The 72,089-nt window shown below is 38.6% G+C and overlaps 3 protein-coding genes across 3 annotated transcripts; 1 reads left to right on the top strand and 2 right to left on the bottom strand.

The window, feature by feature from the left end:
• Positions 1-7,524: 7,524 nt before the first annotated feature.
• Positions 7,525-22,236, bottom strand: LOC138872821 (uncharacterized). The gene is made up of 10 exons (XM_070151239.1): positions 21,887-22,236; positions 21,425-21,704; positions 19,078-19,414; positions 18,506-18,798; positions 16,116-16,458; positions 12,684-13,063; positions 12,025-12,178; positions 9,064-9,426; positions 8,726-8,872; positions 7,525-7,601 (listed from the first exon to the last, which is right to left on the bottom strand). The coding sequence occupies exons 1-10, from the start codon at positions 22,234-22,236 to the stop codon at positions 7,525-7,527; spliced, it is 2,724 nt and encodes a 907-aa protein (XP_070007340.1).
• Positions 22,237-42,352: 20,116 nt separating this feature from the next.
• Positions 42,353-44,192, top strand: LOC104248299 (peroxidase 3-like). The gene is made up of 4 exons (XM_009804534.2): positions 42,353-42,652; positions 42,917-43,114; positions 43,337-43,499; positions 43,611-44,192. Exons 1-4 carry the CDS (start codon positions 42,437-42,439, stop codon positions 44,027-44,029), a joined length of 996 nt encoding a protein of 331 aa, XP_009802836.1. The 5' UTR covers positions 42,353-42,436; the 3' UTR covers positions 44,030-44,192.
• Positions 44,193-48,142: 3,950 nt separating this feature from the next.
• Positions 48,143-52,377, bottom strand: LOC104248297 (uncharacterized). The gene is made up of 5 exons (XM_009804532.2): positions 51,931-52,377; positions 49,825-49,946; positions 49,266-49,357; positions 48,624-48,710; positions 48,143-48,529 (listed from the first exon to the last, which is right to left on the bottom strand). Exons 1-5 carry the CDS (start codon positions 52,275-52,277, stop codon positions 48,431-48,433), a joined length of 747 nt encoding a protein of 248 aa, XP_009802834.1. The 5' UTR covers positions 52,278-52,377; the 3' UTR covers positions 48,143-48,430.
• Positions 52,378-72,089: the final 19,712 nt, after the last annotated feature.

Genomic DNA, 72,089 nt, shown 5'->3' with positions numbered 1-72,089 from the left:
CGAGAACACCATGCCATGGCCCGAGGACCCCATTTTATCTTTTGCACATCATTATTCAAAGGCATCATGGTTCAGAAGCACCATTCTCATAACCCGAGAACATCATTTCATATCCTGCGAATCCTTTACCATACGCCTCATGGCCCAGGACGTCATGGTTCGAGGACGTCATCCTAACCGTCCGAGGACAACATTCATGGTCCAATGTGAATTTGCATCATGTTTAAATTTACGCACAATATGCGCTCGTATTGCTTACTTGCAGGTGCACCGGCTGGCAACAGCCATCTCAACAGGAGCGATCCCGCTCCGGTTCCCGCAATCTATCGTTTTTTCAGAAAACCTCTCTCAATCTAAAACATCACGTCCGTCCGTTTCATATCTCCATCGGCATATTCCGCCGATGGATCCTGAACTACATATGGCTTGATTCCTACAAGACTAGGGATATGTAGGCAGCTCAAGATCTAGAGCTCGGTCAAAATTCTTTGCAAATCGTTTCTTTCGGTCAAAATTGGCCATCTTATCTTTACCCGACAACTCTTTCATCCTCCTCGGGTAAAGAGGGGCAGTCGTTGATACCCAATTTTTTCCTATGTATTTTTATACTCAAAAAACTTTTAAAATAATATGTGTATGCATATATAAGCATGCCCAAGAGTTTTGGTATTTTTCCCTAATTTTTAAAGATTTTTAAAATCAATTTGTTCTCTATTTTAGTAGTGCAAAACCCATATTTATTCCTAAAATCATCAATTTTGGTGAATAATTTATTTTATTCCCATATTTATACCAAAATATAGTTAATATAATTTTTGCATATTTTTACAAATTTATTTGGTATGTTAAAAGCTAAATTGCATATAATTGCAATTGTAGCCTACTTTAAGATTAATAGAATTTTATAATTGTAAAATTGGTTCCAATATTTTTAAATTAATATTTATATATTTTTTGTTGGCTCAGTACTTTTAATTCGCTTTCAAAATCATCTTACCATTTTTATAAAAATAAAAAGGGAAAAACTGGCTATTTAAAATCTGGCCCATTTTTATTTCAATCATAGCCAAATTGATCCCCCCTAATTGACCCAATTCTGAAACCCAATTGGACCGGCCCAATTCCAATTTAACCTAACCCCTTTACCCATTTATCTGACCCGCCCGGTTTTCTTTTAATCTTAGTCGTTGATCTTTAGATCAACGGCTCCCCTCATCCCCTTCCTTTTTTAATTCAAACGACCCCTTTACCCTACCTCATTCTCACCAACCGCCGCTTCTGCAACCCTTCACTATCTCAAACTCTCTCGAGGGTTCTCAAACCCTAGCCTCCTCCTGCCTTGTTCCACCGTGTTTTCACCGGAATCCATGGCTTCTCAGGCCATGGACAACCTATATTCACGTCCTCCGTCTCTTGCATGCCTGATAGGCCATGGACAACCTATCTTCACTCAGACCTTAACCGATTCGAAGATTCCGGCCATCTCCGACTTTGCTCCGGTGGCTCTTGGTCTTCTGAGCCTGTTTTTGACCTCATCCGACTTAGATCGGACCTCTTTCCAAGCCTTTCTCATTCCAGGGTTCCTCTGAAACCCTAGCTATTCGAGGTTTTCTCTGATTTTTCTTTTAAATCTATGCTATATCTGTGCTTTACTGGAGTTTTAAAACGCTTTCCCCAATTTTTCTTTCAAAAATTACTTCTTTCCGATCTAGGGTTTCTGAAAAGCTTAAAATGTTTTTCTGACTCTTCCTTTTCTTTTCTTTGTATGTATGTGTCTATACTATGTTCGTATGTTTTCTTTTCTACCACGCATGTATTGTCCTTCTACTTTTGTTTTATACATGTTACTCCTGTGCTCACATGATTATCCTTGTTATGTTTTCATTACTCTTCTACTATATGTGTTTACTGTTAAGTTCTTCGATTTTTGTTTGCTTTACTGGACTCTGTTCGTGTTCTTGCTAAATGTGTTTCATCTACTGCTTCTTAAGTTTGTATCACTTTTTCTTCTGAACTTGTTCAAGTTCTTAGTTTTTCTCAAAACGTGTTCTTCATGCTTTTGACTGTGTATCATGTCTGTTTGTTTCTCATAAGTCTTTGGAAAAGACTCCTAAGCCTCTATTGAATGGTTTGTCTTCTCATCTCTATTGTCTGACTCAAGTCGAAACCCTAAGGTTCGGGGATTTCTTGGCATTTTGATCTTTTGTGTACGAGTTAGGTTCCACTTCGGGACCCTGGACTCTCAGACTCATTGTGAGTCTGCGAACTAGACTTATACCTCTTCTTGCTTATGATTCTGAACCTTTCTTTGTTAAAATCTATTCTAAATAATTTGACAAACCCCTCTGGTATTCACATATTTGTGTGCTTTATATATAAGGATTCTGCCTTCAAAGGTTTTTGATTGATTTTGAGATCCTCTAATGGGGTTTGATTGATTGTTACTGATTTTTCTTTAATTGAACCTCATTTACCTTTTCCTGACTTGGTTCATTCGAATTGAATTGTAATTTTGATTTCCCTTGCTGTTAGATTGATTCCCTTTCCTTATTTTTTCCAAGCCGTGCACTATTGAATTCTTTCCTTTAATAACTTCTCTGTATTTACCCCTTTTGTGCTACTTTGAAAAGGTTTTAATCAAAACTGCTTTCCTTAATTGGCTTTTACCCATTGAAATCAGAATCCCTTAACTAAAGGGAGATTGATTTCAATGTTATTTCCTTACCTTTCCTCATTTGTTTTCTGCACTATAAAAGGGGCACGACCCTTCTGCACTTTGATCATCCTTAACTTACAATTCAATACTTTTACAACACACTTCGAATTGCATACTCTTACACACACTCTTTCAATTCAGCACTTTACACACATAATCTCACAGCTCTCTTCTAAGATCTTCTGACTATTTGTTGGCTTTACAAGACTACTGCTTTTCTTTTCTTGTTTCCCTGAAACTGGTATGTCCTTTATTTAATTTTCTGCATCACCCTTATGTGCTTCAGACTGTTGTTTACTCTATTTTCTATGTTCATTAATTTGTGTTAAATACTTTTCTTCCTTGCTTTTATTTCTGTTATGAATCCTCTACCCCTATCCCCTTCTATGTGCTGAGTTAAGTTCTTGGCCTGACAGTATCCTAATTACTGTCCAGGCCTTGGCTTGATCCACAATGGATATTAACTCTCAATGCTTGACTAGCAGGCTGGTCAGAGGTGTGCCAACATCCCGATTGCTGGGCATGACCACTAGTTTGCCCTGTCTCTCTTTGATTCCCTTCCCCCTAGTGCACTTACACCTATTCCTAGAGTCTTAAGTTCTGCCCCTCTCTTTGAGCCTTGCTTTGGGACCTTGAGTTCCCTCTGAACTTGGACATCTGAGAGCTGTCATTTCCACACTGCACTATAATCTAAATCTGCAATATATTTGGGGTGTAAGCACTGCCTAGAGTTCCTGAAACTCCTTGGATCTCTGAAACACCCCAGATAAGAGAAGGCTTTGGAAATATGGATTTCAGAAGTGGTTCATATTATTAGACACTAAGTCTGAATTAGGCTGCTCGGATATAGCTGTGATTTCTGATGTACTTTTAATTTCTGTCTTATTTTTTATTGGCCTGTAATAATTTGTATAAACTCATGGGGATTTAGTGAAAAGGGAGGGGGTTACTTTATGCACAAATGGTAGAGATCATGCCTATAGGATTTAATTTTTGGTCTATGAAACTCTACACGTAGAAAGCATGTCTATAGGGATTAACTTCTAAACTTTCTGCAACTACGCATATAGATACCATGATCATAAGGGTTTATATTTCTGCGCATAATGATACCATTAGGCAAATTGTAGGTTTAATAACAAGGTTGCATATAGACACCATGTTTGTCAGACTCCTTTTTTTTTTTTTTAAAAAAAAAGTGTTAAAATCAGTTGACATATAGAAAGCATGCCTATAGAAATTTCGAATTTGAACTATCTCATTCTTGTGCAAGACATAACCAACCGTTGAATAAATAAATACTTTTGGTAAAACTGGCAGTCTTCTGCGATTTTCTGAGCCTCGTAAGTTAACAAACATTTCCTAAACAAACTGGCATTTTCTGAAACTCTCTTTTTCTGATAAGTTCGTGAAATCTCTTTTACTAGTCTGCATACCTTTTGAAGTTCCTTTCATTTCTTTTAGACCTCTTCAAAACAGAACACACTTTTCCTAAAACTTGTTTCATTCTGAAAAACTGATAACTCTTTATAATCAGTCTGCTTTTCGAAATCGTTAGTTCTGTCCAACACATAGCTAAAGTGGTTTAGTCTTTGACGACTGCATTCGAGTAAGCCTAATGCGGACTTCTTGTCTAAAAGTATGAGTTAAACCAGTCTGTTTATCGCTTTAATGTTAAAGACCAAACCAGTACGTGCAAGATATGCTAAACTCCATGGCTTATGTGATTTAAGGAGGTTTACTTGAGGCGTATTTGCTTATTTGCTCTCCCCTCTATTGTATTGTGTGTTTTGATTGACGCCTTAGTATTTTGTCCTTAGAAACTCTCCAAAGGCCCCAAATTTCTTCTCTTTTAGGATTAGTAGTCCTAAATGTCTCCGGGACTGATAAGATTGGGGGGCGGGTAGTAGCATGCAATAAGTAACGATACCATTCCACGCTTTAATACCTTAACGGGTGGGAAGGGTAGAATATGGATATGATGACCGGTGCGCTAATATCACGTGCGACCCCTCTTCCGAGGAGTGATTGCTGGATATTGCATTGAAGTGATCCATATTAATTATAAACCTAGGACCCCCCTCTCTTTATTTGCGTTCATCTTTTCTTGTAAAGTTATTCAAATCTCCTTTTTTAAATTTCTGCCCTCTCTATATACTTTCAAAAGTTTTCAACCTAATTGCAATGTTATATGCGAGTCCTTATTTGAGCTTTGATTGTTTACTTGTAAAGTCACAATTGCAACATGGCCAGGAACCACACTAGTGGGTCTTGAGGGGTGCCTAACACCTTCCCCTCGAGATAATTTCTAGCCCTTACCCGAACTCTGGTTTTCCAACTCCAACTCTTCTAAAAAGTGTCCTAATGCACTATAATCATTAGGTGGCGACTCTTTAACTTCTAAACCCAATTCTCGAAAGGGAATAGAGTTGTCCTCCCAATGTCGTATACCTGATTTCGACCCATTAGAAAAAGGGGGCGTCGACAGATGTGAGTGTTAAACTGAATCATATTGCCAAATATTACTAAGAATTCGAAAGCTAGGTCTCATTATCCAGGAGAGTCCTGACAATTCTTACCTAAACAACAATTTTAAATCTAAGTTATATCTTCTAAAGGTGTGACTTCCGCTAAATCTTGTTATCTAAGAGGGTCTTAAAGCTACACCACAATATCCAGGAGGGTCCTGAAACTCAAAATCAAATCTTGTCCTAAAAAAAATGCTTTTACGACTGAATTATATTACCCTATGGCAGAGCTTACGATACATCTTGTGATCCAATGGAAATCTTAAAACTAAGTCCCATTATTCAGGAGGGTCCTGGAAACTCCTAATTGAATCCTATCTCAAACATGCAAACTCATAAGCTAACTTATACCTTTTGGGGTACATTTATTCTAGATTATGCTATTTCTGAACTTTAAACTAGGTCCCATTTTCCAAGAGGGTCCTGAAAATCAAAAATCAAACCTGTTTGCTGACTGCCCTTCTCCACGGAAGGTTTCTTCGAAACAATCGAAATTTCCTGCCCCTATTTTAATCAAAGAAAAATTTTGTCAGTTTTAAAATGTGGTGGTTAGTTGATGGCATTCTTGCTGAAGGTCTCTCAGCTGCATTGTTTTGTTTTGACTGGCTTTCCCAAAATGGCCCTGAACCGCTTGACTTTCCGACTGACTTTCAAAACCCCATGACTTGAATGACTCGAGTGTTCTACCCCTGAACCGTTGTTTCACATCTCTGACCCATTTAACTGAACCTCTGCATCTCCCATGAAATTACCAGATCATTTTGCCGATGGAACTTTTGCTGGCATTTTATCCCCTTTTACATCATGCTATCTTTGGTATGCTCTGGCCACACTGTGCTTTGCAATCTTGAAGCTGGTAATGAGCTTTGAAATCCCTTCTTATTTGCTTAAAAAGAACTGACATTGGGAACATCTTAGAGAAATAAACCCAAAGAAATGAAATGCAATGACTTTTAGAGTTAAGGATAAGAAAATCCAAAACTGGGAGACTATCTGAAGGGGAAATTAGAAAACAGACTTATCTGAGTGGAACAACTGGCACCAATGATCATGACATGCGCTTTGGATTAATCGGCCCAATCTGTCCAACCAATCAACTTTCAGTTGCCATACTATGTTGCACTAGAATTTCCATAACACGATTTCTTCACCTCAAATCCCGACCTTGTTCGTCCTGCGGTGCCTTGAAAGGTTTTCACCAACAAGCCTCCCTCATTTGTTTATCTCTCAACTCACTTTCGCCTCAAGGTGCCTGTGAGGGTTTTCACCAATAAGACTCTCTCATTTTTTATTTCTCTCAGCTCTCATCGCCTTACGGTGCCCGTGAGGGTTTTCACCAATAAGACTCTCACATTTTTGACTTCTTTTCCCTCTTTGGATCAGAGTGCTGCCCCTGATGTGAATCACCGCTACCTACTTGACTCTCTCATTTGTTTATCTCTCAACTCACTGTCGCCTCAAGGTGCCCGTAAGGGTTTTCACCAATAAGACTCTCTCATTTTTGATTTCTCTCAGCTCTCGTCGCCTTACGGTGCCTGTGAGGATTTTCACCAATAAGACTCTCTCATTTTTGACTTCTTTTCCCTCTTTGGATCAGAGTGCTTACCCTGATGTGAATCACCGCTACCTGCTTGACTTGGCATTTCCCGAAGACTGATCGGAAGGTCATTCTTTGGACCGTAATGTGGCTTTCAGGTGGGTTTAGAAAGGAAGGATATAAAAAGCTCAAAACTGTTTGATTGGGTTCAAAGTTACAACCTTCGGAATCAGATTTCTGATAACAACCACAACTTCCGCCCAGTTTCTTGTTTGGGGACTTTTGGATTTTTATTTTGATGGGACTGAACCGTGAGGCTGTCTACGTATCCTTAAAAGGAATCAGGTCGAATGTAGTTCATGACATAAGAATTACTTTGTTGTTGTGACTTTCTCTTTTTCTTTCTCTTCTTTTCTTCTTTTATTCTTCTTTTGTTGTTTTCTTCTTTTTTTTTTCTTTTTCTTTTTGTTTTCTTTTTCCTTTCATTCTTTTCTTTTTCTTTCAATTCTTTTCTTTCTCTTTTCATTCTTTCTTTCTCTTTTCTTTTTCCTTTCTCTTTTCTCTCCTTCCTTTACTTATCTTTACGCTTGTGTTTCCGATATTTACTATCGATTCCGAAGGAGGGGTATGAAAGAAAATAAATGAGGCTCGAAGGGGTAATGGGGGATAAAGTGTTTAGATAACAGAACAAAATACCTTCGTCATTTCAATATTCAAGACATGCCAAATACAAACAAGTACAATCAAAGACAGAAATCATACATAGTATCTCTTGACGGCATCAGAATTATAGCCATTTCTACACATTTGCCTTCTACATCTGTCAAATACAATGCACCATTGGACAACACTCTAGTCACAATGAACGACCCCTGCCAATTTGGGGCGAATTTTCCTTTTGCTTCAACTTGATGAGGAAGAACGCGTTTCAATACTAACTGCCCCACTTCAAACTTTCGTGGACGCACCTTCTTATTGTATGCTCTTGCCATTCTCTGTTGATACAACTGGCCATGACACACTGCTGCCAGTCTCTTCTCATCGATCAAACTCAATTGTTCCAAGCGGGTTTTGACCCACTCCTCATCATCGATCTCAGCCTCCGCGATAATTCGAAGGGATGGGATTTCCACTTCTGCGGGTATCACTGCTTCAGTGCCATACACCAACAAATAAGGAGTTGCTCCTACTGAAATATGGATAGTAGTGCAGTAACCCAGCAATGCAAATGACAGCTTTTCATGCCACTGCCTAGAACCTTCCACCATTTTCCGAAGTATTTTCTTTATGTTATTGTTGGCTGCCTCAACTGCTCCGTTTGCCTTAGGGCAGTATGGGGTAGAATTGCGATGTGTAATCTTGAATTGCTGACATACCTCTTTCATCAGATGACTATTGAGATTAGCCCCATTGTCTGTAATGATCACCTTAGGTATCCCGAACCGGCAAATAATATTTGAATGCACAAATCAACCACCGCCTTCTTGGTTACAAACTTGAATGTTTTAGCCTCTACCCATTTGGTGAAATAATCGATGGCCACCAGAATAAACTTGTGCCCGTTGGACGCTGCTGGCTCGATTGGTACAATGACATCCATTCCCCAAGCAACAAAAGGCCATGGTGCAGACATTGTATGTAATTCAGATGCTGGAGAATGAATCAAATCTCCATGCACTTGGCACTGATGACATTTACGCACGAAACTGATACAATCTCACTCCATAGTGAGCTAATAATAACCTGCCCGGAGAATCTTCTTTTCCAGTACATACCCACTCATGTGCGGTCCACAGACTCCAGAATGTACTTCGGTCATGATAGCCGCGGCCTGTTTGGCATCTACACATCTTAATAACCGAAGATCTGGAGTTCTTTTGTACAAAACTCCTCCACTTAAGAAAAATCCACTTGCCAAGCGACGAATTGTTCTCTTTTGATCACCTGTGGCTTGTACCGGATATACTTCCCTTCGGATGTATTCCTTGATGTCATGAAACCAAGGCTCCTCGTCGAGCTCTTCGTCCATTATGTTACAATAAGCATGCTGATCACTGACCTGAATATGCAACGGGTCTACATAAGCCTTATCTGGATGATGTAACATTGACGTTAGAGTAGCCAAAGCATCGGCGACCTCATTGTGAATCCTCGAAATATGCCTGAACTCTATTGATTGAAATCGTTAACAAAGATCATGCAGACATTGTCGGTACGGTATGAGTTATAAATCCCGTGTTTCCCATTCTCCCTGAATCTGGTTACCATAAGGTCCGAGTCACCCAAGACCAAGACTTCCTGGACACCCATGTCCACAACCATCCTCAAACCCAAAATGCATGCCTTGTATTCTGCTATGTTGTTAGTACAGTAGAACCGAAGCTGTGTTGTAACAGGGTAATGACGCCCTGCTTCAGAAACAAGTACCGCTCCTATTCCAATGACTCTCATGTTAGCAGCACCATCAAAGAAAAGCTTCCATCCTGGTCTTTCAATCTGTTCCAACTCATCAATGTGCATTACCTCTTCATCAGGGAAGTAAGTCTTCAAAGGTTCGTATTTTTCATCCACAGAATTCTCAGCCAAGTGGTCGGCCAATGCTTGTGCTTTTATCGTAGTCCGAGTCACGTAGACAATGTCAGATTCTGTGAGTAAGATCTGCCACTTTGCGAGCCTTTCCGTGAGCATAGGCTTCTGGAAGATATACTTCAATGGATCCAAGCGAGAGATGAGGTAAGTAGTATAAGAGGACAAATAGTGTTTCAGCTTCTGGGCTACCCAAGTTAGGGCGCAACACGTCCTCTCAAGCTGAGTGTACTTAGCATCGTAAGATGTGAACTTTTTGCTGAGATAATATATGGCCTGCTCCTTCCTGCCAATGATGTCATGCTGTCCCAACACACATCCAAATGAATTGTCCAAGACTATCAAATACAGAATCAAAGGTCTCCTTGGTTCTGGCGGGACCAACACAGGTGAGTTCGACAAGTACCCCTTTATCTTATCAAAGGCTTCCTGACATTCATCTGTCCACTTGACTGCAACATCTTTCTTTAACAATTTGAAGATAGGCTCACACGTTGTCGTGAGCTGAGCAATAAACCGGCTGATGTAATTCAATCTTCCCAACAGACTCATCACCTCAGTCTTGTTCTTCGGAGGTGGCAATTCCTAGATGGCTTTGATTTTTGACGGGTCTAATTCAATACCTCATCGGCTGACTATAAATCCCAACAACTTTCCAGACAGAACACTGAACGCGCATTTTGCAGGATTGAGCTTGAGATTGTACCTGCGAAGCCTTTGGAAGAACTTTCTCAGATCTCTGACATGGTCAGACTTATTTCTAGACTTTACAATCACATCATCCACATAAACCTCGATCTCTGTGTGTATCACGTCGTGGAATATGGTCATCATTGCCCTCATATAGGTTGCCCCGGCATTTTTCAACCCAAATGGCATGACCCGATAATAGTACGTTCCCCATGGCGTGATGAATGCTATCTTTTCTTCATCCATTAAGATCTGGTGGTAGCCCGCATAACAATCCACAAAAGAACCAATCTCATGTTTGGCACAATTATCGATCAATATATGGATGTTCGGCAATGGGAAGTTATCCTTGGGACTCGCCTTGTTGAGGTCTCGATAATCAACACACACCCTGGTTTTGCCATCCTTCTTCGACACAGGCACTACATTGGCTAACCAAGTGGGATACCGAGTGACCCGAATGACCCGAATGACCTTGGCCTCAAACTGTTTGGTGACCTCTTCCTTGATTTTCATACTCATATCAGTTTTAAATTTCCTCAGCTTCTGCTTGACAGGGGGAATGCCGGATCAGTGGGCAATTTGTGAACCACCAAGTCGGTGCTTAGACCTGTCATGTCATCATAGGACCATGCAAAAACATCTTTATACTCGAACAGATTTTTAATTATCTCCTCTCTGAGTTGTGGTTCAAGATGGACACTTATTTTAGTTTCCCGAACATTATCTTGGTCCCCTAAATTGATTGCTTTTGTATCACTCAGGTTAGGCTTGGATTTTTCTTCAAAATGGCTTAATTCTTTACTAATCTCTTCAAAGGCTCCATCCTCATCATATTCCGATTCAACATCACATTCTATTTCTTGAATTACTATTTCAGAACTAGATTGGCTTTTAAGACTGGGCCGGAGATTCCGCATGCATGTCATATCATTGAAGCCAGCATAAAAAGAACTGTACAAGGAAAAAAGGAAAACAAAAATAAAACTATCAGGAAGAGAGGAAAAGAGAACTTGCATTTCATTGAAATTAAAGATAACGGGGTTTATACATCCAAACGGACGAAACATAGAATCTGAATTACAACCCTGGAATAATCCAGATAAATTGAAAGAAAATCAAAGCAAACTACCAAAACTCCCTCCTGGTGGGGAGAGGAGTAGCTTCCCAATTGTAAATCTTTGCATTGGGCCCAACAAATTGCGCATCTGCCTTGCTAGAACCCTCTCCAACTTCCAACACATTCACATCGGCGAATATCCTCTCGAACCTTTCTATAAAATCTTCATCCACATCAACCACCAAAATGGGAACCGGGAACCGGCATCACTGTGCGCTTTCTGGTACCACGCCTGACAAATGATCGGGAAAGACGCGGGACTGGCTTTGGAAGGGCCCATGCCCTCTGTTTCATTTTTCTGGATCTCCTCACGTCTGCGACTGTGGGCTTAAACCCCAAACCAAATGTATCCAAGTTTTTAGGAAGAGAAACCAGTTGTACGATACCTTGCAGAGATGCGCCCAAACCTTTGCCCGGTACAAAACCATTTTTCAATATTTCAATGGCTACCATGACTGGTAATGCAGCAGCTACCCTTGGAGTCGGCACACACTTCCCTTTAGGAATTTTCTCTACCGCTACCGTGTCAAAAACCTGATAAACCTACGGCCCCTTGTCGTTTTCAAACTCTATGAATGGAACAATGGCATCACTGGAACACACAAATTGTCTTCGCCATGCACAACAATTTCCTGTCTATCCCATTCAAACTTAACCATTTAATGCAGAGTGGACGGGACCGCTTTGGCAGCATGAATCCAGGGTCGACCTAACAATAGATTGTAAGAAACAACCACATCGAGCACCTGGAATTCCATAGTAAATTCAACTGACCCTATTGTAAGCTCGAGCACTATATCCCCGACCGAATCTTTCCCTCCACCGTCGAATCCCCGAACGCAGATACTGTTCTTGTGAATTCTTTCATTATCCACATTCAACTTGTTCAGAGTGGAAAGAGGGCAAATATTTGCGCTGGAACCGTTGTCAACTAGTGCCCGAGTAACCACGGAATCTTCACATTTCACCGTTAGATAGAGGGCCCTATTGTGCTCGGTACCCTTCATGGGCAACTCATCATCAGAAAAAGTGACTCTGTTTACTTCAAATATATTGTTAGCTATCTTTTCCAAGTGGTTCACTGAGATTTTGTCAGGAACGTGGGCTTCGTTCAAGATCTTCATCAAAACCCGACGGTGTTCGTCTGAATGGATCAATAATGACAAGAGCGAGATCTGAGCTGGTGTCTTCCTTAACTGCTCCACAATGGAATAGTCTTGTACTTTCATCTCTCTCAGAAATTCTTCTGCTTCTTCCTCGGTCTGCTTTCTTCACGAACACTGGATTATCTTTTGAGGTCTTAGCTTTTCTCAACTCTTCGGGGGCAAAACATCTCCCCGATCGAGTCAAACCATGAGTCTCACACACTTCTTCTTTAACCTCTTTCCCCTTGTAAGTCATTGTCACTCATTCATAATTCCATGGGACTGCCTTGCTGTTGACTATCGGTAATTGAGTTATCGGTTTGATAACGACAGGATCTGTAGGGGCGCCCTTCACAATTACCACATGCTTGTTCATCACTCCTGGCACAACCACTTTTGCTCTTTGATGTTTTCCTGCAACGTCACTTGAGGACCCCTTCTTGACCTCCACAGATGGTTCGTTATTTTCCCCGTTCAACTTGATCACAGACTTCTCACTTGTTGACTTTTCAAATGGCTTGGCTTCACTAGCCCGAATCATCATGACGGTTTGCGACGGCTTCTTAGGATCCCCTCCTTTATGCACTATCTCAATCATATTAGTCTCATGATGGGCCGACAACGGGATCTGGTTGATTTTGGGTGCCTCCGGGGCTTGAACCTCAATCCAATTAGTATCAATGAGCTCTTGAATAACTGTTTTCAACTTCCAGCATTTCTCTGTGTCGTGACCGGGGGTACCTGAACAATACTCACAACTTACCGAGCGGTCAAGATTTTTGGGAGGGGGATTCGGCAGTTTAGCCTCGATCGGATTCAACATACCCAACTGTCTCAGTCGGTGAAATAGACTAGCATATGATTCTCCCAATGGAGTGAAAGTCTTCTACTTCTGCAACCTCTCATTCTTAAAGGCTTGATTTGGTCGAAAACCTGTTCCAAGGGGATTTCTGTAGGCTCTTGGGGGTGGATGGGCATTCTGTGGATCTAGGTATGGACTTTGTGGAGTCGGCGCACGCCATTGTGCGTGAGCGGGAGGTTGGGTATAGGTTTCTGCATGATGGATGGAAAAATGGGGATCGGGCGGTGGGTAGTAGTGTTGTGGTGGACTATATAGAGTGTGGGGGTAAGTTTAGTGGTAGGGTCGAGGCGGGTTGTAGTAATGTGGAATGTTTCTGGATCCAACCCAAGCTCCCGACTCAATTGTAGCAACATCCCCTTTCTTCTTCTTCTTCCCGAGTACACCCCCAGTACCGTTTTGAATGGCCTGGGTGGTCGCTTTGATTGTTAAATAACTCATGATCTTGTTGTACTTGAGTCCCTCCTCAACCATGCCTCCCATTTTTACAACTTCATTAAAGGACTTGCTTACTGCTGACACCAAGTGACCAAAATAAGTGGGTTCCAAAGCCTGCAAGAAATAATCAACCATCTTACTTTCTTTCATCGGAGGGTCAACCCTCGCTTCTTGCTCTCTCCAACGGAATCCGTATTCCCTGACGCTCTCACCGGGCTTCTTCTCAATCTTTATCAATGACAGACGGTCTGGGATGATTTCGAGATTGTACTGAAAATGGCAGGCAAAGGCTTGAGCCAAATCATCCCATGTGTACCACCTGCTGTGATCTTGTCTAGTATACCATTCTAATGCCGATCCGCTCAAACTTTGGCTGAAATATGCCATCAGTAACTCATCTCTTCCACCTGCTCCTCTCATCTTGCTACAAAATCCTCTTAAGTGTGCTATTGGGTCACCATGCCCATCGTACAGATCAAACTTGGGCATTTTGAACCCTGCTGGTAACTGAACATCTAGGAACAGACATAAATCTTTATAGGCCACACTTACTTGACCTCCCAACCCCCTCATATCTCGGAACGATTGTTCTAAGCTTTCGACCTTTCTGATCATCTCTTCATGCTCGGGATTTTGGGTGGCTTCTCGGTCTCTGCCAGGAGATCAAGATGAGGGGTGCAAGAAAATGGGTCTGGAACTTTGAAGGTGGGTTTAGGGGGATAGTACTGGTTGTCGTGAGTTTGGAACAGAGGTTCACTGGAAGATCGGTGTAATGTAGTAGATGGAGGTGCCACAAAAACAGGTGTAATTGGCGGGGGAGGGTATGAGACTTGTTTGGGTGGTGGAGCTTGAGAAGTATGGGAATGGCGCCATAGCATTGTTGGTAGAGGGGAAAGGCTGTAGATTAGTTCACAGTGGGAGGCTCCTGAGGTTGGGCCGATGGTGGGATATAAGCAGGGTTGGGGGGATAAACCAGTGGTGGATGCCCCTTGGCCCAGGCTTGGTACATTTCAACCATCTGCTGCTTTAACTTATACATCTCTTCCTTCATTGCATTAACATCTAGTTCTTCCACCTCTTTTGACGGGTCAACAATACTTGTCTCTGGTTCTTGGTTGGCCATATTCAGCCTGTCTTTTGATCGGGTGTTGTATGAGTGAGTTTCCAGAATGCCAATCAACTAACCACCTGGCTGGACTCAATATATCAAACAACAACCTTGTTAGCGATTAGGCTTTAACAGATTGGTCACCGCACATTAGGCATGAATGCACCTAAACAGTTAACCGTCTCTATTATGTATTTGATCGGTTGCATGCGTCATCCCGACTTTTTCTTACTTTCAATTGCAAACTTCCCCCTTTTTCTTTCTTTTTCTTTTCCTTCCTTTCACTCTTGCCTCTGTTCTCTCTTTGTTTTTATTCTCTCTTGATTTCTTATTTTCTCTTTTTTCTTTCTTGTTTTTCCGCTCTTTTTCTTTTCTTTACTCTCTTGTTTTTCCTCTTACTTTCTTTCTCTCTTTCTCATTTGGATACAGTCGAATCCTATGGAGATTGCCTACGTATCATGACCCTGCATGAATCAGACCAAGCGTAGTTCTTGGAGATAAAAATAATAAAACATTTTTGGAATTTTCAAATTTTTTCATAATAAGACTCGGAAATAGACTTAAACAAAAACTAACAGACTCTGATGAAAGACGAAATACAGACTCGAAAAACAAACAACCCACATACTCTAATAAAAGAAATACAGACTCCAAGACAAACTGGCAGACTTTAATGGAAAGAAAATACAGACTCAAGAAATCACGAATACATCAGTGCCTCGATTGCCATCGGGACCCGCGGGGCATCATTCGGCCTCGCCGCGGGCCGACTCGCTAAATCCCCTTGAGGTGGTAGAGATCTTCCATTACCCGGCAAACAAAAATCGTCACAGTAGCGAAGAACTTAGATCTAGTCATATCCTCACAGCTACTGCACTTCATCGCGATGTAGTTGGTGACCCTTTTGACTCGCTCTCTTATGACGCCCTTCTCTTGCAGCTAACGCCCAATCTGTTCGGTTCTAGCTTCCAAAGTTTGTTCGGCTACCTGGTTCTGCTCTTAGAGTTGTTGCAAGTCTCTTTCTAGCCGTGCCATTAAGGCATAACAATGTTCTCTTTCAGCCTTAAAATATTTGGCTTGTTTAGCCATTTCACCCTCGAGGTTGCCAATTGCCTTTTCCCAACCTGTGACCTCTTTTTCATATCTTTCTTTCATCTATTGAATGAAAGCTGCACGCCTTTCGGCGCTTTTAGCCAACCTTGCATGTGCTTTTGCTAGTTTAGACTCACCTTTCTGCAGGTCATCTTCATAGTCACGTACCTTTTGAGTAAGGTTATAAATGAGTCTTTCATCTTTCCTGCTTCGGCCTAGGTTCTCGGCTTCAATTTTCAATTGTCGAACCTGAGCTCTAAGAGCTTCATTTTCTCGCACCAATCTTCTCCTCTCACCTTTGGCCTCTTGTGCCTGTAAATCATTATTGAAGGTGACATTTCTCAACTCTTCTCGTAGATCATGGATGGTGGCCTTATATTCCTTTTCCTTCTCCCCCCAGGCTAACCTCTCCAGAATTTTATCATCAAAGGCTTGAACATGAGGTCTTTTGGCGGGCCTCTCGGGCTCTGGCTCGTTATTTACATTGGACATCTTCCCAAACCAAGCAGCATAATTTGGATCTACTTCCCCCTTGGCGATCTCTGGTACCTTGGTGCCATTTTTTAGATACCGGCAGTTATTCCAATCCTGCTGAACTACAGCCTCAGACAATGCAACTTCTGGATGTAACTCTATGACCTGGGTGCTTAGATCTTTATCTTCGGGCACAATTTGATACCTTCCCAATTACCTCAAACCCTCAGACTCCCTCATTTTTGACTTTTTTTCCCTCTTTGGATCAGAGTGCTGCTCCTGATGTGAATCACCGCTACCTACTTGACTCTCTCATTTGTTTATCTCTCAACTCACTATCGCCTCAAGGTGCCCATGAGGGTTTTCACCAATAAGACTCTCTCATTTTTGATTTCTCTCAGCTCTCATCGCCTTACGGTGCCCGTGAGGATTTTCACCAATAAGACTCTCTCATTTTTGGCTTCTTTTCCCTCTTTGGATCAGAGTGCTTCCCCTGATGTGAATCACCGCTACCTGCTTGACTTGGCATTTCTCGAAGACTGATCGGAAGGTCTTTCTTTGGACCGTAATGTGGCTTTCAGGTGGGTTTAGAAAGGAAGGATATAAAAAGCTCAAAACCGTTTGATTGGGTTCAAAGTTACAACCTTCGGAATCAGATTTCTGATAACAACCACAACTTCCGCCCCAGTTTCTTGTTTGGGGACTTTATGATTTTTATTTTGATGGGACTGAACCGTGAGGCTGCCTACGTATCCTTAAAAGGAATCAGGTCGAATGTAGTTCATGACATAAGAATTACTTTGTTGTTGTGACTTTCTCTTTTTCTTTCCCTTCTTTTCTTCTTTTATTCTTCTTTTGTTTTTTTTTTTTTTTTCGTTTTTCTTTTCTTTTTCCTTTCATTCTTTTCTTTTTCTTTCAATTCTTTTCTTTCTCTTTTCATTCTTTCTTTCTCTTTTCTTTTACCTTTCTCTTCTCTCTCCTTCCTTTACTTATCTTTACGCTTGTGTTTCCGATATTTACTATCGATTCCGAAGGAGGGGTATGAAAGAAAATAAATGAGGCTCGAAGGGGTAATGAGGGATAAAGTGTTTAGATAACATAACAAAATGCCTTAGTCATTTCAATATTCAAGACATGCCAAATACAAACAAGTACAATCAAAGACAGAAATCATACATAGTATCTCTTGACTGCATCAAAATTATAGCCATTTCTATACATTTGCCATCTACATCTGTCAAATACAATGCACCATTGGACAACACTCTAGTCACAACGAACGACCCCTGCCAATTTGGGGCGAATTTTCCTTTTGCTTCAACTTGATGAGGAAGAACGTGTTTCAATACTAACTGCCCCACTTCAAACTTTCGTGGACGCACCTTCTTGTTGTATGCTCTTGCCATTCTCTGTTGATACAACTGGCCATGACAAACTGCTGCCAGTCTCTTCTCATCGATCAAACTTAATTGTTCCAAGCGGGTTTTGACCCACTCCTCATCATCGATCTCAGCCTCCGCGATAATTCGAAGGGATGGGATTTCCACTTCTGCGGGTATTACTGCTTCAGTGCCATACACCAACAAATAAGGAGTTGCTCCTACTGAAATACGGATAGTAGTGCGGTAACCCAGCAATGCAAACGGCAGCTTTCATGCCACTGCCTAGAACCTTCCACCATTTTCCGAAGTATTTTCTTTATGTTCTTGTTGGCCGCCTCAACTGCTCCGTTTGCCTTAGGGCGGTATGGGGTAGAATTGCGATGTGTAATCTTGAATTGCTGACATACCTCTTTCATCAGATGACTATTGAGATTATCCCCATTGTCTGTAATGATCACATTCGGTATCCCGAACCGGCAAATAATATTTGAATGCACAAAATCAACCACCGCCTTCTTGGTTACAAACTTGAATGTTTTAGCCTCTACCCATTTGGTGAAATAATCGATGGCCACCAGAATAAACTTGTGCCTGTTGGACGCTGCTGGCTCGATTGGTCCAATGACATCCATTCCCCAAGCAACAAAAGGACATGGTGCAGAAATTGTATGTAATTCAGATGGTGGAGAATGAATCAAATCTCCATGCACTTGGCACTGATGACATTTACGCACGAAACTGATACAATCTCGCTCCATAGTGAGCTAATAATAACATGCCCGGAGAATCTTCTTTTCCAGCACATACCCACTCATGTGCGGTCCACTGACTCTAGAATGTACTTCGGTCATGATAGCCGCGGCCTGTTTGGCATCCACACATCTTAATAACCGAAGATCTGGAGTTCTTTTGTACAAAACTCCTCCACTTAAGAAAAATCCACTTGCCAAGCGACGAATTGTTCTCTTTTGATCACCTGTGGCTTGTTCCGGATATACTTCCCTTCGGATGTATTCCTTGATGTCATGAAACCAAGGCTCCTCATTGAGCTCTTCCTCCATTATGTTACAATAAGCATGCTGATCACGGACCTGAATATGCAACGGGTCTACATAAGCCTTATCTGGATGATGTAACATTGACGTTAGAGTAGCCAAAGCATCGGCGACCTCATTGTGAATCCTCGGAATATGCCTGAACTCTATTGATTGAAACCGTTAACAAAGATCATGCAAACATTGTCGGTACGGTATGAGTTATAAATACCGTGTTTCCCATTCTCCCTGAATCTGGTGTACCAGAAGGTCCGAGTCACCCAAGACCAAGACTTCCTGGACACCCATGTCCACAACCATCCTCAAACCCAAAATGCATGCCTCGTATTCTGCTATGTTGTTAGTACAGTAGAACCGAAGCTGTGTTGTAACAGGGTAATGATGCCCTGCTTCAGAAACAAGTACCGCTCCTATTCCAATGACTCTCATGTTAGCAGCACCATCAAAGAAAAGCTTCCATCCTGGTCTTTCAATCTGTTCCAACTCATCAATGTGCATTACCTCTTCATCAGGGAAGTAAGTCTTCAAAGGTTCGTATTTTTCATCCACAGAATTCTCAGCCAAGTGGTCGGCCAATGCTTGTGCTTTTATCGTAGTCTGAGTCACGTAGACAATGTCAGATTCTGTGAGTAAGATCTGCCACTTTGCGAGCCTTCCCGTGAGCGTAGGCTTCTGGAAGCTATACTTCAATGGATCCAAGCGAGAGATGAGGTAAGTAGTATAAGAGGACAAATAGTGTTTCAGCTTCTGGGCTACCCAAGTTAGGGCGCAACACGTCCTCTCAAGCTGAGTGTACTTAGCATCGTAAGATGTGAACTTTTTGCTGAGATAATATATGGCCTGCTCCTTCCTGCCAATGATGTCATGCTGTCCCAACACACATCCAAATGAATTGTCCAAGACTATCAAATACAGAATCAAAGGTCTCCTTGGTTCTGGCGGGACCAACACAGGTGAGTTCGACAAGTACCCCTTTATCTTATCAAAGGCTTCTTGACATTCATCTGTCCACTTGACTGCAACATCTTTCTTTAACAATTTGAAGATAGGCTCACACGTTGTCGTGAGCTGAGCAATAAACCGGCTAATGTAATTCAATCTTCTCAACAGACTCATCACCTCAGTCTTGTTCTTCGGAGGTGGCAATTCCTGGATGGCTTTGATTTTTGACGGGTCTAATTCAATACCTCGTCGGCTGACTATGAATCTCAACAACTTTCCAGACAGAACACCGAACGCACATTTTGCAGGATTGAGCTTGAGATTGTACCTTCGAAGCCTTTGGAAGAACTTTCTCAGATCTCTGACATGGTTAGACTTCTTTCTAGACTTTACAATCACATCATCCACATAAACCTCGATCTCCGTGTGTATCACGTCGTGGAATATGGTCGTCATTGCCCTCATATAGGTTGCCCCGGCATTTTTCAACCCAAATGGCATGACCCGATAGCAGTATGTTCCCCATGGCGTGATGAATGCTATCTTTTCTACGTCTTCTTCATCCATTAAGATCTGGTGGTAGCCCGCATAACAATCCACAAAAGAACCAATCTCATGTTTGGCACAATTATCGATCAATATATGGATGTTTGGCAATGGGAAGTTATCCTTGGGACTCGCCTTGTTGAGGTCTCGATAATCAACACACACCCTGGTTTTGCCATCCTTCTTCGGCACAGGCACTACATTGGCTAACCAAGTGGGATACCGAGTGACTCGAATGACCCGAATGACCTTGGCCTCAAACTTTTTGGTGACCTCTTCCTTGATTTTCACACTCATATCAGTTTTAAATTTCCTCAGCTTCTGCTTGACAGGGGGAATGCCGGATCAGTGGGCAATTTGTGAACCACCAAGCCGGTGCTTAGACCTGTCATGTCGTCATAGGACCATGCAAAAACATCTTTATACTCGAACAATATTTTAATTATCTCCTCTTTGAGTTGTGGTTCAAGATGGACACTTATTTTAGTTTCCCGAACATTATCTTGGTCCCCTAAATTGATTGCTTCTGTATCACTCAGGTTAGGCTTGGGTTTTTCTTCAAAATGGCTTAATTCTTTACTAATCTCTTCAAAGGCTTCATCCTCGTCATATTCTGATTCAACATCAATTCTATTTCTTGAATTACTATTTCAGAACTAGATTGGCTTTTAAGACTGGGCCGGAGATTCCGAATGCATGTCATGTCATTGAAGCCAGCATAAAAAGAACTGTACAAGGAAAAAAGGAAAACAAAAATAAAACTATCAGGAAGAGAGGAAAAGAGTACTTGCATTTCATTGAAATTAAAGATAACGGGGTTTATACATCCAAACGGACGAAACATAGAATCTGAATTACAACCCTGGAATAATCCAGATAAATTGAAAGAAAATCAAAGAAAACTACCAAAACTCCCTCCTGGTGGGGAGAGGAGTAGCTTCCCAATTGTTAGTCTTTGCATCGGGCCCAACAAATTGCGCATCTGCCTTGCTAGAACCCTCTCCAACTTCCAACACGTTCACATCGGCGAATATCCTCTCGAACCTTTCCATCAAATCTTCATCTACATCAACCACCGAAATGGGAACCGGGAACCGACATCACTGGGCGCTTTCTAGTACCAGGCCTGACAAATGATCGGGAAAGACGCGAGACTGGCTTTGGAAGGGCCCATGCCCTCTGTTTCATTTTTCTGGGTCTTCTCACGTCTGCGACTGTGGGCTTAAACCCCAGACCAAATGTATCCAAGTTTTTAGGAAGAGAAACCAGTTGTACGATGCCTTGCAGAGATGCGCCCAAACCTTTGCCCGGTACAAAACCATTTTTCAACATTTCAACGGCTACCATGACTGGTAATGCAGCAGCTACCCTTGGAGTCGGCACACACTTCCCTTTAGGAATTTTCTCTACTGCTACCGTGTCAAAAACCTGATAAACCCACGGCCCCTTGTCATTTTCAAACTCTATGAATGGAACAATGGCATCACTGGAACACACAAATTGTCTTCGCCATGCATAACAATTTCCTGTCTATCCCATTCAAACTTAACCATTTAATGCAGAGTGGACGGGACCTCTTTGGCAGCATGAATCCGGGGTCGACCTAACAATAGATTGTAAGAAACAACCACATCGAGTACCTAAAATTCCATAGTAAATTCAACTGACCCTATTGTAAGCTCGAGCACTATATCCCCGACCGAATCTTTCCTTCCACCGTCGAATCCCCGAACGCAGATACTGTTCTTGTGAATTCTTTCATTATCCACATTCAACTTGTTCAGAGTGAAAAGAGGGCAAATATTTGCGCTGGAACCGTTGTCAACTAGTGCCTGAGTAACCACGGAATCTTCATATTTCACCGTTAGATAGAGGGCCCTATTGTGCTCGGTACCCTTCATGGGCAACTCATCATCAGAAAAAGTGACTCTATTTACTTCAAATATATTGTTAGCTATCTTTTCCAAGTGGTTCACTGAGATTTTGTCAGGAACGTGGGCTTCGTTCAAGATCTTCATCAAAGCCTGACGGTGTTCGTCTGAATGGATCAATAATGACAAGAGCGAGATCTGAGCTGGTGTCTTCCTTAACTGCTCCATAATGGAATAGTCTTGTACTTTCATCTTTCTCAGAAATTCTTCTGCTTCTTCCTCGATCACTGCTTTCTTCACGAACACTGGATTATCTTTTGAGGTCTTAGCTTTTCTCAACTCTTCGGGGGCAAAACATCTCCCCGATCGAGTCAAACCATGAGTCTCACACACTTCTTCTTTAACCTCTTTCCCCTTGTAAGTCATTGTCACTCATTCATAATTCCATGGGACTGCCTTGCTGTTGACTATCGGTAATTGAGTTATCGGTTTGATAACGACAGGATCTGTAGGGGCGCCCTTCACAATTACCACAAGCTTGTTCATCACTCCTGGCACAACCACTTTTGCTCTTTGATGTTTTCCTGCAACGTCACTTGAGGACCCCTTCTTGACCTCTACGGATGGTTCGTTATTTTCCCCGTTCAACTTGATCACAGACTTCTCACTTGTTGACTTTTCAAATGGCTTGGCTTTACTAGCCCGAATCATCATGACGGTTTGCGACGGCTTCTTAGGATCCCCTCCTTTATGCACTATCTCAATCATATTAGTCTCATGATGGGCCGGCAACGGATTGTGGTTGATGTTGGGTGCCTCCGGGGCTTGAACCTCAATCCAATTAGTATCAATGAGCTCTTAAATAACTGTTTTCAACTTCCAGCATTTCTCTGTGTCGTGACCCGGGGTACCTGAACAATACTCACAACTTACCGAGCGGTCAAGATTTCTGGGAGGGGGATTCGGCAGTTTAGCCTCGATCGGATTCAACATACCCAACTGTCTCAGTCAGTGAAATAGACTACCATATGATTCTCCCAATGGAGTGAAAGTCTTCTACTTCTGCAACCTCTCATTCTTAAAGGCTTGATTTGGCCGAAAACCTGTTCCAAGGGGATTTCTGTAGGCTCTTGGGGTGGATGGGCATTCTGTGGATCTAGGTATGGACTTTGTGGAGTCGGCGCACGCCATTATGCGTGAGCGGGAGGTTGGGTATAGGTTTGTGCATGATGGATGGAAAAATGGGGATCAGGCGGTGGGTAGTAGTGTTATGGTGGACTATATGGAGTGTGGGGGTAAGTTTGGTGGTAGGGTCGAGGGGGGTTGTAGTAATGTGGAATGTTTCTGGATCCAACCCAAGCTCCCGACTCAATTGTAGCAACATCCCCTTTCTTCTTCTTCTTCCCGAGTACACCCCCTGTACCGTTTTGAATGGCCTGGGTGGTCGCTTTGATTGTTGAATAACTCACGATCTTGTTGTACTTGAGTCCCTCCTCAACCACGCCTCCCATTTTTACAACTTCATTAAAGGACTTGCCTACTGCTGACACCAAGTGACCAAAATAAGTGGGTCCCAAAGCCTGCAAGAAATAATCAATCATCTTACTTTCTTTCATCGGAGGGTCAACCCTCGCTGCTTGCTCTCTCCAACGGAATCCATTTTCCCTGAAGCTCTCACCGGGCTTCTTCTCAATCTTTATCAATGACAGACGGTCTGGGATGATTTCGAGATTGTACTGAAAATGGCAGGCAAAGGCTTGAGCCAAATCGTCCCATGTGTACCACCTGCTGTGATCTTGTCTAGTATACCATTCTAATGCCGATCCGCTCAAACTTTGGCTAAAATATGCCATCAGTAACTCATCTCTTCCACCTGCTCCTCTCATCTTGCTACAAAATCCTCTTAAGTGTGCTATTGGATCACCATGCCCATCGTACAGATCAAACTTGGGAATTTTGAACCCTGCTGGTAACTGAACATCTGGGAACAGACATAAATCTTTATAGGCCACACTTACTTGACCTCCCAACCCCCTCATATCTCGGAACGATTGTTCTAAGCTTTTGACCTTTCTGATCATCTCTTCATGCTCGGGATTTTGGGTGGCTTCTCGGTCTCTGCCAGGAGATCAAGATGAGGGGTGCAAGAATATGGGTCTGGAACTTTGAAGGTGGGTTTAGGGGGATAGTACTGGTTGTCGTGAGTTTGGAACAGAGGTTCACTGGAAGATCGGTGTAATGTAGTAGGTGGAGGTGCCACAAAAACAGGTGTAATTGGCGGGGGAGGGTATGGGACTTGTTTGGGTGGTGGAGCTTGAGAAGTATGGGAATGGCGCCATAGCATTGTTGGTAAAGGGGAGAGGTTGGAGATTAGTTCACAGTGGGAGGCTCCTGAGGTTGGGCCGATGGTGGGATATAAGCAGGGTTGGGGGGATAAACCGGTGGTGGATTCCCCTTGGCCCAGGCTTGGTACATTTCAACCATCTGCTGCTTTAACTTATACATCTCTTCCTTCATTGCATTAACATCTAGTTCTTCCACCTCTTTTGACGGGTCAACAATACTTGTCTCTGGTTATTGGTTGGCCATATTCATCCTGTCTTTTGATCGGGTGTTGTATGAGTGAGTTTCCAGAATGCCAATCAACTAACCACCTGGCTGGACTCAATATATCAAACAACAACCTTGTTAGCGATTAGGCTTTAACAGATTGGTAACCGCACATTAGGCATGAATGCACCTAAACAGTTAACCGTCTCTATTATGTATTTGATCGGTTGCATGCGTCATCCCGGCTTTTTCTTACTTTCAATTGCAAACTTCCCCCTTTTTCTTTCTTTTTCTTTTCCTTCCTTTCACTCTTGCCTCTGTTCTCTCTTTGTTTTTATTCTCTCTTGATTTCTTATTTTCTCTCTTTTCTTTCTTGTTTTTCCGCTCTTTTTCTTTTCTTTACTCTCTTGTTTTTCCTCTTACTTTCTTTCTCTCTTTCTCATTTGGATACAGTCGAATCCTATAGAGATTGCCTACGTATCATGACCCCGCATGAATCAGACCAAGCGTATTTCTTGGTGATAAAAATAATAAAACACTTTTGGAATTTTCAAATTTTTTCATAATAAGACTCGGAAATAGACTTAAACAAAAACTAACAGACTCTGATGAAAGACGAAATACAGACTCGAAAAACAAACAACCCACATACTCTAATAAAAGAAATACAGACTCCAAGACAAACTGGCAGACTTTAATGGAAAGAAAATACAGACTCAAGAAATCACGAATACATCAGTGCCTTGATTGCCATCGGGAACCGCGGGGCATCATTCGGCCTCGCCGCGGGCCGACTCGCTAAATCCCCTTGGAGGTGGTAGAGATCTTCCATTACCCGGCAAACAAAAATCGTCACAGTAGCGAAGAACTTAGATCTAGTCATATCCTCACAGCTACTGCACTTCATCGCGATGTAGTTGGCGACCCTTTTGACTCGCTCTCTTATGACGCCCTTCTCTTGCAGCTAACGCCCAATCTGTTCGGTTCTAGCTTCCAAAGTTTGTTCGGCTACCTGGTTCTGCTCTTAGAGTTGTTGCAAGTCTCTTTCTAGCCGTGCCATTAAGGCATAACAATGTTCTCTTTCAGCCTTAAAATATTTGGCTTGTTTAGCCATTTCACCCTCGAGGTTGCCAATTGCCTTTTCCCAACCTGTGACCTCTTTTTCATATCTTTCTTTCATCTATTGAATGAAAGCTGCACGCCTTTCGGCGCTTTTAGCCAACCTTGCCTGTGCTTTTGCTAGTTTAGACTCAGCTTTCTGCAGGTCATCTTCATAGTCACGTACCTTTTGAGTAAGGTTATAAATGAGCCTTTCATCTTTCCTGCTTCGGCCTGGGTTCTCGGCTTCAATTTTCAATTGTCGAACCTGAGCTCTAAGAGCTTCATTTTCTCGCACCAATCTTCTCCTCTCACCTTTGGACTCTTGTGCCTGTAAATCATTATTGAAGGTGACATTTCCCAACTCTTCTCGTAGATCATGGATTGTGGCCTTATATTCCTTTTCCTTCCCCCCCCCAGGCTAACCTCTCCAGAATTTTATCATCAAAGGCTTGAACATGAGGTCTTTTGGCGGGCCTCTCGGGCTCTGGCTCGTTATTTACATTAGACATCTTCCCAAACCAAGCAGCATAATTTGGATCTACTTCCCCCTTGGCGATATCTTGTACCTTGGTGCCATTTTTTAGATACCGGCAGCTATTCCAATCCTGCTGAACTACTGCCTCAGACAATGCAGCTTCTGGATGTAACTCTATGACCTGGGTGCTTAGATCTTTATCTTCGGGCACAATTTGATACCTTCCCAATTGCCTCAAACCCTCTGCGGTGCATATGGCTGAATACTCCTTACGCCCATTAACCTCAGGTAGCCTTTGGTAGTAGTCATATAGATGGTTTCTGTCCTCGAGAGCCATCCTATAGTCCACTCGACCTGACTTGCGTTAAGAACTTTCAAGTGAGAGACCCATGCTTCAAACCCTTTTGGTGCATTGTAATCTTTTACCCTCTCCTCGTAACTAGTGATGAAGTTATTCGGGCTCAAATCATAACTCATGAATCTGGGATGATGGAGAAGGTGCTCGATCAACCACATTTACAGAAGGATGATGCAACCTTCAAAAAATTGAGCCCATGCTTTGCATAAAGTCAATGCTCGATAAATATCCGCCAGCACCAACGGGGCAAGTGTATGATCTTCCTTGGTAGTGAGGATTTGTGCAATTCTAGCCATACGAATATCCACCGTCCCTTTCTCATTTGGAAAAACCATGATCCCCAAGAATGCCACAATAAATGCAAACCGGCGATGAATTTTCCAAAGGCCCTTGTCTTGTTTGTTGCTCAGACCCTTTTCATGCATTTCAAAACCAGCAGAGTGCCCGAACCTGAAGTATAAGAAATGGAAAGCGCAACACCCATTGCTCACACGTTCTTTATTCGTTTGTTTACTGATATTCAGGAGGTCAAAGAACTTGTGCACCGATGGAGCCCTTGGAAATATAAGTTGTTGCTTCCTCAAATCCCATCCGAATTAAATGTACCCGGCTATCTCCTCCAAAGTAGGGGTGATCTCAAAATTCGAGAAATGAAAGACATTGTGGACTTCCCAGAAAGTTACCAAAGCCTTGATCAGATCTTCCCGTGGTTTGATCTCAAAAATGTTTATAAGAGCACCCAATTGCTTTTTCACCCATTTCTGACCATCTTCATCTAGATCATTCCACCACATACGTAAGTGCAACTGAGCATGTTCCCTGACCACTTCTGGTAGATCCTGGATAGTATTCATTCTGTTCCTGTGGAAGGTTAAGGTTAGGGTTGACTCGAGTGGACCCTTTTGTAAACAGGTTTTTGAAGAAGAAAAGAAAAAAGAGAGAAAAGAAAAGAAGAAAAGAAAAAAAACAAATCAAAAGACCATGATTTCTTCCCCTATATGCCAATTTTAGCCAAGTGACTGTTTTTGCAAATGCGGCCCCTTCCCAATTTCACATGAATTTTGAGGCCGGGGAGGATTATTTTATGACCCTTCACAAACTTGTCCATTCTTTTACGAAAATAGCCTTTCGACAACTAAAAAAATACTCTGAGGCTATCTCGCCAAGAACGGTTTAAGACATTGCTGAAGCTGGATCGGCTTATTTTGATCAAGAATCCAGACTACATTCACTCGACCACCGACTTTCTTTTCTTCTTTTTTTCAAAAATAAGGCCGAACCTTATGTAGGTGGACTACGTATCCTACATCCGGGGAGAATCAGACCTGCGTAGTTTGGTTAGTTTTGACACATTTGGAAGAACACAGTGTTTGACTCTTTTGAAATAACTTTCTTTTCTGAAAAATTTTGGCAAAGCTTTGGGACGTTTTTCAAATACCGGGGTTTTCTTTAGAATCGGGCTTTATTTTCTTCCCTACATCACTCTTGGTTTTTCTTTTTGCTTTATTTTCCCTAGCCGGTCAGCATGCAAGCCAAAACAAATTAATGTACACATAGCACATAGAATGCATCAGGATGGTCTGTTGTTTCAGGCACACCTGTCCTAGACGGACCCAACCCCTATGTTGAGTCCCCTAAGTCAAATGCACATGATGCAACAAACGCTCCTATTAGGGATCCGGCATGAAGCTGTATTTTTTTAGGTTTAACTCCTGGGGTTTTGATCTAGACTTGGGTACCCGAGTGGATAACTGGGGACGAAGAGGGGGCGACGTACCGGGAGCACTAAAGTCTACCCGGCCTTGTCGCTTGCCCAGCCTTGTTCTATTTGGTATAATTTCTACAGAAAAAGTGGGTCACGCGAACGTGTGCACCATTTTCAGAAGACTCGGAGAGGTGGCGTAAGAAAACATTTATATACAATTCAAACAATAATAAAGCAGTAAACAAATAACATTTAGCACAAAAGATTCACAGAATACAGTAATATTAACAATAAATGAAGCCAAGTAAAAATCATTAACAAGCTTGAATTCTTGAACCCTGAACCAGAGATTCTAGATTCGATCCCCAGCAGAGTCGCCAGAGCTGTCACACCTCCTTTTTACCTACACCCCATAATGGGTATAAATATAAGGGAGTTTTTCCAATTAAAGGGCAATCGAAACGAGATTTGTTTATTTAAAGATTCAGAGTTTCCACATGGGATAATTTATGGTGTCCCAAGTCACCGTTTCGAATCTCGAATTGAGGAAAAGATTGACTTTGTACTACAATCCGCGAACCAGAAATCAGAGTAAGGAATTCTGTTAACCCGGGAGAAGGTGTTAGGCATTCCCGAGTTCCGTGGTTCTAGCACGGTCGCTTTGATCATACTTGGCTTATTAAATTGTCTAATTACTCGTTTTAGAACCTATGTGCACTTACCTCTATTTTTAAGAAACTACCTTGAAACGAGTCACGCGTACGTGTACTCATTTCGTTTGGTGCGTCAAAAATCATGTCACGCGTACGTGTCCACAATTAATAACGCTTTGTTATTATTAAGAAAGTTGGCCGAAGTTGCGCGAACGCATACTCCGATTTTCATTTTTAGAAACTGTAATCATGTCACGCAAACGTGTCCATAATTAGGATAGTATATTAAACGTACAAAAGCAAACTCCGTACATTTGTCAATTTTTATATCTAAACTAATACGAAGGCCATGCAATTGTGATTTGTTCGGCAAGACGCATCTTGATTTATTAAAAAAAATGATACTTAGTTAGACGAGCTTGAGAGGTTTGAACCTATTCTAGACTACATGAGGAGGTTTGGGCCAATGCACCCATTAATTGAGAGCCGATTCGAATAAAACAAACAAAATAAAAAACGTGAGCTTCATGCATGTACAAGGCCTGCTCGTAAAAAGGCCTTAGACTTGGGCCTGGGCGAGCCCAATTTTCTTTCGGACGACTCGGCATCGAGTCTAGATAGAGTCTCGTCACCCAATTCGAGTAAGGAAGTTAGACTCTAAATGACTATTGCAGAATCACGACAAACGAGACTGGTTGTTCAAATTAGGCTGCTGTTACGATTCCTAAACAAATTATTCAAGTTCATGCTAACATGATTTCCAAACTAGTATTAGTATGTTAATAGCTATTCTCACTTTATCTTATTTTCCTGACCATCATTCCTAGACAACTCTAAACCAGCAGTTGATTTTCAACATAAAACACCCAACTAATATTCATATCGTACAGCTCAACCTATCAAACAGTAACATGAAATCCTGGGTATACATTAGGCCTCAACATTCAAATGAGCTGCAAGGGCATAAAGGATCTAACACTACTTAATTACAAAATTTAACTAATGATCAATACTTTATCAAGTTCACATTTCTCAACAGTTCAAGACCAGCTATAATAGCAGGAATTTCAGAGGCAAACAACATTTAACTACAAGGCCCTATTAATTTCAAACAGATGCAAACTGGCTGTGGATTCTCATATCGAACATACAATGCATCAATTAACTCAAAGAAACTGAAAATAAACTAAAGGATCTGAACATGTAGAAGCCATATTTGGACCTCCAGATTTCATTTTACTTCAATATCAAGCCTCATGTGAGGTGAGTCTAGAAACATGTACCTGGAATATGAAATGAAGAAACAGGAGGAGGTCAGTAGTCAAACAGCAAAGCAGCAGAGCCCAGCAACTAGGAAGAAACCAGCCAAACCAGAAAACCAATTCGACTGAACTATGACCTCGACAACTTCAAACCAAACCTCTACAAGCCCAAGTCAATTCATCTTAACTAGATTCTTAGCTTTTAGAAGCTTTCCAGAAATTTAAAACCAACAGAATGGCTCAGAGAATTAAAACCAAGCAAACAACATCAGTTTCATTCGACCTTCAACAATTGAAAACTAAGAAAATCAAAGAAGGATTTCAATAGCACAGTCCTTCTATGGATTTCTTCCCTATTTTTGTTGTTCAAATTTCAGAGTTCAGGATTTTAGGGATTTCTTAACTCTTGGGTCTGCCTTGAAAAGCAAGAAATGGTACCTTTATAGGCAAGTTACTAGGACAGCCTTGCAGATTTGTTTTTACCTTTTTAGTCCCTTTTTAAATCTTCTTTTAGCTTAAAAGTCCCTCACTTATTGGCTTGTTACTCAAGTTATATTGTTAAAAGTCTGAAATTCACAGAGAAACCCTCACTAGAAACTTCCAAATCAGTTACACTAAAGATTCCTTATGCCAATTCCCTAGACTACCCCCACCTAGACTTCCCAAGTTGCCCCTGAACCCCTGTTAATATACTAGACAGACCGAATGGGCCATGGGTCAATTTGACCCAACTGTTCAGCCCCAAATGAGCCGGAATAGACCCAAAACCCAACCCTGAAGATCAAAAATCTATTCGGCCCAACTAGCAATTATCTAATTAACAAGTTGTAAACACCAAGTACCACAAGACAATTAAAACTTTAGCCTAAATGATTTACTAACTAAACTTAACCAAACTAACAGTTTTAAAACTAATTTGATTACAGCCTAACTATACTAACTAAAAACAAAACTCCAAGTACTTATGCATGAATAAATAAACTCTGGAACAAATGAAGAATGATTCAAGAATAGGAGAAGAGATAGAAAAACGAAAAACAAACGGAGAACAGATTAAACCAAGAGAAGAAAAGAAGAATACCTAAGAAAGGTTCAGAAAATGAAAGAGGGGGCCTAGGTCTTCAGATCCTCGGATTTTCTGGACAAATCTGATGTTAATCGTGCGTTCTTATGAAGAACACACGAATAAAATCGGATTCGACACGAAATTTCGCCAAAACTTGACTTGGGATTTCTGAGGTTCATTTCTGATCTAAGATTCGAGGAACTAGGGCAATATTCGAGGGTAATGGAGTATGGATTTGGGAAGAGGGGAGTGAGGAGGCTATAGGGTGTGATTTTGGTGGCGTTTGGAGGTGGCGCCGCCACCGGAGGCTGGTGGGAAAGGGTGGCGGCTATTAGGGTTTAGGTTTGCTCTCCGGCATGAGAGAGATGACTGAACTAGGGGGGAAAGATTCAGACCTATAAATACTAACGGGAACCCAGTTCCCGTCCGTTGGATTAGGCACGATCAACGGCTCAGATCAAGGCTTAACGAAACGACGCCGTTTGGTTGGGGTGTGGGACGGACCGGGTTGGGGCCAATCTGGGCCGGATCTGAGGGGAAAAAAATGGTTGGGCCTGGAATTGTTAAAACAAAAGCTGGCCCAATTTTGGGTTCTTACAAAGCAGACTCAATTTTTGATTTCCTTTTCTTTTCTTTTCAAATTAAAACTCAAAATCTATATTAATTCTTAATTAAATTATCCTACAAAGTAAAATAAATTAATTAACTTTAAATAAATATTATCACAAATAATTAGATACCAAATTAAAAGAAAGACTACCAAAATTTGAAGCTAACAATTAAAAATGCAAAATAAGTTCCTTTTTTTTCTTTTGATTTTTCCATTTTTATAAAACAATTAAATTACTAATTAATTTTTAAGAAAATGCAAAGTTAAACTCTAAATGCAAATGCAATATATTCTTGTATTTTTCATTAACTAAAATGCACACACAAAATGCAAATAACAGAACATGTCATGAATATCCACAATATTGCGAACACTGAAAGAAATTATTTTGTTTTGAATTTATGGGAGTAATTCATATAGGGCAAAAATCACGTGCTCACACATCCCGGAACCTACCCGGAACTCACCCGAGTCCCCGGGACTTCAAACCAATTGTACCAACACATCCCATGACATCATTCAAACTTGTTCAAAACTTCGGAACGCTCACAACAACATCAAATCACCAATTTAACATAGGATTCAAGCCTAAGAACTCCAAGAACTCTTAACTTATGCTTTCGATCAAAAAGTCTATCAAATCTCGTTCGAATGACCTGAAATTTTACAAGCACGTCACATTCAACACTACGGAGCTACTCTAATTCTCAAAATTCCATTCCGACCCTTAGATCAAAATCTCACTATCGGACCGGAAACTTCAAAAATTTGACTCTCGCCATTTCAAGCCTAAATTAGCTACGAACCTCAAAAACACAATCCGATCATGCCCCTAAGCCCGAAATTACCCAACGGAGCTAACGGAACCGTTGGATTTCCATTTCGAGGCCATCTTCACACTGTTCCGACTACGGTCAACTTTCCAACGTTTAAGCTCTCATTCTGGGACTAAGTGTCCCAAAATTCCCTGAAACTCAAAACTGAACATCCCGACAAATCAAAATAGCAGAAATAAACTCGGAAAAGCAATTAATAGGGGATCAGGGCGTTAATTCTTAAAACGACCGGTTAGGTCGTCACATCCATGCTTAGTTATTATTATGATATTTTATTGTTAGCCCATAGTAAGTGTCAAAGTCAACCCCTCGTCACTACTTCTTCGAGGTTAGACTGAATACTTATTGGGTACATGTTGTTTATGTACTCACACTATACTTCTGCTCTTAACGTGCAGGATCTGAGGCAGGTGCATCTGGATATCAGTCTGGCATGCATACTTGATCCCTGTTACGAGACTAAACGATGAGCTGACTTCCGAGCCGTTCTGTAGCAGCCAGAGTCTTTCTTTTGTTTATTATTTTGTCTATTTCATTTCAGACAGTACAGTAGAAATCTTTTGTATATTCTACTAATAGCCTATACACTTGTGACACCAGATCTTGGAACACACTAGAAGATTTGTGGTTTTGGTTTTTATTTCTATGGCTATGATTGAACTCAATTGCTTTCGTTTTAATTATTTTAAATCTATTATTTATTAAATTTTTTAAATTAATAAAAGTTATTTACTTGAAAAACCTATTAAAAGGGGAAAATCATAAGATTGTTCACTGTTGGATTGCTTAACAACAATGTTGGACGGCATCACGACCTATAATAGAATTGGGTCGTGACATCCTATCCATACAGTTTTAACTCTAGGCACAAAAGTTTTGACAGATAAAAAAATTATCAATATTTTTTGTCTTTGTTACCATTTGAACCTTGTCATTACTGCAATATTTTATGTAAAAAATTAGGTTGAATTTTCAAATATACACCTATAATCGCACGAGATTGTGTTGTCCATCTGCTAACTCATGAAATTTTATTTAGACACCTGAACAAGTTAAAAATTATAATTTAAATGTATATGGCTCGTATATATCTCAATCTTGCTAGCTAGTGTGGATACATATTAATGTATCAACATAGATAAGAAATGCCACATGACTATAGTTTCAGAGACATCCCTCCAAATTTTTTCTATATTACTAACTTTCCTTATGGTTTGAAATACTATGGTCACATGACATATGTAAACTCTATTGAAACAAAACTGAGATTCAAATGATAATATTACTTTACTTTACTACCAATACATCAATTTTACCACGAAAATTATCAAGTAAATTGATAGAATTCAAAAAAAATTTATCCGGGGCACCAAATAAGAAAAAGATACATCTGGTTAGCAGGGATAAGATCACTAAGAAGGCCAATGGTGGGCTGGGCCTACAAAAAGTTGAGCTTAAAAATAAAGCTGCTCATGCAAGTCTGGCTTGGAGGATCTACCATAACACTTCCAGCTTATAGGCTAGAGTGCTGATCTCTAAGCACTGTAATTGGACCATACCCCCAGGAAACCTAAATCTCCTTTCTGGCAATGCATCCTCAAGGGATGGGATATATGGAGGAAGGATAGTAGATGGGTGGTCCACAAGGGCAAAAGGGTGAGCTTCATGAATGATGCTTGGATCCCTAACCAGCCATCCATTAGAGATATGATTGCAGGCCGCCTAACCTCAAATGACATAACCATCAAAGTAGATTTTGTCCATAATTCGGGGATCTGGGACCTCTCTTCCGTCTCTATGGACATACCTGCAAGTACCTCCAACATGATCAATTCTATTTGCATCCCTCCCAGCACTACCAAGGAGGACAGGCTAATATGGGGGTTGATTCCAAGTGGGTCATTCACCAACAATTCAGCCTACACATTCCTTAGGAAAAACAAAGAGCATTTTGGAAATTGGGAGGAAAGGACTTTCATTTGGATTTGGAAATTAAAAGCTCCTAACAAAGTTAAGAACTTCATATTGATTTTTGCCCAAAATAGGTTGCCTACTAGAGCCTACCTGTACAGAATTGGGGTTAACTATAACCCACGATGCTACTTCTGTCTAAGAAATCAAGAAACAAGTGACCACATTTTCTTTGAGTTCATAAATGCAACTCAATTCTGGCAGGAGTTAGTATCCAAGGCTTTAACTAAAAGTAGGCAGCTGAATCTCATTTTCTCAGCCCAACATTGGTCATCAACATGGAACAAACTTAAGAACACACTCTTCAACGGAAACATTACTTAGGAGAACATTATTCCCTTCTGTTGCTGGCACAATTGGCTTACTAGGAATCACAACCTCTTCAACAACAAAAAAGATAGCATTAACACCACCAACACCATCTCAAAAGCAACAGAATACTTTATGTTAGTTAAAAATGACACCATCAAGAAGTCTTTCCAAACCAACATGAAATAGGAGCCACCAGGAGAGGATACTACAAACTGAATACAGATCGTGCCGCTAGGGGTAATCCAGACATTGGAGGAATCAGTGGAGTGTTCAGGAACCATAATCGGGATTGGATTATGGGGTATATGGAGAATATACCACATACTCCCAATACCATGGCTGAACTGAAATCTCTCCTGAAAGGGCTACAACTAGCTGAGCAAAATGGATAGATCCCTCTAGACATCAATACAGACTCAGCTAAAATAATTCAAATGTTTCTTACAGGTAACTTAACCTATGATCCTATGATTTATGAATGCAGGTTGTTAATGCAAAGGATGGACAAGGTAACAGTGAGACACACCTACAAGGAGCAGAATAAGGTAGCTGATGCACTGACAAAGGAGGCAGCAAAGTCATGTTTTTTAGGACGAACCAGCTTACTAGCAGTTCCTCCGATGTTTGCAAATGATGTATTTTGGGCAGACATCTTAGGAACTGAAGTTGTTAGAAAATTTTTGGCATGTAATATTGATACAGTAGAACAAAATATCGCAATATTATGGAAATTACAGTACCCCGGCATAGACAATACTATGCATTGTATTTCCTAATTTTCTTGTTTTTAAGCTTTATATATAAATACCCCTTTTAACCAAAAAAAAAAGAAAAGAAAAGAAAGGGGAATCGAGAGGACTTCCGGAAAAAGTGAAATGACAAAAACCCCATGGAACTTTAGTTTATTTCCTTGTTTATCCCAATACTCATCCGTAAAGATAGCTATGCCTAAGGACTCTATACATTTCCAAGAGTTTGATTTTATTCCGTTATAACACCTGGTCCTCGCTTTCCCTGGTTTGAGGCGTGCTTAAAAATCGTAATTTGGGTTTTTGTGTGTTCTCCAACGCAATTCTCAACCTTACCACTTACCAGGGACTCCTCTTATTTTCTGTGAAAATATTATAATTCCTCCTCTTTTGGTCCATCTATTCAGCTCTTTTCTGGCACTATTAAGTTTTGTTGCGGTCTCTGTGGAGCTACTGGATGAGTTCTATTTTCTGCTCCTCCTTTTTCTTTGAATTCTCGCTATCTACTTACTAATCTGGATCTGTATTCATAAATTCCTTCTCTACTCGCATGTTCTACTGAATTAAAATTTCAAAACTGGGTAAAATGGTTGGCTAATGGTTTATCTCTTAATTGTATTCTACCTTCCCACATGTTCTCACATATTTATGGTTGTAAGAACTAAGCATCAAATAGATGATTGAGCTCAAGCTTTAGGGCAACTAAGAACCATGTGATGCATAAAACTTTAGCGTAAATCAACCTTCTCAGCATTTTATTGAATACTGATTGATGCTCCTACACACTACACGTTCTCGCAACTTCGTCAAGGCCGACACAATTGCTTTGAAACTGCACATTAATAAAATGACCTCATGAAGAAACATCTGGTAGTATTATGAAAGACAAATGAGGAGAAGAGGAAAATTTGGATATGAAACCAGAGGTCGACCGTCGATGCGAAATTGAAGAAGCCAGTAAGTAGTGGCAAGAATTGAACTTATTCGTTTGTTTTTCATTTTCAGGGGATAAATGATAAGACTTGACCATTTTGTTGATTTATTTTCAGAATGTTTCCTCTGAGATTAAGCTGGGTTATACTTTTATCCTTTATTGCAGTATATATTTGATATATCTCCTTGGAAATTACGTATAAAAGTTTCAATTTTTGCTCTCATTCGAACTCTCTGTTCTCTTAGTATACATTCTCTCTAAACAAACCTCCTCTATCAATGATGACATCTGTATTCTGGAACAACAACTATTATATACTAATATTCAAATTTTTGCTTGGTAATATCAATGTCTATATATGATTATTTTAGAAATTCTTCGTCAACTACAGATATGACTTCCATTATCTCCCTTGCACGCTTTGGAACATCTTTTTATTTGCTACAAATATTGTTTAGTTTGCCATTGTCCGTCAAAAGAACAAAATTGTATGTATACTTTTTAGGTCACATCTTTAATTTTACTTTATTAGTTTAACTATGAGTAAAACTCTTCTGTCTACAAAGGCATATCTGTAAGTTCTGGCTACAAAGAAAAATGGTTATATTATGTGTGTACTCCATGGCTCATCATAGAAATAGAGATAGGATAGTTGCGTAAAAGAAAAGAAAAAGAAAAAGGGAAGTATTAAAATGTAAATGTATCTTTCTTCTTCTTCTTCTTCCTTCTATTTATTTTAATTTGTGCTTGTTAATTTGAGTTTCATAGATGGTGCACTTTTGGTCAGACAAATGGAATAGACGGATATATTAGGGTCCTTTAGAGATATTGGTTGCATAAATATTACATATTCGCTGTTTTATAATGTTGACTTTTGTACTTTCCTTGTGTCAATTGAAATATTTTAACATGCTTAAACTATGACCACTGCGCGCATTTTGTTTGTTCCTCTTTGTCTTCTGGCAATTTGGATATTGTGTAGTGTACTTATAATAATTGTAACCATTCGATGCCTTACATCCACAACTGCTCCAAATCTCATTAAGAAACTAGAAACTTGACGGACATATGGTATTGAAAAAGTGGACCAAAGTGAACATTTTTATTATGCATTCAGTTCTATTAGGTGAAAAGTTCTGCAGGTACGCTAAAAATTGAGTGTTTAAACTGATACATTGTAACTCTACGTCTGTTGTTCTATAACTCAATAAGTGATTATAAACTCTGTGGATACTTTCTCACAGTATTTCTTAGCTTACCAAGAGTAATTTATTTTAATTTATGGAGTTGTGTTAATTTGAATTTTATAACTATTGCACTATTGGTCAACTTTTTTTCCTTTTCAGTTCGCTGATGATCATGCGTAATTTATTTTAATTTGTGGCAATTTGCTAATTTGAGTTTTATAGATGGTGCAATGTTGGTTAAATCAACTGAATAAATTGACAGCTCTCTATTTTTCAGTTCATTGAGAACATTTGAGGATGTGAAGGCTTATCAGACTCTTTGCACTTCTTCTGTATCAGTTGTCTTCCTTGCGATGAAGATGATGGCTCATCACTCTTTCTTCTTTGTTATTCTTTTTAGATTGAATCGCACATAATAATATGCTAAATTGAACAATTCTTCAATATAGATACTCCTCAATCCACATCAGACAGTCCACTCAACTCAGATAATATTACCACTGCATCTGATGAGTTTATCATTGACCACTCTGCAGGTTCTCTTTCAGAACCACAACCTTCTAGTTCTCTATTGTCACCTCACAAGACTTACCTGACAACACTTTACAAAATCCTTCACCAACTCTAGAACCTAGGAGATGTGGGAGACAACACAAGCTTCCTACTCACTTGCAAGATTATGTTTTTACATACCTCAATTAAAATTCACCCCTGCTTCTGTAGCTAATGATCAGTCAACTTCCTCCACTTCTCTTAATGCCTTGTTTTCTTTAAACAGTCATATCTCACCTGCATCTATAATCCACGATAGTCAATTACTTGTAATGAATGTTTGCAATAAATGTGAACCATCTTCATATGAGGAAGCTACACTTAATCCAGCATGGCAAGTAGCAATGACTCATGAGTATAAAGCCTTACATGCTAATCATACATGGGATGTTGTACCCCTGCCAAGTGATAAACAGGCCATTGGCTGCAGATGGCTCTATAAGATAAAACATAAAGCTGATGGGACAGTGGAAAGATTCAAAGCTAAGTTGGTAGTGAAGGGGTATACTCAACAAGCAGGCATAGACTACACCGAGACTTTCAGCCCTGTTGTAAATGTGACAACAGGGAGGGCTCCTATAGCAACAATAGTAAAGAAACAATGGCAAAATTTTCAGTTGGATGTAAATAATGCTTTCCTCCATGGGGATCTCCATGAGGAGATGTATATGCAGATTCCACCAGGGCTAGAAACTGATACTCCATGCCTAGTCTGCAAGTTGAACAAGTTACTGTATGGTCTTAAACAGGCAAGCAGGCAATGGTACTCTAAGCTGACCGAAGCTCTATGTTCAAGAGGATATGTGTACTCTCTGAATGACTATTCCCTTTTCTACAAGAAGACATAACACTCCACAATTTATATAGCTGTATATGTAGATGATGTCATTGCTACTAAAACAGATCTTTCAGAGATTGTTCAGCTCAAACATTTCTTGCATGATCAATTTAAGATTAAGGATCTGGGAAGACTACGTTATTTTCTTGGCCTGGAGGTTTTGTATACAACTAATGGTATGATTATTTCACAAAGAAAGTTTGCCCTGGATATGCTTAAGGAATATGACTGCCTCTCCTACAGTAGTCTTTCTACTCCTCTTGATCCCAATGAGAAGCTGAGGGCCAAAGAAGGAAAACCATTGTCAGATCCTACATATTATAGAAAACCTATAGGAAAGTTGAACTTCCTTACAAACACCAGATTAGACATAGCCTTCAGTGTACAATATCTCACTCAATTCATGCAGGATCCTAGAGAACCACATTTGAAGGCTACCTTTCACCTGCTTAGGTATTAGAAGAGTGATCCCACTCTAGGAATTTTTCTGCCCAATGACTCTGACTGTAGTCTAAAGGGTTACTATGACTCAGATTGGGCAACTTGCCCAGATTCTAGGAGATCAGTTACTAGATACATCGTCCTACTGGGGAACAATCTAATTTGTTGGAATTTCAAGAAACAAGAAACAATTTTCTTGTCATCTGCAGAAGCAGAATACAGGTCCTTGAGGAAAGTTGTAGGGGAACTGACTTGGTTGTGCAGACTCTTTGATGAACTTACTATCTCTTTATCCTAAGCCAGTCTTAGTAGTGACAGTCAATATGCTCTGCACATAGACAAAAATCGTGTTTTCCATGAAAGAACTAAACATATCGAAGTCGATTGCCATTTTGTGAGAGACAAACTTCATGAGGGCCTCATTTCTTTACATCACATTGTTATTGGTGCTCAACTAGCAGATGTCCTTACCAAAGCTCTTACTGGTGTCAAACATTCTGCTCTCTTAAGTAAGTTGGGTGTGAAACCTTCACCTCCAACTTGGGGGGGGGGGGGATATTGAGTTGTATTTATGTTTTATGCTTCTATGTCTAGATTTTACTATCTTGTACCTTTAGACGTGTTATACAGTTAGTTATAGTTAGTGGCTTAACTTAGCTGTCAATTAACTGTCAGTTAGAGTTAGTTGATCTTGTCTTGTACTCGTGTGTATATATACATTGTTACATAGCAATACCAATACACAATTCATTCTCTCATTTCTGAAATCAGACTTCTCCCTCTCTCTTTCACGCGAAGCTTCTAGAGCTCTCCAATGGAGCTCAATCGAGGAACAAATCACTTATTCATGGTGTAAGACAATGTTCTGTTTTTGAGCCTATCAATTTGATGGTTTAATTTGTTTCTTCCATTAGATTCTGTAACTATTAGTGGCAACTGTACTAAACTCTAAAGTTGTGTTGACAAAAATTTAAAAATTTATCAATACCGACTGATTATACCAATCCAATAAATATATAACATGTCTTCACAAGCATAATTATCAATAAATCATACTAGTTAATTAATACACATACATTAATTTATCGACTAACTCTAATAAATTATTATAGTTTTATGTAAACACCCTATCTGGATATATTGCTCTAATAGAATGGCTCTCTTAGTTATATTGCACCTTGAACCGACTAAAAATGCATACATAGCCATTCTCAGGGATGTTATTTAGAGATGAGCCTGTATTTATTTTGTCCGAAAATTTTAAACGATTTTTTTTAACTTCAAGACAATTCAAGACATTTTTGTCCCGAAAAATTGAACTGAAAAATTAAAATTCAGAATGCACTGGATAATTCCTAAATAACAACCCTTTAAAGTGGCTACTTGGGGTCATTTCTATGATTAATATCTTGTCACAAACTACAGTGTGAAATTAAAAAATAACAAGATTTACAAGTGGTAATTGAAAAATAGCCACAGTTTCAAAAGTAATCGAAATTTAGCCACTTTTCATGTAAAGATAAATCTGAATGAAAACACTGTTCAAAATTCGAAAAATATTCCAGCATAATATACTGGAGTTCGAATTTTTTACATGTGAACTTCCAGCATAATATACTGCACTTCCTGTACAATATGCTGAAAATTCATACACATGTGCTTCAATCTCCAGTATATTATGCTGGAACTTTCCATGTGCTGGAGTTCCAGCATAATATGCTGGAAGTTCATATACATGTACACCAATCTTCAGTATATTATGCTGAAACTTTTCGTGTTGCAGTAAAATAGTGGCTATTTTTAAATAACTTTACAAACGCTGACTATTTTTCAATTACCAATTCAGACACTCGTGCTATTTGGCCCAAACTGCATTGCATGAATCTTCTGGCCCAAAAAGAAAAATGCAAAAGAAAATCGAAGCAAGTTTATTATTATGAGGTTGGTGGTTTCTGGTGAAGTTGTTTGCTTAATACTGCCATGCTCCAACTTTTTATACAAAAATCCAAACCTCTTCTACCTTTTGACTTCGAACTAATATTACAAATTTTAATCCCCACATTGGGCTACTAATACCAAATACTACCTTATACTATCTCTTAATACCGAGAAAAAACAAGAAGCAAGCCATCTTTCCCTCTATTAAATTAACAAGAATGTATATGAATAGGTATCAACTTGTATAAATGTCAACTACTGTAGCAGGTATTACTACCTATTATCATAAGAACTTGGGACTCCCGTGCACCATTATGAAGGTACTAATAGCCATAATTATTATTAGAGTTTTTGAAAAAGAAGATTAGTTTAAGTGTATAATATATATGTGAGAGGTTGGTTAGTCACTTAAGAAGATTAGCTTAAGTGATTACGGGTTCGGCTGAACCCAATAGCTTTAAGTCAGATTCTGTATTTATCTTACAAAATTCATTGAATATAAACAAATTATTAGTTTATAACCCAATAACTTAAACGGATTAGTATCCCGAATCCATAAGCTTGAAATTCTGGCTCTGCCTCCGAGTATGATCATGACATTTGAATCTAACTAAATGAAAGAGACAGACTATAACATTTTCTTCTGTAATAAAAAAGATGGAAAATGACAAACTAACTCAAGTTAGCTAAAACAATGTGCCTATAAATTCTCTCTGATCCGTTTGGACTAGATGTGTGTGTAGCAACTCGAACAAAGAAAGAGAGACATCTTTCAATTCAAAGTTTCAAAAACAGGTGTAGTAATTAAAATGGCAAAATTTGGCTATTTGGGTAATTTTCTAGTGTTATGTATTCTACTAGGAATAGTTGGTTCTAGCCATGCTCAGTTACAGCTCAACTTCTATTCCAAGAGCTGTCCAAAAGCAGAGAAGATAATTCAAGATTATGTCCAAAAGCACATCCCAAATACTCCATCTCTTGCAGCTGCCTTACTCAGACTGCAGTTCCACGATTGTTTTGTCAGGGTAAGTTTTTCACATATATGCAAGCTCTATACTCAACAGTTACTTAACTGCCATTCTTGAAGGGCAGCCCGGTACACTAAGCTCTCGCTATGCATGGGATCTGTGAAAGGGCCGGACCACAAAGGTCTATTGTACACCGCCTTACCCTGCATCTCAGAGGAGGTCACATGACAGCAACTTTACCAGTTGCGCCAATACTCCCCTTTACTGCCATTCTTGAAGCAGTGTAATTATTTTTTTTAATCTTCCTTTGGAATTTTACAGGGTTGTGATGGATCTGTGCTTCTGAATTTCACTTCGAGCACGAAAAAAAAGACTGAAAAAGTGGCAATCCCTAATCAAACACTGAGAGGCTTCTCATTCATTGATGACGTGAAGAAAATAGTTGAAGCTGAATGCCCTGGCGTTGTCTCTTGTGCAGATATTGTTGCCTTAGTTTCTAGAGACTCCGTTGTGGTCACAGTAAGTACAAAACTTGAACCAGCTTGTTAATTGGTTCCAACTTGTCGGACCATATTTGCTTATGTCGTATCTTGCTCAGACCAATAAATAGAACTGAAGTTATACTTCAAGTCTCCAATAAATATCCAAAGTAACTAGTTAGAGCAAGTATGAAAGGGCTAAACTAGATGAAATATGTTCTTAATCTCATTGTCTGATCCCTTTTTCTTCTCTGCATGATAGGGAGGCCCTTACTGGAATGTTCCAACTGGTAGAAGAGATGGAAGAATATCTAACGCGTCCGAGGCCTTGGCAAACATCCCTCCTCCAACTAGTAACTTTTCCAGTCTCCAGACATCTTTTGCAAGCAAGGGTCTTGACCTAAAAGACTTGGTCCTATTGTCTGGTAAGTTTAAATTAGTACATATATCTACTTCTCCCTATATTAAGATCTTCCATATATTTAATTAGTTTTTCTTAACAAGAATCATTATTACTATGAACAATTTGTTATTAGGTGCACATACTATTGGAGTTTCTCATTGCTCGTCATTTTCAACACGTTTATACAATTTTACCGGAGTTTTGGGCAAACAAGATCCATCTCTAGACAGCGAATATGCAGCTTATCTTAAGGCGAAGAAATGCAAATCAATCAATGACAATACCACGATCGTTGAAATGGATCCTGGAAGTTCAAGAACCTTTGATCTTAGCTACTTTAAGCTTTTGCTAAAGAGAAAAGGGTTATTCCAATCTGATGCAGCTTTGACAACAAGTGCGACAACAAAGTCATACATCAACCAGCTAGTACAAGGATCACTCAAACAGTTCAACGCTGAATTTGCCAAGGCCATGGAGAAAATGGGCAGTATTGAAGTCAAGACTGGCTCTGCTGGTGAGATTAGGAAGCAATGTGCATTTGTGAATAATTAAGAGCAGTCTTTGTCTTTGTTCCCATTTTCCAATATTATTGTGTGTAACCTTTGTGAGATTAGGAAGCATTGTGTGTATCATGTTTTCTGTTGTACTTATTCCACTTTATTCTTGTATTTTGATGGTTTTCTTGAGATAAAAATAAACTCTTCAATTCATTCAAGGGCATATAACAGAGTAGCAGTACATTCACTAATAGATAAACTATCTGCAAATCATCCAACTGCATAATAACAGAATAGCAGTACATTCAGTAATAATAGATAAACGGAGCAAGTTCAAGAAAACACCTATACTACAATTATACATTCCTTCACATTGTCGGAATAGAACCTAAATTTACTACTCCTTTCGTGATGCAATTAACATAGAATTTTTTTTCTGCTGATGAGCTTCACGCCAACGTTTGTGCAGCTTCTCTTTGGCCTCTATCAATTCCTCCTTTTTGGACTTCAACTTTGACAAAATTTGGGGCAAAACACGTTTCGGATCTTCCTTCAGTCTTTTTATAATAAAGAAACTTTGTTCTTTGTATTCTCCCCTAATGCAGCTGAGACTCGCATCACGGAAATATTTGTCAAAATTGTTAATGATCTGATGTTGTTGCGTTGAGTCCCTCAAGTTTTCCATTAAAGCCTTTGCAGATTGTAAGGTTGTTCTCACATGGAACAAGTGAATGTCAATTTCAAACATCTCATCTTCCATTTGCATGTAAATAAGTTTTTCCTCTGCAGTTTTCTGCCTTTTTGCTTTGATTTCTTCACTACTACTACTACTTGGTGAAGATAAATTCTCTTCCTCCTTTTTCCTCTTCTTAATTTTCAAAACTGACTCAAACTCATCAACCAAATCTTGATTTTCATCACCAAAGATTTCCGCAATTGTATCATAAAATTCGTTATTGGAAAGCGTACCCTTTCTGAGTGACTTGACAGTTTCCAAATATGCCCTAATAACACCTCTATTATCATCAAATCGTCTCTCCAATTTGTTCATAAAATCAATGCACGTGTGTAACTTCTTCATGTCAGCAGCAACAAGATTCCTCTTTCGGGATTGCCGAGGTTTCACTGAAGGTAACGTTTCTTGCAATTCTAGAGGCAAGAACGTACGATAACCAGTTAGCAAATCTTCATGTGATTGAAACAGAGTTTCCAACTCCGACACGAGAGAAGAAACATCCAATTTTTTAGTTGCATAACCACTCATGACTCGGAGGTAGAGACCATAAATATTTGGGTGAGATTTCACACGTTGAATGAATGATTTGGCGGCGGCTTCAACACCTGGAAAAACCATTGTTTGTTCTTTGGTTAATATGATGTTTTACGTTTGATTTCAGTGAATGAATGGTTGCTATTTATAAATATGGAAGTCTAATTTGATTGTGAATGGGAAAACTGATATTTCTAGTCCTAATGGAACTAGGATTAAAAATAGTAATCCTACTTTAAGTTGGAAAGTTGATATTTCTAATCCTAATTCTATTTCACGTGGGAAGGATTTGCAAATGTTTCTGGATGTCCTTCTCAAACTTCTGAGACGGCGAATGTAAATAATTAACGTCAAGATCTATAAGGCTATTAATTTTTATTTGAAATTATTCTTTTGTCCATTCGCTTAATTTTAGTTTTGACTTGTCTTAGAGCCCGTTTGGCAAGGAAATTTTTTTCACTTTTTTCTGAAAATGTCACTTTTTTTCGAAATCAGTTTTTGTCCATAAAATTTTTAATTTTCACTTAAAGATGAATTTTAGAATTTTTCGAAAATTCGAAAAACTCCAAAAAGTTTTTTTTTCAAAAATTTCACTCAGATCACTCAAAAAAAATCAAAAATAACATAATATTATATTCATGTCCAAACCCAACTCTAATTTCAAATATCATTTTCACTTGAATTTTTTTTTTTTTACTTTTTTCGAAATTTTATAATTCTTATGTCCAAACGCGCACTTATATATATATATATATATATATATATATATATATATATATATATATATATATATATATATATATATATTCAACCAAATAATTGGATGGTTTAGTGTTTTGATGATCCCTACCTTATTGACGGCAACTTCTATATCTATTATTGCCTTTATTGTTTCTCCTCCCGTAAACATTGATGGTATGCATGAACCTATTTTTACGGAAACAATATTATTTCCGATGTCATTATTCCTATTTCTGTAGTTATAGGCTTATATTTTGGAATTTTTACACAAATAACCGGCTATATTAATTGTTTACTTTTTCTAAACATATATATAAATTATATATTGATTATACACAATTAACATAAATTATGTATATATTATCCATTCACCGGCTATTTTAATTTAAGTGGTAGCGTGAGTGGCTATTTGGGTTAATTTTTCTTATATTTTTACCCAATCCCCAGTCGAGGAAGCGACACATCCTTTGATGAATGGTTATACAAAGGAGGAATGCTTTTAAATGGCATAACTTGATATAATGCACCTACAAAAAAATGTAAAAAATAAAGTAGGTATATTTTAAATGTTACTGTTGCTAATTTGATCTATTATTTCTTAACATGAAAAATGCAAATTATTTTTTTATAATGGAGTTTGACATTGTTATACAACAAATTAGAATCCTCTCACATTAGTATTTCTCTTTGTTTTAAAAATGAAGTACCAAAAACTAACCGAAACAGAAGAGAAGGAAAAGATAATTGAAACAGTTTGAAAAAGCTTAATTTTGTGTTATATATAGTACAAATTTATTTGATCTTGGCTGAACAGAAAAGATAATTGAAACAGTTTGAAAAAGCTTAATTTTGTGTTATATATAGTACAAATTTATTTGATCTTGGCTGAACAGAAACATTGACGCCCATTTTTTTAAGCTTTTAAATTATATGCACTAACGATGCAATAAAGTCCCTACACTATCAATGCAATTTAACATGGTGCAAAGTTACTTACCTTTATTAAAGATTACCAAACAATACCCAGTGGAATCCCACAAGTGACGTCTAAAAAGGGTAATCTGTATGCGGACCTTACTTCTACCTTATGTTAGACTTTTTAAGCTTGAGTTAGCTTAAAGAGGATGAATGGGAAATGGAGGGAAAATGAAATATTTGAGTTTCCTTACTTGGTAAAGGGACATTGTCCCATATTGGAGGAAGAAAAAACTTTTGATGGATATATATACAATTGCTCTTCTTCTAGTTCTTAAAGAGTTAAGAAGAAGGCAAGCCTCGCGCCGTCGTCGGCTTCGTATTTGGTCAAAGATTGATTGATTAATCATTTTGGACAAAATTCCTTTATTTAACAAAAATTCAATCCGGAATAACCCATGACCCGCGACGCGACTCGGTCCGGTCCATTTTCTTTCCCGAATTATTTTAAATCTATTTTCCCGCAATATTTCAAACAGAAACATTCCCAACAGCCATGATTGTTTCTGAAAGGTGGCAAACCTGTTCAGAAACAATGCTAGAAAGTCTATAAATATGCTTTGAATCTCAGAATCTTTTCTTATGAAATTTTCTGATCTTCTTCTTTTTCTGCACAAAATTTCCAGTGTGTTTTACAACCTTCGAGTGGTTTGCTGTTCATCGGTGTTTTTGGTACCAACGCTCCAGTGAGTTAAATCATGCTATCCTAGGAGGATAATATTCCAGAACCTCGGGTACTTGTGGCGAATAATTTCCTTAAGGACACACTGTGCATTAAGTGGCTCGATTTATTCCGAAATTATTTTCAGATATTATTTTGACATGCTGGTTTTACTAACTTTCTGTTTCTGTTTCAGAAAGTTTACTGGTTTTTATTATTTATTACAGAACACCTTAGAGAGATAAAGAGGCTATTTCGAAAAGACCCTCGGCTCAAAACTAGTGAAAAAGAAGCAATAAACAGATAATAGCAACAATAAAGTAATATGACACGGAAACAAACGGTCCAGTGTGCATAAACAATGATCTGGGAATGCTAAAGTACAAGATTACTACCTTGATGTTTGTATAAACACAATATGCATATATATATTTCAAGAGCTTTAAAAAGATAAACAAGAACCTTCTAAGATGACATGAAAAGAAAGTCTTTACAGGATAAAAGCTCACACAAAGAAGAACTTGACAAAAGGCTACATATATACCCTTGCAACTTCATTTACATAGAAAAGCTAATACTGCAGGATACATAGAAAATACTAGCTGTTGACAGGCCATATTATATAAGATTACACAGGGAGAAATAAGAAAACAAAACGTTTTAGAGCAGAAATCGTCAAGCGATTTGCTTACTCCGACAACAAACTAACAGTTTATTCCCTCTGCTACATTCTTCCAGCTATAATTACAAATCCTTTGATGAATGTATCTCATGCATACCTGCAATAAATTGTGTTGGCATTAGTTTGATTACTTGGCACCCAATATTTTACAGAGCTCCTTTACTAAAGGCTTCTCTTTAATGTCTTCTCCCTTCTCTAAACGCCATTTCTTTGACTTCTCTTCAGCCTGTAAATGAAGGTTAAAACCCGTTAGATAGAAACAGAAGCAAATATCGTACAATAGTTCAATGTTTATGCTCAACTTGCTTCATTTGACTTACCCAAATCCTTAAAGGACTCAGCTGCTCTTTGAATATTTCCAATCTTGGCTGAACAATGTCCTTCCCTTTTGTCCGAATATCATCAGACTGTCCACCATCACAATTATCCACATATTACATAACAGACAGGCATATAATGGATCAACTAAGCAACACAATTCGATCTAACTAAAAGCAATATCACCAGAACTGTCTAAATTAAAAATCAAACAGACCAATTCCTCAACTGACGAGCAGAAATGTGGTCATCAAAGTTTCTCTACCTCAGACAGGTTACCATTTGGTTTTTATGTTCAAAGATAGCTGCAAAATCTAGTCTGATGAGATCAAAAGTCACCAGGCACCAGACTTGCAAAACAAACGTCTTCAAATAAATATTTTCATATTTGCACATGTGACATCATAATCACGAAATGAGAGGATCAAAGCCGTTTAAAACAGTCAGCTTTAGCCTAAGAGATCTGTCAGAAAGTGATTCCTTAGAAAAGAAAAGCAGTGGATTGATGGTTACTCCCATATGTAACCAATTTACCACATTGCGCTATGCCAGAATGTTCAGCAGAAACAAACTTTGTAATACAGATTCACACTTCAATGAGAATGTCCATAAGGAAGTCAAAAGAGAAAGAAAGATTTGCTTACATTGTGCAACTCTAGCTTGGACGCTGCCAAGCTAAACGTCAAGGCGGAACCACCAAAGACAAGGGCAGTGGCAACAGCAAATGCCTTTGCAACTACATTGAAGAAAATTTTAAACAATAAGGATCCAAAAAGAATAACACCTAAACAGATCATGTTTGAGTGGTTCTCTAGCTATACCTTGTTGTATGTAAATGGATGTAAATTTGCTCTGTTTGGGAATGCTTCTAGATGATGAATTTTAAAACGCAGTTGGTATGCTTTAAAATGACTATCCCTCAGCTTATAGAACATAAAGCTTATTGTGTGTGGCGTACTGCTTCGGAAAATGTTTTTGAAGAGCTTTTGTTTAAATTTGGGAAAACATTGTGTGGTTTGTTTTTAAAATTCTGTAAAACATTTCATTCGGTAAATATCCGGAAACATCTTCATTTGATTTACTGAAAACTCAAAATCTTCTTTCTAATCCAAAAGCAACTATTTTTTGGTTTTTGGAAAAACTTTTCTGACCAAATGGACTCTTTAGCTTTGTTAGATCAAACATGTAAAGATTTTGTCTTACTTTGAGACATTCCCATAGCTGCAGCTTTGAGTTTTTCAGGATTAAGAGGTGTGTATCTATCACGCCGCAAATCATTTGCCGTTGAGGCTTGTACAGAGTTTTCTGCATTTGGCAGCTGCCACCTGGAGAAGATATAAACAAATTGATTGTCAAAAGAAGATACAGGATCAAGAAGATGAAAAGGTTTACTTATGTAATATCCACACTAACCGTTTAAAGCTGAAGCAGTTAAAAGCACATTTTCATATTAGTTACAAATATGTTATATAAACCCAACTTGTTTGGGACTGAGGCATTTGTTGTTATTGTTGCACCACAATGTTATACAACAGAAAATCTAAGGGGTCATGGAGAGCTGAACATACATAAGCACTGTTACTGAGATATCAGCTATAAAATACAATTCCCTCACTGTAGAAATGTTGAGAAGATTTTGGAAAACTTTCTTCATGAAAAAGAGAAGACTGGTTGATATCGAATATGACAGGTTCACACAACAAATATAACAGCAATACTAGCTCTTGTATAACAGAATAGCCAAGCAGATCAATAATCTACAAAACAACGAAGACTAAGTGAACATTTCATTACTACAATAACAATAACAACAACAACTATGCCTCAGTACCAAACAAGTTGGGGTCGGCGAGAACATTTCATAACCGAAATGGACAAATTTTTTTAGAAAAAAGTAAAAAGAGATTGCTCTTGTGACTCAGATGAACCTTTATCATGGAGCAGAGGAATTATAGAAATCTATACAGCACTCTCCAAAAATAAAAAGTACAAATATAGGAGCAGTAAAATCAGCAAAAGCTTTGCTTCCACACTTGGCCAGCCATGAAAGTTAAGCAAATTTATAAGTTTGAAATGTCCAACTTATACATCTACCAACCGATTACCTCCTGTTACTCCAACATTTTGAATTATTCAACGTCTCAAAAAACACTTCACTCGCCTGAATTAGATCTATGAGAAAACCCCACATGAAAACCTTCCCATTGAAACACTTCACCCAGCTAAAATCAGTACCATATCGACACTTCATTATCCAAACCACTTTACATTCTCTTAACATATTTCCAGTACCCAAATCCAAACTCATTTCACAAAATACAGTAAATTCCAAGACAATCAACCTATTCTAAAACCTGCCCATATTACAGTTCCCCGTTCTTTTCCTGCAGCCAGACATCATTGAAATTCCCGAATAGGCTAACTAAATTTTCTTGTCTCAAGTGTATCAAAACTAAGAGGGTGTTTGGGTAAGCTTATAACCTGGTCAAACTGGCTTATAAACACTTTTTGGCTTATCTACCTGTTTGGTAAACACCCAAAGTGATTATAAGTCAAGTCCTTAATAATATTTTTTAATTCACAAAATACTTTTCCCAAAATAATTTTCCTAACTTTCTCTTCGTTCCATGTTCGTTGTTCATGCTTTTCTTTACAAAGAAAGTTTTTAATTTATAATCTTTTATAAACAATTTAAGGGTATTTTAGTCATTTTAATAAAAGAACGGCTTATTATAACTTTTCTACCAAACACATCAACTGCTTATTATCAGTTTCGGCACCTCTATCCAAGCACGTAAATGCTTAATTAAAAAATCAGTTTCAGCACTTAAAAATGCTTTTCAGCACTTCAATTTTATCAGCTAGTTACAATAAGCTAATCCAAACGGGCTCTAAACCCCAACAATCAACCCATTCTAATAATTGTCCATATTACAGTTCCCCCTTCGTTTTTTTCCTGCAGTCCGACATCATTGAAATTCCCCAATAGGCTAACTAAAATTTTTTGTCTCTGGTGTATCAAAACTAAACCCCAACATCAAGAATTTCAATTTCTAAACAAATTTGCTAAAAGAAGAAAATGTAACTATGTAAGTAAGGGATAAACAAACACAATATCTCATCATTATTATCACTCCAAAGCTATCCAAAGAATATAAACAGCTTAAAAAGGAAAAAGAAATAAAACTCAGTATCATTTCAGTATTCTCAAAAATTAAAACTGTTCTAAACCCAAATTAAAACTGTTCTTCCAGTCACAAATTAGCAAAAACAAGAAAAGAAGATCAGAAAAGGAGAAAAAGGAAGAACCTTTTAGGGCCAAAGGTAACTTGAGGAAGAGAAACATAAGCTCTGAGAGGATTAAGAGCATCAGGTGATACAGAAGTAGTCTTATTTGGATCAGTGGGGAGAGCCCATTTTGAAGCACCAGAGAGTGACGAATCTGCTGACGTATGACATTGGAAAATCTTGGAAGGTAAAGAATGTCTGAGAATTTCAGGAAGAACATCAGGAGAAGCTGCTAATTCTTGATTTTTCGCAGCAGCTATAGAATTGGAAGGTTTGATCTTTTGGGCAAGACGGGTAACGGCGTGTTTGGATTCTTCAAAGAAAAAAGCTCCCTCTTTTCCTGCTAATCTTCCTGCTAGGAAACTCATTTCTCAGCTGTTTGTGGAATTGGGTTTTGTTATGGATTTTGATTTCGTTAATTGGTACGGGAAATTTGAATCTATGACGGTTATATATATATATATATATACTGTTTCTCCCTCGGACTTGCCCCCTTTCCCTTCTTTTCTATTTTATTTTAATCACAAGGAAAGATATAGTATTGAAATCTTTGAATTTGTTGCAAGGGTTCATTTTCGAAGGAGAGTCTTTGTAACAACGATGAGACTAATAGGTTACGGTTCGAGCTATCGAAATGTTTATTAAGTTCATATATTATTTTGCATTATACTTTATAGAATGCGATTCTTTTTCGAATCTTACATGAATATATAATATTTTATGCATCGGAATATCTTTTTTAGTTTTTTCTTGAAAAAAAAATAAAAAATAATGCTAGCTCTAATAATTTTATACCAAATTGAATATTCATTTTGTTTTAAAATCATTTCCATTTTCTTAAAGATCAAGATTTTAAAAGATTATATATTAAAGGTAAATTTGATCAACTTTCAGAAGGAATTGGATTAACTTAATTTTTTAAATCAAATTTGGACTATATATATATATATGTTCACGATATTCCTTTTCTTTTCTTATTATTCTACAAAGTTAAAAATATAAAATGCAACTTGACCGTCTCTAGCAAAGATGTGGCACACTCTGAGCCGATTATCTCATATTGCTTTATGTCTATTCGACATATATAACAACACCAATAATAACAAAAATCCAATATAATTTTACTAATATGGCCCGAGAGAATAGACGGTACTCAGATTTTGCCCTTACCTTAAAAAGGTGAAGGGATTATTTTCGATAGACCCTCAACTTAAAATTTGCGTCTATTCGAGATTTTTAAAATTGATTCTATATTATGCATAACTTGATTATTCTGGAAAAAACAAAAATTACGACAAACAATAAAGAAAATGCTACGTCAAATCACCATAGTGTTACAATATATTATCTACTTTTACTTTTGTTTCCCTCACTTTCTCCGTAGATAGATATATTTATAAAATAAGAATATGATAAAAAAAGAAGGAAGAGATTTGACAAACAACATATTGAAATAAGCTTGTCAAACAAGGTATTATAAAGAATGAGTGAAAAGAGGAGAAAGAAAAAAATAATAACATTGTCAACATTTACAGGTAAGGTTTTGGTGTGGTTTGCAAGTATAGACGCTTGTAACGGCAACTATTAACTTGAAGCCCAAGAAAATTTCCCAAAAGTCTAGACGCTTGTAGTAAAAATCGTGTGGGGTAGTCACTTTTTAAAGTGATATTTACTTTTTATCCAGTATTTTTAATGCTTAGCAATAATAGTCACTAGCCTATTAAAATTAATATGAAAAGACTGTGTTACCCTTTCTTCTACATTATTTTTGCTGCCTCGTTTTGCCTTTGCAAATCTTTATACTTGCACCCGTTGTTTTGATTTCTCATTTGTGTGAGGAATTTTGCATTCCTTAAACTATAGATAAACTTTGTTGGAACAATTTCTTGAAGTCAACTCTTCTAATGTCGCTTCGAAGTTGCAGCAAGGATTTATTTAATTTAAGTTTTGGTTTCAAGTTGTTAAATATTATACTCCTAAATATTCCACTGCTTATTGATGCATTTCGTCATCCAAAAAATTAAATACGACTATCATGGATGGCGTCTATTAAATTGCTTTGCGTAGATGTGCTAGTTGAATTGGTTGATGAAGTGCACCTGTGAATGGACCTGGAAAATAATAATAAACTAGTGATCCTGAACTTACAGTTATAAGTTCAAAAGTTAAGGACAATAGGTCCTAAAGTCCTGAACTTAGACTAACAAGCTCAAAAGTTAAGGACAATAGGTCCTGAACTTAGGCTAAGAAGCCCAAAAGTTAAGGACAATAGGTCCTGAACTTAGACTAACAAACTCAAAAGTTAAGGACAATAGGTCCTGAACTTAGGCTAAGAAGCCCAAAGTTAAGGACAATAGGTCCTGAACTTAGAAAACAAGCTCAAAAGTTAAGGACACTTGGTCCTGAGCTTACAGTTACATGTTCAAATGTTAAGGACATATAGTCCTGAAGTTAAGTTCAAAAGTTAAGGACATGTAGTCCTGAAGTCCTGAACTTAGAGTTACAAGTTCAAAAGTTAAGGACATGAGCAGAAGGGTATTTTCGTCCGGGCAGTTAAAGTTTATTAAAGCAATGGCTAAAGACTAAAAACATTTTAAATAGTAACTTAAAAGTAAATACATATATTATTAGTGGCTAACCGTGCACTTCCCCACGCTTGTAACGACAACTATTAACTTGAAGCCCAAGAAAATTTCCCAAACAGAAAAAGTATGGCTCTTTTTGGAGCTTGTATATACCAGACTGAATCTACAATAAGTTTACTTTCCTCCCTTTGATACTACTACTATATTGTCCTGCATGATATTTCATATTGTTTTACCAAAAAGTATAAAACCTTTTGTTAAACTTATTAGATGAGAATATAACTGGTAAATCCTAGTTAAGGATAATAATTTCTAGATCTGAAATATGTTTATACTAATAACATGGGGTTTCTTTAATCGGATTTAATGCGATATACATTAAATGACACGGTCATGAATGAGAGGGGAATAATAATGAGCAATAAATATATTGAATGACACTAAATGTAAATAGAGAGAAGGATTCATCCAATATTGAATGAGGTGGATGATTCCTCTCTCTGACAATGATGTAAGACAAATGAATATGAGAATATAAGAAGCTTTCTCGGACTGATGTGAAAAATGGAATAAACAACAAATCGAATCTCTTTTGAAAGGCAGTGTTTGTATTTTTCTTGAGAATCAACTTTTCAAGAGAGCTCTTATCATATAGAATATTATATGCACTATTTCTTTTCTCTACCTTTCTATTTATATGGAATATACCCCTTACCTAACCTAAAGCACAGATGCAAAGAATATTCAATAGAATATTCTCCTAAAGCATCTTATCACAAAACTAGCCGTTATTACTGGCCTGAGTACCAGACCTCGACCCCAATTAATCAGCTCGCCAGTTGGTTCTTTCAATCTTGTGTACGACCTTGGCCTAATAGCCTCTTAGTAATCTATCCTTGTGTCAGATTTCCTTTGTCAGATTTTGACCCATACAGTTAGTCCCTCCGCCTGTCGAGGTTATTTTTTGGATGAGCTCGATAGACGGACTTCGCTAGTTGCAACTTGAGAAATCTGGGAGTGTAGGTCGAGTAATAACGTTGTTACGGCGAGGTGATGACGTGGCGCTTCGAGGGCCACATCTGACCATTACGTCAGTTTGAAATGACATCATTTCATCATGCGTCATTATGGTGCATGTTCCCGATACATTACATCATTTCCCGCGCTCCTTCCATTTCGAAATTAATGTGGCGGTGCTTGGCTTTCTCGATTAGGGTACCAGTATACTTATAAATAGGGATGAGAACTCCCCATTTGACTTGCTGCATTTCTAAGCATTTGAATCTTCAAGCTTTCCATTCTTCTCCTCAGAGTTTTCTCCCATATTTAGCGCTTTCTGCCATTACCAGCCCTTTGTATCTGCAATTTCTCCCCATATACATGATAAAAAAAATGGCTAGTGCATTTTCTAACCTTGAGGGAGCTTCTGATCCGGTACTGTTGACGGTAGACATGCCTTCTCAAGATGAAGGAGTGACCATTGCTGTAGAAGACGAGAGCTTCCCCACTGTGGATGAAATAGTTCTACGCTCGGGGAGGACCATGTCGGACTTCTCGAGGTGGCCTGAAGATGATCCTGAGCCTGTTATCTCTGAGATAGATGCGGCGGCCCATATTGAATTTAGGGCCAAATGGCGAATCCGAAACCATATCGACCTTATCTCGGCTAGTGACTGCCATACCTCCTTTTTACATACCCGAAGGTAGTACAAGGGAGTTTTTCCACTTAAAGTGACATTATTCGAAATGAGATTATTTATTCAGTTTTATTTAGAGCCGCCACTTGGGATAGTTTAATTGTTGTCCCAAGTCACCGATTTATTTTGAATCCCAAATCGAGGAAAATTCAACTTTCCTTTTTAAAGTCTGCGACTCAGAAATTCTGAATAAGGAATTCTGTTAACCCGAGGAAAGGTGTTAGGCACCCCTGAATTCCGTGGTTCTAGCACGGTCGCTTAAACTATTACAGTTGGCCTATTATCTGATTTTAATATATGTTTTAGCCTATGGTACATTTTTAACTTATTAGCCGCTTTTAAATTATTTTTAGGAAGATTCAACATTATCTAAAACACGTCTTTGGACCATGCCACATGAAATGCACCTGCGATCCACGACATATTTTATTTAACATTGTTAAGATTTGGATTTGGGTCACATGAAATGCACACCCGAGTTTAGGAAGGTAATATTATTAAAATAACGCGCCTAAAGCAACTACGCGTTTTTAACTTTGCGAGGGCCATGAAAATTTCGCTAAATGACGCGCCTCGATTTCTATGGATAAAAATATTAATTAAATGAGGGTTATGCATTTTGAGATTTTGTTTGGCACGACACACCTCAAATTTACTTCAGGAGAATTCAGTAATTAAGGAACGAACTTAAAAGGGATTCTAATTATTGTAAGACTAAAATTTGATCCTACTTATTACTCATAAGAGTTGTATTAAAGACCAACTAATTCCAAGACGAATCGATTTCTAGTGGGCTTCGGTCTCTCCCCTTACTCCCACGACCTCAACAATCAGTCAAACAATTTTAACAAAAAAAAAGTCAAATGAGCAAATAGTAACGATCAAGAACAAGAAATAAAGAGCTAGTTAATTAGATTACAAGGAAAGAAAGGGATACTGCTGAGTGGAGCAAGATGGCAATGTGAAACTTGGAATTAGCACTAGAATTCAAGCACAAGTTATTTGTTTTCAAACTAAGTATAGACAATCTGCGAGTTTGTCAATTTGTCAAAGACAATCATTACAGTCTAAGAAACAACAAAAATGCCAATTTACTTCACATTTTAGACTAACTCAATTTTAACCCATAAAGGTTTTGTCTCCACTTTCGTTAAACTAACTCAATAATACCAACTGAAAACTATATGCTTGTTAGATACAATAGCAAAACAAATCACGGTAATAGTGCACCAATAAAAACAAATAATAGGAATATAAATAGTATAACAGGGGTGAAAGAAGAGTGAACCTTCAAGTGGCAAAAATTCTTTTCTGAATATTGAGTTAATACAAAACCTCCGCATAAGCTCATCTTAAGTGGAGCCAAATACTCTTTGAAATTTTATTAACAATGAAACCAAGTCATCTGATTACCCAAAATCACATTCTAACCTCCAAACTTGACCCAAAGAACGGACAACAACAAAAATGTTAGACCAGAAGATTTCGACAGCATCCGAAATTTGAACATGATCTCAAAACCCATTAGAATACCTTAGAGCTTGGTATTTCATGGCGTGTCGCTGTGAGGTGACTATTTTTAGAGGTGGGTGTTGGAGGAATTGAAGTGTGGAAAGAGACGATCGGGTTGGGGTTGTGTGTTTGGTTGAAGACGAAGCAGTACGGTGGGGGAGGGGTCGTGATTCTTGCTCCTGTTCAGTGTCTGCTTCCGTCTAAGTCTTCTGGTGAAGAAGACGACGTGGGGTGGGGTGGGGGGAATTGAAGAAGACGATGATAGGGGGTGGGGTCTTCTGTTCAGCCGCAGTTTTTTGGTGCCTTCCTTCTCCAGATTTTTAGGCGTTACTCCTATCCCCTCTTTATTGTAGAGTCTAGGTCTAATGTGTATTTGTGTGTATTTTGCCAATTAGTTCCTACGTCTTTTTGTGTTAAGTTCTTAGGGTCTTTTTATTTATTTTTTGTTCCAAAAAAGAGTCTAGAAAGGGTCCCTAGGATTAGCTTAATGGGTATTGGATATTGAGCTTAAAGAATGTGCTAGAAACTTGGGCCTTTATGACTAGCTATGTTTAAAATTAGCTTAATTAACTAAAAGTATTATCAAAAATATTAATTAGCTCTACTTAAGCAAAAATAATTATTAAAATAAGATTGACCATTAAAACAAAACTATTTTTTTGGTATTTTTCAAGATAAAAAATGACTACAAAATATTAATGAGTCTATTTTTTGTAATTTTTGTTTTCTTATAATAAAATAAAAGTAAAAGAGTAAAAATTAGTTGAAATAGCTATATTAGGCCTAAATTAAATATTTACGTGCTAAAATATAAAAAATCTTGGGGAGGGTCAAAAATCACATGTCTACAGCTGCCCCTCTTTGTTTGGAAACACGAAGAGTTTTCAGACAAAGAACGACTAGACAAGTTTTTTGACCCGACCCTTATTTAAAGAGACCAAAACTAAGAGAAAAGGGGAATGTGACCGAGCCCTAGTATCTGAGCTGCCTACATATCCTTGGCTATAAAGGAATCAAGCCACGTGTAGTTCAGAGGTGAGTGAGATGATGGAGTATGCCGAGGTGGAGAGCCGATCGAGGTGCCGTTCCGCTGAGGTTCCAGTGCACGGTCCCATTATTACATCAAAATCAAAAATAAAATAAAAATACTAACTAAGCCTATCAGCTACGAGTTACAAGATTCCTATCTATGAGTCTTCTGAAGCTTGATCTTGAGTCTTAGTTGGTTCTTCATGCGGACACGGATCTGAATCTTGATGCTTGTTAGCCGCATGTGTTGGTTCAATCTTCTTCAGCTTTTCAAACCAAGACGGGACATACAGCGCTTGTGACCTCAGCCCTGTCTTGAGCAGCTCACATCTTTCATTAACTTCTGCATTTTGATTCACTTCTTGTCTTTCTTTTTGTTTTTTCTTTTCTTTTTATTCTGGATTGTGACTAACTTTTGTTGATCATCTTGGACTGCTGACTCGCATTCTTGACGCAAACTTCTTTTGTTGCTGACCTGAATTACATTCTGAATTGAATTCCCCCTTTTTTTCCACGTGGGCGCCTGATTGATGAACTTGAACCGTCTTCTCTTGTTACTTGACATTATTTTCCCTTGCACCTTGAACCATTTCCCTCTAAACTTGAACTGTCTTCCCTCAAAACTGCTTTCTCTTGAAACTCGAGTTGTCTTTCTTCGAAATTGCTTTCCCTTGAAACTTGAGGTGTCTTCCCTTGGTCTCCATGTGGGCGCCTGATTATAACAAAACAAACAAAACAAAAGAAATTTTTTTCTACCCCAGTTTGCACTAGGAAGATTTTTGAGTCATTAGCAAAATTGTAAACCACTTGTACTATTGATGTAATGATGAGAGTAAACTAAAGAATAGACTAGGAAAACTTAAACTAAGCTTGCCTAAAATAAAGACTGACCCTATTCCCCAGGCAGGACCCCTGATTTCAAGAAAACTAAACATTGATTACTTAAAAAAACTAAAAATTGACCCATTTTTTTTTCAAATCCAGATTTCCCTTTTTTCAAATTATCCTAGGAGAAAATTCGTCATACTAGGTTTTCTATCTTAGGAGAAAGATTCATCAGACTAAGACGTTTATCCTAGGAGAAAATTCATTAGACTAAGTTTTCTATCTTAGGAGAAAAATTCATCAGACTAAGATTTTGATCCTAGGAGAAAATTCATCAGACTAGGTTTACTATCTTAGGAGAAAAATTCATCAGACAAAGACATCTATCCTAGGAGAAAGTTCATCAGACTAGGTTTTACCTTAGGAGGAAATTCATCAGACTAAGATTTTTATCCTAGGAGAAAGTTCATCAGACTAGGTCTTCTATCTTAGGAGAAAAATTCATCAGACTAAGATTTTAATCCTAGGAGAAGATTCATCAGACTAGATCTATTTTTGTTATCTTAGGAGAAAGATTCATCAGACTAAGATTTCTATCCTAGGAGAAAATTCATCAGACTAGGTTTTCTATCTTAGGAGAAAGATTCATCAGACTAAGATATTGGAAGGAAAATCCATCAGACTAGGACTTTTATCCTAGGAGGAAAAATGCGAAGATCAATGGCAAGATTTTATGCATAATTAGCAAGACAAATAAAGACAAAGAATTGAGAAACTTCCCTTTGTCGGCTCTTCTCTTCTTTTATTTTCCTTCTCTTTTTTTTTCTTCTTTTTTTTTTCTTTTTTTTGAACCACTTTCGTTACACTGCTTTGTTCCTGTTTCATACAAAAAAAATTGGTCAGTTTTGAAAATGGTGGTCGGTTTGTGGCCTTGAGTCTTGGGCAGCTTGGCTTCTGCTCAATAAGCTTGAGTCGGTCTCAAAAGACTTTTGTTTTTCACCAACTCTGATTGTTGCACACCAGTACCATTTGTATTTGCAGCTCAAACAGCCTTATCCCAATTGGAGATCTTTGCTTAGGTGACGTTTTCCGATATCTTGAATGACTTCCTGCTTTTGAGCAACTTGTGTGTCCGAGAGAATCACCAGTTATCTTTGGTTGCGCCAAGTAGGCTGACAAGAGTCTTTTTGGGAAGCCTTTTTATGAATCCTTAAGGTATATTGACAGAAACAACTTATTGCTGGCCAAATTTGCTTTATGCAATTGAAAAACTGGTAGCAGATTTTGAAATATTTTCTTGCTTGTTTTGACAAGGACCGACTCGGAGTGAAGGACACAATGATGCAAAGAAACAAGTATTAACAAGAAATGCCCCTGTCGGAAAGAGAGAAGGAAGAGTTCTTTTTTCTTTTTTTTAATAACTAGCTTTAATGATCATGACATGCATTTTGGACTTAACGGCCGATCTACCAAACTAATCCAAACTTCCCTTTTACCATTCTTATGACCTTTGAAGTCGGGCTTGTTTATGCCAATTCTTCGCATCAGCTTCACGACTCATTTTCGACAAGTAGTGCCCGAGGGGTTTTCACCAACAAGTCTCTCTCATTTATTCATCTCTGCTTACCGTCGCCTTACAGTGCCCGTGAAGGTTTTCACTAGTAAGACTCTCTCATTTTCCTTATTTTTCTTTTTCTTTTACTTTCTTGTGCAAGCAACTTGACAGTGTTATATGTCGTGTGACAACCATTGCTCATTGCATGCTTCTCTTGAAGGCATATTGGGAGGTCTTTATTTGGAAGGTTTTTGGATAGGGTTGGAAAAAAGGCCGACATGAGGCTCAAAACAGACTAAAGATGACGGGGTTGTATACTTACATCAATTGGAATCGACTCTTTTAAAAATGAAATAAAATCTTTGCCCCAATTTCAGCTATTGGGGGATTTTTTTGAATTTTTTTTTCTTTTAAATTCTTATTTGGTTGGACCGAACCGTGAGGTTGCCTACGTATCCTTTTTTAAGGAATCAGGTCGGACGTAGCTCAAACATCTGACCTAAGTTTTTTTTATCTATCTTTTTGTTTCTTTTCCTTTTTTTTTTCAAAACAAGTTGCCCCAGCTCCTATTTTCGGGGGCATGGACCTTTGCCAGTTCTTTTCTTCTTCATTTGTTTTCACTTGAAAATTGCCCCAGTTTGTACTCTTGGGACATGGACTTTTTTTTCTTTTTTCTTTTTTTTTACTCTTGACTCTAAACTTGATTCCAAAAGAGGTGTTAAAGAAAACAGCATAGGCTCAAAAGGGGTAGCGAAGGATATAAAGTGTTTGGGTAGTAGAAAAAGGGCCTCCCAACCTCAAGAACGTCAAACATGGTATCTTTTTGCGATCACAACATTGACGAACATGTCTGTCTTCTTGGTGTGTCGTGGTCACAAGACATTTTTTCACCCCTTAGTGATAAACTTTCCAACAAACATCAATTGATTAAACATCCTCAAGCCCGATCTTCACAATGATTTAAAGGTGAATTATACTCGACCTTAGTTCCAAAGTATTCCAACTCTTTATTCATCCTCAAAAGTATTTTTTTAAGTTATTGAATTCCAGATTAAATCAGTTCCTAAGATCTGGCCAAAATTTCCGCATGCATGTCATGTCATTAGAACTAGCGAGAAAAGAACTAGGAACATAATGACACAAAAGGACAAACAGTATTTTATTGAGTAAAGGATGAAAGGGTTTTACAACTAAACAAGCAACCTAAAATACGAGTTACAACCCTAAAATAACCCGAATAATGAAAATAGCAACAGAACAGACAGACAAGACTCACACAAACAGAATGGAGGGATAGAAGGGTTTGACTCAATAAAACAAATAAAATCTGGATCACAACCCTGAAATAATCCAGATAATAGAAAAAACATCAAAACAAGCTACCAAGATTCCTTCCTAGTGAGGAGGGAATGACTTTTCAATTGCTAGGCTTGGCATTTAGCCACAAATTTGCTCATCAGAATCAGCAAAGCCTTCTCCAATTTCAACATCATTAACTTCAGTTAGAAAGTTTCCGAGAGGATTCTCATACTCCATGTTGCCAGGCATCATCCCCAAAAAATTTTGCATCATCATGTGCAGGTAAAGGATTCTGCACGATATTCTGGGTGTCACTGTCTTGGATCACAATCAGGTTTTCCTGGATCATCCTTTCTAGTTCTCTTTTCAAATCCAGATAGCTTTCAACATTGTGCCCCTGGGCATTGTAATGGTATTCACACCTTTTGGAAGGGTCAAAGCTTCTTGCACGTGGGTCCACATGATTTGGAGGAATAGGTGCAATCATGTCATAATGCTTTAATTTGTCAAACAAGCTTGCATATGACTCTCCTATTGGTGTAAAATTATATTTCAACTTTTGTTCCCCTCTATACCTCTGGCCTGGATTTGGGTTATAGGGTACCTAAAAATTTTGTGGAAGCTGGTGGAGATTTTGTGATGCTCGTGCTCGCCTTCTGGGGTGTTTTGGTGGCTGGACAACATACTGATGTGGTGCAACAGAGGTTTGTGGGTTCTGAGGTGGATAGCAATGCTCAGGGGAGTCATGGGAAACCTGACGAGGCTGCGCATACCTTCGAGGTGTTTTCCTGGGACCTCTTCTCGAACCTGTTGTCATCATGATTTCTTCATCCTTCTCATTCGTGCTACTGAAATTATCGGATTCAATCGGGACAGCCTGAGTTGCGGCTTTGAGAATTGCTTGACTTATAATTTTTCCTGTCTTAAGACCATTCTCAATCATTTCCCCCATTTCGATTGCTTCCAAGAAAGATTTACCTACTGCGGACATCATGTTTTGAAAATAATCTGGCTCTTGAGCCTGAAGGAAAACAGTGATTAACTCGTGCTCATCCATGGGTGGCTTAACTCTAGCTGCTTGCTCTCTTCATTTAATGGCATATTCCCTGAAACTTTCAGTTGGTTTCTTCTTCAAGTTTGAAAGGGAATTGCGGTCTGGGGCAATGTCAATGTTGTATTGGAACTGTTTGACAAAGGCCTGTGCCATATCATCCCAGACATACCAGCGAGATGTGTCTTGATCTGTAAACTATTCGGAGGCTACTCCCGTAAGGCTTTCCCCAAAATAAGCCATCAACAATTCTTCATTTCTTCCCACACCTCTCAGTTGATTGCATTACCTCTTCAGGTGGGTTATGGGATCTCCATGTCCATCATACTTTTCAAATTTGGGAGTCTTGAAACCAGGCGGCAAGTGGACATCGGGGAACATGCATAAATCTTTGAAGGCAACACTCTTTTGACCTGCCAACCCTTGCATGTTTTTCAACCGTTGTTCTAAGCTTTTCACTCTTTGGGTAATTTCTTCCTGTACCATCTTTCGGGCAGGCTTCTCAATGTTTGCAGGAAGATCAAACAAGTACGAGTAGTACTCAGGAGAGTGGTACTGCTCTTACTATGTAACAAATTGTGACTCATGACGAGGCTGTCCTTGACCACTGGCCCATGCTTGACACATTTCGGTCATTTGCTGTTTCAGTATTCTATTTTTCTCAAACATATTAGCCTCTTGTTGAACCCTCTGGCCCTAAGTCTCTTGAGCATTTATAACAGCTTCGATGTCAGTTATCATTTTTACTTGGATCTTGTGTTTCCATCTTACCACAAACCGACTACCTCAACTTTCTTCACAATTCAAAATAAAACATGTTAGACTGGACTCAGTCGGTCCTTATTATTATCAATATTTTTTCATTTCTTCATTTCTTTTTAATGGTGATCGAACCTGATGTGGGTTGCCTACGTATCATGTGGGAACATGAATCAGATCTTGCGTAGTTCGGGAAAATCATGAATAAAGTAAATAAACTAACTTTTTTATTTTATTTTTCCGAAGGAAAGACTTATAAAGAAGAAAGAGAGTATTTTTGGATTTTGATTTTTCTTCAGCATTTTTGCAAAGAAAGACTTCTAAAGAAGAAAGATTTTTTTTTGAATTTTTTTTCTGGAATTTTGAAAGAAAAACTTCTAAAGAAGAAAGAAAATATTTTTGGAATTTTATTTTGAATTTATGAAAGAAATGCTTCTAAAAAAAGAAAATATTTTTGAATTTTGAATTTTATTTTCAATTTTGAAAGAAGAATGAAAATATTTTTGGATTTTTGGAAGAAATTAAAAGAAAATATTTTTGTATATTTTTTTAAATAACAATTAGGGTCTAAAAGAAAGGCTTTCTAAAGCAAGTAATGGAAAATATTTTTGGATTTTTTGAAAATTGGGGTCTCAAAAAAAAAAATTCTTTTCGAGAGAGGAAGTAAAGGAAAATATTTTTGAATTTTTTGAAAATTATGAGCCGGAACTGATGAGTTTTTCCTATGTATCTCACATCCGATTAGAATCAGACCCGCGTAGTTCGTCCAGTTTTGATGGAACAAAAGAAAATATGACTTATTTTGAAATGACTTTTCTTTTTTTTCTACAAAATTTCAAAAGAATTTCAGGGTAATTCAAATACCTACATGTTGATACCCAATTTTTACCTATGTATTTTATACCCAAAATATTTTCAAAATAACGTATATGTGCATATATAAGCACACCCAAGAGTTTTGGTATTTTTGTGATTTTTAAACCAATTAACTACCTATTTTAATACCACAAAAATCCAAAATCATTCCCAAAATTATTATTTTTGATGAATAACTTATTTCATTCACATATTTACACCAAAATATAATTAAGGTGATTTTTGCATATTTTTACCAATTTATTTGGCATTTTTAAAGCTAAATTGCACATAATTGCAATTATAGCCTATTTTGCAATTAATAGCATTTTATAACAATAAAATTTGCTCCAATATTTTTAAATTAATATTTATATAATATTTGCCTACCTAGTATTTTTAATTTGCTTTTAAAATCGTTATTACTATTTTTATAAAATAGAAAGGGGAAAAGTGACTATTTAAAACCTAGCCCCAGTTGCATTTCATTTACAACCAAAATTGCACCCCAATTCGACCCAATTTCAATCCCCAAATCAAACGACCCAATTTCAATTTAGCCCGCCCCTGACACAACTAACCTAACCCGCCCGACCTCCCCTTTTAATCCAGGCCGTTGATCATTCTGATCAACGGCCACGATCAGTTCTTTCCTTTTTAATTACCACTTACACCCTAACACTAAATCACTTCTATCAGATACGCCGCCTCTAAACCCTCGTCCTCTCAAACTCTCTCTAAGCCTTCTCCGAAACCCTAATCTTCCCCACCGGTTTCTACCATGTTTCACCGGAACCTATGGCATCCCAAGCCCTGGGTGACCTGTACTCACCTCCATGTGCTCTTGTACACTTGCTTCTTGAAGAATCGAGGTCTGACCTTGAAGGTTTTCGCTCAGATCTCCGCCGATTCAAGTTTCACGACCATCTCTGCTTTGCTCCGGCATGTCCTGATCCTATCTCTGACTCATCCGACTCAGATCAGACCTTTTCCAGGTCTTTCTCGCCTCTAGGGTTCTTCTGAAACCCTAGCCTTTTGAGGTTCTCCTAATTTCTCTAGATCTATTCTAGATCTATGTTTATTTTAAGGTTTTCAAACGATTTCTCGAAGTTTCTTTCAAAACTTTGCTTTCAAAACCGTTCATCTTCTTCGACTTAGGGTTTCTTTAGCTTTACTTGCTCTACTGTGACTCTCATGTGTTCTTACTGTATTTGTTCTACTGTGATTCTTGTGTGTTTTTCTTCGACTATACTTTCTTCTACCGTTTCCTTTGACTCTCATGTGTTCTTCCTTTGGGTTTTCTGAACTTATTTTGCTGTTATTCCTGCATGATTTACTTGCTTTCGTCTCTACACTCGATTAATGGTAAAAACCCTAGAATTTGGGGGTTTCATTCGAGTTCTTGAGGCCACTTGTTACGTGGCTTGTTTGCTTCCCATCTCTGAACTTGTTTGGTTTCAAATCCCTAATTTCTGAGTTCCTGAAGTTGTTTCATCTTTGCCTGACCTTCTGCATGCTCTCTGATATTCCCTCTTGCTTATAGCCCACTACTCACTGATTTTTGATTGCATGACACTTTTCTTTGTTTTAAATCCAGCCTCGCATGTTTAAAGCTTATGCACTCTTTATAGGTAGAGTTTCCCACTCAGAATAACATCTGATTTTGGGACTGATTTCATACTTCCTTGTGTAAGCCTAAATGATTCATTCCTTGTTTAATTTGAAGACCCTCTCTAACCTTTCGATTCCCCTATTTTCTGACTCAGTTCATTAGTGATTTTGAATCTCTGATTTACTATGTACTAATTTATTTACTCCTTGCCTTATTTATTTAACCGTGTGTTTCAAATCCTCCCCTATGTATTTACCCCTTATTTGTATGCTATGCACAATGTGTTACTTAATCCCCTTTCCTTAAATAATTTTTGCCTTTTACCGTTCAAATTTGGACTCCTTAAATAAAGGAATCTCTGCTATTGATTAATTTTAATTAATACATGATTATTTTCTTGCCTTGCTTACCCTGATTTCAAAGTATAAATACCTGCTCCTCTCTTAACACGACACAAAAAAACACTTCAGAATTCAAACACACTTTGAGCACTTTTTTTCACAATTGAACACTATCCAATTTCAAAAAAAAACTCTCTCTACTACTACTCTACCTCTAATACTGAGCACTCTGCTCCTCTTCTCTTTTACTGTCTAAAACATTCTTGAGTTCCTTTTGAACTCTCAAGTATTTGCGGAGGAATTTGGATTTTGATCCTGCTGACTTCTGGCTGTTTTATTTACTTTTGTTGTTCTGCTGTTCTAAAACTTGCAACTGGTATGTCACTCTAGTTAAATAATACCCTCTCTACTATGTGTTTATTTTACTCCTAGCTTGTTGTGCTTTCTTGCACTATGCATCTACATCCTAGTCTGTTATGCTCTCCTTCCTTATGTTTCCGCACCCTTAGCCTATTATGCTTTCTTTCTTTCCTTGTGTTTCTGTAAATGCTTTTCTAGGTGAGTCCCTTCCCTCTGACCCCCTTTTGTGTGAGAGTACAATTCTGAGTCATGGCAGCACCCTGTTATTGCTGCCCATGACTTTGAACTAGGTCCTTGAACCCTTACTCAAATCAATTCCCACTCCCTTCTTCCCCCTTTATGTGCTGAGCCTTGACTCAAGTCTGGTGGTGTTCTAATCACCATCCAAACTCAAGTCTGACTTCTAAAGTCTGATCTTAATTTGTTTGGACCAAGCAATTGGTCAGGGGTGTGCCAGTCTATACCCATGGATGGGCATGACCACCCTTTGCTATGGTTCCCCAATCCCTCTTTCACTTTGCACTCATTCCTAGTTCTAAGTTCTGCCCCTCTCTAGTAAGCCATGCTTTGGGACCCTTGATCTCCCACTGAACTTGGATGCCTGAGGGCTGGCTATTCCGCACTGCACTATTCTAATTCTAAATGGTATCCTGAGTGTAAGCAATGCCGGGAATCCTTGAGATTCTTTGGAACTTTGAAACACTTTGGATAAAGAGAAGGCTTTGGAAATTCGGAATTGGTTAATCACATGTTGTTGGGCATTAAGATTGAATTAGGCTGCTCGGATCTAGTTGTTAGTTTTTAATGTATTTATTTTCTTTCTTTTGGTCTGTAATAATTTATATAAAGGATTTGGGGAATATAGTAAAAGGGTGTGGGAGGGGGTTTACATTCTTGCATCAGTAGGGGTAGAAACCATGCTTTAGGATTGTAATTTTTTTAGAAATTCTGCCTATAGGGCTGTTCAATATTTCTAGTTCTACATCACCTGAAGACGATGCCTATAAGGTTAACGCTTCATTGTGTTACAAATCACATATAAATCATGCCTATAGGACTTAACGTTCATGTAATCAATGCATATAGAGATCATGCCTATAAGGAATGCATATGCATTAGACAAACTGTAGGGTTAATTAACCCAATCATCTTTTACAATTTCAATAACAGGTTTTAGAAAATCAAAATAGATATCATGCCTATAGGATCAACATCAAACTTGTCTGATTCGCTTAAAGTAATAATAATCTATTAACTGGTCCTTAACGTCTTAATACAACAACGATTTCAGAAGTCTTAATTCTTTGACAAAAACTCTCTTGACTCAGTATGCTTTTAAATCCCTCAAATCAGCATCTTTTTTCTGAAACAGTTTCTTTCTAAACATTCTGTCTAAATGTTTTACTCAGACCCTGGAATTGTCTTTTAAAACAGTTGCAACTTACCCTTTTCCTTAGATATTTCTATCTCTGAAACTCTTTCACAACCATTTCTGTGTTTTATTTTTACCACAGTCCATACTTTCTTTTCAAAACTCCTCTGCATTGGACTACTTTTTCCTGAAACCAGTACCTTTTAAATCACTTGCTTGAAATACCTTAATCTCTGACAATCGGATCCGAGTTGCCTAATGTAGACTTTCTGTCTAAATGTATGTGTTGAACTAGTCCGCTCGCCGCTTAATTTTTTAACTTAAGACCAAATCAGTATATGCTAAGACATGCTAAACTAAGTGTTTGTTTGGTTAAGGGGTTTACTTGAGTCTTACCTATTTGTTTGTTCATCCTTATATTTGTTACTTGTTTTGTATGTCGCAATTAGAATTTTAACCTTTGAACCCCATATATGCCTACATCGCTTTCCTTCCCCTTTAGGATTAGAAGTCCTGATACCCCGGGACTGATAGGTTGGGACGGGTAATAGCATGCAATAAATAACGATACCATTTTGCACCTTAACACCTTAACGGGGTGGGAAGGGTAGATATGGATATGATGACCGATGCGCTAATATCACGTGCGACCCCTCTTCTGAGAAGTGATCGCTGGGTATTGCATTGAAGTGATCCATATTAATTATAAACTTAGGACTCCTCTCCCTTTACTTGCTTTCATCTCTTCTTGTAAAACTGTTCAAATCTCTTTTTCATGGATTTCTGCCTTCTCTACTTATCTTTGAAAATTTTCAACTTGGTCGCAATCTTATGTGTGAATCCTTATTTGAGCCTTGATTGTTTACTTGTAAAGTCACAATTGCAACATGGCCGGGAACCACACTAGTGGATCTTGAGGGGTGCCTAACACCTTCCCCTCGGGATAATTTCTAGCCCTTACCCTAATCTCTGGTCTCTTCATCTCAAACCCTTCTTAAAGTGTCCTAATGCACTATAATCATTAGGTGGCGACTCTTCAACTTCCAAACCCAATTCTCGAAAGGGAATAGAGTTGTCCTCCCAATGTCGTATACCCGATTTCTGACCCCACGGTTAGAGAAAAAGGGGGCGTCGACAGCATGGCGACTCTGCTGGGGATTTTCTTTAGGCTTTTACCATTGCATGTTGCTTGTGACTTTACTATCTCATTAATTACTTTATTTAATGTCTTTTATTCTTTCACTACGAAACTGACTTGGCTCTTCATGTCTTTTCTTTCCTTTAGTTGCTTTCCTTTATTGCTTTATTTCAATGCTGTTGTAATTACTACAATTATTGTAATTATTTATCTTATGAACGTGAAAATACATGTCAATTTGTTTCATTCTTGTAAACTACATCTTCAACATCATATTCCATTCGTGCCAAACAAACACCATAACAACGCTTATAATGAGTGGTTGCGCTCTTCCAATATTATCACCATTTAAATTCAGCAAAGGCGTATTTGCGTTAAAATCAGTCGATCAGCGGTGCAGTCGATGGTTCCGTGCCTTTCCCTCTTGAGTTGTCCGCTCAAGAGTACCTGTCTAATACCCAATAGAAACCTTACTCTGTCTAACTGTACATGCATCTTGGTCAAACCTAGCCGAGTCAGTTTTGTTGTCCACATAATGACTCATTAAGATAGTCTTGTCCAAAGTCCATCGGGTTTCCCTGAAACCCAAACGGACACCTACATGTTCTGTGCATTTATTTGGAGAACTAAATGCTTTTTATGCTAATTATTGGTTTAAATAGTCGAGTCTGGCGGGGTAAGGATCTAACACTCTGTTTTGTAGAAAATAAGGCACGAAGTCCCCAGATTCGGCATGGTAACCAACATTCATCCAAGGCTGCTGAATTGGTGGGAAGATCTTCACTCCAGTGATCAGACACTCGTCCGCAAATACTTAGGGAATCTGCCTTCTCTTCTAGAAATCCAGCCTGACAACAAAATCATAGAGGCTGCAACTCTGTTCTGGGATAGTGACAGGTCCGTATTCCGCTTTGGGAACCTTGAAATGACTCCTTTGCTCGAAGAAATAGGAGGCTTTACTGGTATTCCTTGGGAGACTCCGGGTTTGCTTATGCTAGAGAATCGCAAGGGTAGGGGTTTCCTTAAGATGATGGGACTGAAGAAGAACCCAGACTTGACCTGTTTGAAAGACTCCTATATCCTATTCGACTATCTGTACGAGAGGTACGACCATAGCAAGTCATACCGCACCTACTCAGATGAATTTGCCCTCACCTCACTGGGGCATATTCATAGAAGGGTCTTCGTATTCATGTTTTGTTTCCTGGGGATGATAGTGTTCCCTACGAAGAAGGCTAGGATCCACACCAGATTGGCCATGGTAACCAAGACTCTGATGGAAGGAATCGGTGGACAACCTTTCAGCATAGTGCCCATGATCGTTGCAAAGATATACCGAGCTCTGGACAACTGTCAGTGAAAGGCTAGTCATTTTGAGGGATGCAATTTATTACTTCTGCTCTGGCTCATGGAGCACCTCCAGAAAGGAGAATACCGACAAGAGATCTTACACAGAGACTGGGATAATCACATTGCCTTCCACCAGCCAAGGCGCATGAATTATATGCCTAACATGTTCGCTTAGCCAGAGGATGCTGGAAGATGGGTGGAGCTATTTGAGAATCTAAAAGAAGACCAGGTACAGTGGATGGTCGAATGGTTCCCTACGGAAGAATTCATTGTTCGATCCCGAGATACACCATTTCTCATACTCATTGGTCTAAGAGGAACTTATCCCTATGTTCCCTTCCGAGCCATGAGGCAGGCTGGAAGAAAGCAAATCATACCAAGGGTCGACAAAATGAGTCACTTTAGGGCCAATTTCCAGGACGATGATATCCCTCACAAATGCCAAGCTCAACACATGTGGCATTGCAAGCTTGTTTTGGTGAAAGAATCTATTGAGCCAGACAGGTATCACGCTGGTTGCGTGCCGCATTATTCGGGTTGGTTGGAAGATAATCACAATAGTATGGGTCAGCCCGGGTTCATTCACGGACACAGAATCATCGACGAGAAAGCTGAAGCACGGGCTAAGTACAATCAACTGCGCAAGAGGATTCGAGAGTGTGAAAGTGAGCATCGGGAAATACAAGAAGCCCATCAGAAGTTGATCGAGGAATGGAAGGATATGGCTGTCAGCGCCAACAAGCGACTAGGGTATTTGGAGTGGGGTCTAGTGGAGCTAGAAGGAAAGTTCCTCAAGAGGATTGAAGATTGTCGAAACACTGAAGGGAATGCAGGCGTACA

Source organism: Nicotiana sylvestris, chromosome 7, assembly GCF_000393655.2.
Source record: "Nicotiana sylvestris chromosome 7, ASM39365v2, whole genome shotgun sequence".
Lineage (NCBI taxonomy): Eukaryota > Viridiplantae > Streptophyta > Magnoliopsida > Solanales > Solanaceae > Nicotiana > Nicotiana sylvestris.
This window is presented reverse-complemented; position numbering and strand designations above follow the sequence as displayed.

What these genes read in the sequence shown, in the direction of transcription:
- LOC138872821 (XM_070151239.1), bottom strand. Translation starts at nt 22,236, where the DNA reads ATGAAGATCTTGAACGAAGCCCACGTTCCTGACAAAATCTCAGTGAAC. An exon ending in TTAAGCCCACAGTCGCAGAC is followed by an intron (nt 19,415 to 21,424) that starts GTGAGAAGACCC and finishes GATCCATTGAAG; the next exon opens with TATAGCTTCCAGAAGCCTAC. An exon ending in GAGTGATGAACAAGCATGTG is followed by an intron (nt 12,179 to 12,683) that starts GTAATTGTGAAG and finishes TTGCCCATGAAG; the next exon opens with GGTACCGAGCACAATAGGGC.
- LOC104248299 (XM_009804534.2), top strand. Translation starts at nt 42,437, where the DNA reads ATGGCAAAATTTGGCTATTTGGGTAATTTTCTAGTGTTATGTATTCTA. An exon ending in GAGACTCCGTTGTGGTCACA is followed by an intron (nt 43,115 to 43,336) that starts GTAAGTACAAAA and finishes TCTGCATGATAG; the next exon opens with GGAGGCCCTTACTGGAATGT. An exon ending in AGACTTGGTCCTATTGTCTG is followed by an intron (nt 43,500 to 43,610) that starts GTAAGTTTAAAT and finishes ATTTGTTATTAG; the next exon opens with GTGCACATACTATTGGAGTT.
- LOC104248297 (XM_009804532.2), bottom strand. Translation starts at nt 52,277, where the DNA reads ATGAGTTTCCTAGCAGGAAGATTAGCAGGAAAAGAGGGAGCTTTTTTC. An exon ending in AGCTATGGGAATGTCTCAAA is followed by an intron (nt 49,358 to 49,824) that starts GTAAGACAAAAT and finishes TCTTCAATGTAG; the next exon opens with TTGCAAAGGCATTTGCTGTT. An exon ending in CCAAGCTAGAGTTGCACAAT is followed by an intron (nt 48,711 to 49,265) that starts GTAAGCAAATCT and finishes GATGGTGGACAG; the next exon opens with TCTGATGATATTCGGACAAA.